Source organism: Equus caballus, chromosome 23 (genome assembly GCF_041296265.1).
Source record: "Equus caballus isolate H_3958 breed thoroughbred chromosome 23, TB-T2T, whole genome shotgun sequence".
NCBI classification, from domain to species: Eukaryota; Metazoa; Chordata; class Mammalia; order Perissodactyla; family Equidae; genus Equus; species Equus caballus.
In genome coordinates, this window is record NC_091706.1 from 46,214,400 (window position 1) to 46,286,488 (window position 72,089).

Below are 72,089 nucleotides of genomic sequence, written 5' to 3' on the forward strand. Positions count from 1 at the left end.
GATTGGTTACTAACGTAGCAGAGTGATCATATTTGTTGGCCGGAAACTGCGTGGTTTTTACCGGTCAGAACCTGCTCTCGCTCTCTCTGTCCACCGCTCGCCCCCACCCCCCAGCCCGTTTCTTTCCTGCCTCGTCCCCCTCTTTGTTTTTGTTTTTTCTTTTTTTTCTGCTTTATCTCCCCAAATCGCCCCTGGTACATAGTTGTATATCTTAGTTGCAGGTCCTTCTAGTTGTGGCATATGGGTCGCTGCCTCAACGTGGCCTGACGAGCGGTGCCATGTGTGCGCCCAGGACCCAAACCCTGGGCCGCCACAGCGGAGCACGCGAACTCAACCACTGGCCACGGGGCGGCCCCCCTCTCTTTGTTTTTAATTTAAGACAATTTCTTGCACTGATATCTCAGATATTTATGATCACATCTTTTCAACTGACCCCCTAAGAATCAGCATTGATTCATAAACGCAATCCAAATATGAAGTGTTTCTGATAAAGCACAATGAAATTTAAACAGAATTTAGCAACGTTCTTAAAACATTGGAGTGTTTGAACTACCAAACTCTAGCCTAAGGTTATAAGCCAAAGTTTGTTATGGAATTGAGGGTCAGCCACCGAAAAATCAGCTACAACACATGGAGTGGGTATAGGAAGATCACAAAAAGAGGATAGGGCGAGCAATTGCACTCAGCTGTCTTTCATCTTCTGGAAGGACAGGATGCCTCGGGCTTTTTATTTTCCCCTAAGAATTTGCCATGCTCTTGGCAATGGCCAAATCAGACTGGCAAAGAGAAGTTTCCCTGATCAAAAGGTCATAAACCCTTCTGCCCAGCCCTGATTGTTGCACAAGCTTTCCGATAGCACCGTTTCATGATCGCTGTGCGCCCCCAGCTCCGTCATTTCTTTCAGGGTCATCACCTTGTGAACCAAAGAATTAATTCCCACATCTGTTCAGATCTTGGCTCCACCAAGTGCAGGATTCAGTCTCAAATACTGGCTTGTGCTGGAGGAGAGAGTGATAAATGAATGGAATTGGCCTTCTAGAAGATCCTAAGTTCCCTTAAATGATTTATTGTAAATGAATCTTCCATGAATGCACTTACCTTCTGGGTTTTTTTAAATCTATTTTATTTTTTATCTCTACCTCACTTAAAATATGAATTCCCCAAAAACATCAGAAGCAGTAACTCGGTATTGGCTTCTTAAAAATATATGATCAGCAGTGCAACCCCCAATAGCTCTGAGAGAGCGCTAACGCCCATTTGTAGCTAAGGGAAACAACATGAGTTTGGGAGTAAAATATAGCTTGGGGCAAATCCCAGCTTCCCCACTTGATGCCAGTGGAACGCAGGGCAAGTGGTTTCACCTCTTGGAGATTCAAATTAATCTTATGAGAGCAGGGTTCATAACATTCGGTTCTCTGGGTTGTTAGAAGAGTAAATGATACAAAACATGTAAAGAGTCTGTCATAAAACAATGTTTAATACATAACAGCTCGCCTTATAGCCAGCATTTGTTCAGTTTCCCCCACTCTATTTTGTCCCTGTGATTTGTGCTGCTCTGATTTAAAAGTGCTCTCTCCTTCAAAAAAGGTTCTTGCTGATTCATCAAATGGATATAATAACCAGTAACTATCTGCTTTAATATTTTGAGGACATAATTACAGTATTTATCTGTTATAGAAGGTGCATATACTCAATATGTCTCATTATGGTCACAAAAGTATTCTCATTGAATCATACTTCTCAAAGAAAATCACATTCTCTCTCTCCCTCCCTCTCTCTCTCTCTCTCTCCATGCAGCAAGGTTAGTTAGTAGCTTAAGAAGGCTAACTTTCAACTCTAGAGTAACACTTCTAACATGGGGAATTCTTGAGTTTTAATCCCAAATAATGCTAATCCATGTGTGTCTTTATGTAGAATCATTGTGATCTTTTTAAAATTAAAAAACGCATTTTATTCCTCATTCTCTTCCTCCCAAGACTTCTGAAAGGCAGTTTTATCTTTCCTTCTATAACATTGACCATAAGGAGAAGTTAGAAGCCTAAAATATGGACAGGAATGGCGATAGTCCTAAGACATTGCCCAGAAATGGGCACTGATCACGAAGCCATGACACTCAGGGGGGAATTCTTCGGCATGTGCCACATCTGTAGGTCAAAACCCTTGTGGGCAAAGTTGTCACCAAACTTCTTAGACACCATCCTCTCTGTTCGTGTTCATCATTGCTTTTCCCTACCCTCACTGTGCTTCTAGTTCAATATGCTTAGCATGTGTGTTGTATTAAATCAATACTTCAAATAAAATCTGTCAAGTCTTTTTCAAATCAAACTCATAAGATCGCCTCTAATCTAGGACATAGAAATAGGATATTTCTTTAGGCCTTTTATGTTTATTTTAATGTTTATACTATATATTGTTAGAACTCACCTCAAATTCAATTTTAGAAATCATCACGTATTTGTTGAAAGATATCAAAGGTGGACTATATGAATTATTTCCATGATTCTGCCACTGGATTGCAGGATAAGGATGTTTCTGTCATCAAAGTTTCCTAGCCTATAAAAGCTTGTTAAAAAGAAAAAAGCTAACAGCTATTATTAATTAACTCATAGGTGATTATAAGTAAAGGCTAAACTAATATTATTTTTAATAAATTTTTCCTGATTAGGAAAATCTGTTATCTATTTCTTCTCTGTAGCTTTAAGCCTACAAGCTGCCTCCCTACCTCACTGCCAAATATTAAAAAGTACCAAACAAAAAGATTCCAGTCCTCTTGTATTATTCACGGTCTCGTGTCTGCAGTGCCCCGCTAAGACCAAACATCATTCCACAGTGTTATGAGTTGAATTATGTCAGCCAAAAAGATATGTTGAGATCCTAACCCTATGGTACCTCAGAATGTGACCTTATTTGGGAATGGGGTAGTTGCAATTTTAATTTGCTAAGTTAAGATATACTGGAGTAGGGTGGGCTCTTAATCCATTATGACTGGTGTCCTTACAAGATGAGAGAAATTTGGACACAAACACAGAAGGAAGATATCCACATGACAATGGAGGCAGAGTTTGGAGGATTGCTGCCACAAGCCAAGGAACCCCTGGGGCTACTAGAAGCTAGAAGAGGCAAAGAAGGCTCTTTGCCTCAAGGCTTAGGAGGGAGCCTGGCCCTGTCAACATTTTGCTCCTGAACTTCTAGTCTCCAGAACTGTAAGACAATAAACTTCTGTTGGAAGGCACTCGGTCTGTGGTACTTTGTTATGGCAACCCCAGGAAACTAACACACGCAGTTTTATGAGCTCGCTAGACTTCCTGCTGCTGACTTCAGGACTCATTTCCCCGAATATCACTTTGCCTAACCCTTAGACTTAAAACTGTACCGCTTTTCCTGGCTTTAAGTTTTTATTTCCTTTCTTAACCATAATTAATGATCATCCTCCAATTCTTTATGAAACAGAGGTGTGCTGGAGCCAGCCCATACCAGTTTGCAGGAGTCAATTGTTAAATTTTTAGGAATTTTGCAAGACAATTGCTAAACACAGCCATTATTTTTAAAACTACATTGTATAAGATTTAAACTAGTTAAATTACACTAAAACAAAGGTAATAAATCAAAACTCATCACTTCCTAATTATTTGACTACACTTTACATTTTATCTATGCTCTTGAGGTTATTTATGTCTCATATGTCTATATGGTGGAAATGATATATGGTGCTGTGCTATATGATCTTGCCCATCTTTTCCCAACTCATGCTGGTGGCTTGAAGTCAGCCATCATGGGAGTATTTACACCATGAAAACTGTCAAAAGCTACAAATCAGTTATTTTTATATTTTCAGACAGCTAGTTGTAAACATTTACCAGCATACCACTGACGTAACCTATAAATCCATTCCATAAGCCAAATTAGGATGGCTATGGAGGAACAGACCAAGATTGTCATCACTGAAGAGATCTCTTTTCTAGGCCCTGCACTGAACCTTTCAGCAGGAATTCAGAGCTTAGGAAAGCAAGAAAAAGCAAATAAGGGACTATTCCAAATAGTGAAGGCAGAGAGATTTGACAGGGATTGTGAAGAGGGGATAAGGCAGCCTTAGATGCTGGTGACCTACTTTTAGTATTGTCTGCTAAATCTCTCAGGGAAGCCTTTAGCTCTGATTATAAATATTAATTAGATTCCAATCAGAGCATTACTTAAAGGATCTTGTGCTCCTAGGAAGAGACATTTTCAGATAGATAGACAGACATAGAGATATAGTGATATAAATGGCTATGCATATATACATAAATAACATGCATAAATTGTTCAAGTTGGAAATAAACTAGATAAGTTTACTTGGTAAAACAGATCCAAGCCAGCTACAAAATTATAGATGAATTACATGAGTCTATAAACAGGCAGGATTAAATCTTCACAGCTTTAGGGGCCGGCCCCATGGCCTAGTGGTTAAGTTTGGTGCTCTCCATTTCAGTGGCCCGGGTTCGGTTCCTGAGTGTGGACCTACACCACTCATCAGTGGCCATGCTGTGGCAGTGACCTACATACAAAATAGAGGAAGACTGCCACAGATGTTAGCTCAGGGTGACTCTTCCTCAGCAAAAAAATTAAAAATCCTTCACAGCTTGAGCAGATATGTAATTCCACTGTGTATGGAGAGGATCAACATTCTTTAGTTTTGTTGTGACATCTTCCTTAAGCCAATCATCAGCTGAACAAAAATATTTATAGGAACAGCACCTCTGTGCATTTAAAACAAAGATTCAAAGAACGTGATACCAATTAAGTACTTACTTCCTAAAATTCTTAAGGGCAATTTGAGGCTGTTAGCTGCTTGATATTCTCCCACACTGTGGGGAGTGGAGTCCCAGGTTAGACTCTGCCTGAGTCCTTGAACTCTGTGCCAGCAGGAGTTGTGAATGCTGCAAACTTTCAATCAGCGCCAGAGAGAAGGTGGAAGGCCTTTTTTCTTGTAACCACAATGCTGGGAGCAGCTTAAGGAGTGGCATTACTCACACTGTCCGAAGTCCTGCTGAGTCTACTTTTGCTTTAAGTATGTGTCTCTTAACAGGAAGTGTTCTAAGCTTGGAATGTGTGGAGCCTGCATCACCTCTCTGTTTTTGTGACTGAGGCATTCTTTTAAAACCTGTCATCTGAGCCCAAAAAGGTTCCTATTTAATTAGCTACTAGGGCTTTTTAAAATGATGAATAAGAAGCTCCCTTTCTTTCTTTGTGAACACAATCCAACTGGGGAAGAAACTCAGTCTCTTAAAGTTCTCCATAGTTTGACACCCATTCTTAGATTCCTTAGGCCTTCTAAACAGAAAAAAGGGCCCGCCCAGCTCATACATAAGGCAGACAGAAAAGAAAGCATATCATAAAGCAATATGGATCTAAAAAATTATATCACCAACACAAATAATATACTATTTCTTTAATTTTACTTTTCAATATATTAGGCTTGGGGAAACACTCTGAGTTTAGGTTGTTGCTGGCAGATGTTAGTAATTAAGGAAAGAAGAAGTGGTTGGAAGGGGACGAGAAAGGTAGGAACAGGAAGGGAGAGCTGCTAAGAGTGAGGGCGCAGTAAAATATACAAAGATTGCTCTGAAGAGGTTTTCTCTATTTCTTTCTCAATTCTCCCTATTGCCCTTTTCTACTTGTTGAGGACCTCACAAGTTTACATTTGTTTTATACTGCACTGGCACAAAGTATTACTTTACATATAGATTATATTTTTACCTTCAGTGAAATTTTCTCTGCAGACATTTAAAATGCAAAAAAAAGTTTTCTAGTTTTGAGTTATTGTCTTCAGGTATCAAATACTAATTTTTCTGCCTCACAGCAAAGGAGGTGTTCCTTTTCTGTACAGTACGTTGATGATAATTTGACAACACACTTTTTCATTGACCAAGTTCAAGTTAGATACGTAAGCTGCTCTTCTCAGCCAGCCCTGTGCTGAACTTTGTAATGGTTTTATTTATTTATTTATTTATTTATTTGAGGATGATTAGCCCTGAGCTAACTACTGCCAGTTCTCCTCTTTTTTGCTGAGGAAGCCTGGCCCTGAGCTAACGTCTGTGCCCATCTTCCTCTACTTTATATGTGGGACGCCTACCACAGCATGGCATGCCAAGTGGTGCCATGTCCACACTGGGGACCGGAACCAGCGAATCCCAGGCCGCCCAGGCAGAAAGTGCGCACTTAACCTACTGCACCACCGGGCTGGCCCCTGTAATGGTTTTATAATAAAAAACTGTTCTTGACTGAAATGCAAGGCTTCCATAATTACGCGTCACAGGGCAAATCTTATCCAATGAGCTTGTGGTTTTCCAAATTTAGGACAAAGCACGTCATTTGATTATCGAGTTGAGATTTAGTCTTGTTCTCCTTTGATTCCATAAATGCTTGTTCCGCCTTTAAAATGAGCCACTTAACTTACAACTATTTTCTCCATTTCTTTTAAGAGAGAAATAATATACAAATATCTGGTATGTTGACAAGAGAACTTCAGCAGTCTTCTCCCTGATGTGAAATATTTCAACCCGAAGGCCTATGCTTCCTGTCTATAGATGGCCTAGGTGAGGCCATGCTAAATAGACTCAGATGCACCTGCCTGTGTGCCCACAAGTGTAAAACCTGAGTGATGTCTTGGGAATGGAGCCCAGGAAGGACCAAGAACACAAGTACTTATCTGTCCCCAAAATAGAAGGGCCCATATATTGAAGAATTCTAATGGAAGCCCCAAATTAGACTTTACTGGGTAGAAAATAGTATCCTCTACTTGAGGATTATTAACACAAAGTCACTGTTGAATCAAACCTATAATCCACATAGCTCATAGTAACTTACTTGGCAGAAGTATCTCATCAACAGATTGCACGCTTTGAGTTTCTTCTAAATAGTTGAAAAATACAGAGAAATTATCACAGAGGATGACTTTTTCACTAGCTATGCTCAATATTTTTTCCTCCATAATTAAAGTATCTCAGCAACTTCCCCCCTTTCAAATCCATCTCAGTAGTCATATAAATTATTCTGGCTATTTAATTCTTCACTTCTTGCGGTGACACACTGTAACATTTGGTAAGACAATTAATTTTGGTTGTACATTCTCACTGAATTATTGGTGAAATAGTATCGCTCATTTTATTAGTATAAAATTATCAGGAAAGGCTTCTAAAGCTAGATTTCTGCAGACTAGGAAAATGCAGGGATGGGAAATGACACTGCATTTAAAGTCATTCTTCTGCCTCTAATTTTTGTTAAGTGTTTTACAGGTTGTAGCTGCCAAGCAATTTCGCCTGGAAACCTGAAAATCTAATACCCTGTATTAGGTACTCCCCGCTAAAGCAGTACGCTGAACCTGCTACTAGCAGCGGGGTTGCGAAAATTTCTGCTGCTCTTCTTGCCTGTGATATACGGTACAAGGGTTGGCCCTGATTTGGTCCACCTGCCAGCGGAGTTTAAAGTTTCCGAGGCTCGGAAGAACACAATGACTTGGATCAAACAGCCTAAATGGGAAGAAGGGTATTTCTGCTGCATCAAGGAAGCCGTTAAACTGCTGCTAAGCTAACTGTCTCTTTTTTATGCGTCCATGCACACGACTGACCTCTATCACTGACCAGAGATTATTTCTGACAATCCAGGATATTCCGAAAGCTTGGAGACATATGGCTGGAAAATGAAACGACCCTGGAGTGTGGCCACATCATTATTTTGTGTCGCGCGGTACCAGATGGGCAGCCAGTGAACGGTGCAGGGATGTGAATGGACAGTTTTGTAATGTGAAGTTTTCCCCCGTAAGACTAAAACTGACTTGATTTCCCCCTCTTTTCTTTTGGTCTGTAGTACTTGCATTTTCCCCCTCTCTGCAATATCAGTTAACTCAACTTTGCGGTGGGGTGGCTAAAAATGAAGAGGATGAAGCCATCTCTATAATCTTAGGAAGTGTCGGAGGAGCCGCAGCGCCCGGGAAACTGCGGCTGCGACCCGCCGCGTCCTGCGCGGATTTCAGGGTTGATACAACGCAGATGTTTATGGAGCGGACGGTGCGCTGGGTCCGCCGTGGATAGAGACCCGGGCGCCGGGAGGGGTCCGCTCATCTCGCGGCAGCCTTGGAGGCCGCTGCTGCCTCTCATCCTCTGCCTTTTATTAACATTGTCCTCTTTCTTGAAAAGTCATGGAAGACGGCCCGCTGCCAGACCTCAGAGACATCGAGCTAAAGCTGGGGCGCAAAGTACCCGAGAGCCTAGTGCGCTCGCTCCGTGGGGAGGAGCCGGTTCCCCTGGAAAGGGACAGGGACCCCTGCGGGGGGAGCGGCGGCGGCGGTGGCGGCGGCTGCAGTAGCAGCAGCAGCAGCTGCAGCTTCCCTCCCTCCTTGTCGTCCTCCTCTTCGTCCTCCCCAACCTCTGGCTCCCCGCGACGTAGCCACTCCAGCGCCCTGGAGAGGCTGGAAACCAAGCTTCACCTCCTCAGGCAAGAGATGGTGAGTGTGGTGCGCCAGTTGTGGGAGAGGGGGTCCGGGTCGAAAGAGGGGGCGGTGGGAAGTTGGGACTGGGGAAAGAGGGGGGCCGGGGCTGCAGAGCTGAGGGCTGGGCGCGTGGGAAATGCGGGGTGGAGGAGCGCGCAGCGGGCGCGCGTCTGGAGGCAGCCGCAGCGAGGTTTGTTTACCCCGGACTTTGCTCGTCCCGGGTCTGCTGACAGCAGAGCCTGCTTAGCTCTGTGTACTTTCTGATAGCACCCACTGGGTGCTTCGGCCTCCGACCATTTAGCTGCCAGTCCGCAGCCTCCCGGGCACTAGCCTGCGGAGGGTTTGCAGTTCCTGCACCCATCTGGGGCCTGCTGTGCGCCGTTCACACTTTCGGTTCAAGGGTGGCTCCGTCCGTTGCTCTTACTGCAAAAATACTTCCTGGTTTGCCGAGAGGTGGCGCGGCGGGGTCCCTGCAGCGCTCCTTCACTCAGGAGCCCCCTCCTCTTCCACCACTGCCGCCCCCGCCCCTTGGTGCAGCCGCTGGTCCAAGGCCACGGTTGAGCTGGTTTTCCACAGCTGGTTCAGAAAACAATGGCCCACTCGTCCTTGATGGCCTTTTGAATAGCTTGTTTCACTGTTTTGATCCGAGAGAGCAGGTGATCCCCAGGCCCAGGGATTTGCTAATGACCACTTCCTACCCCTCGCCCTCAGTCCTTAATCTGCAATTGTTTTCGGTGCTGTTTGTAAACGTTAGCCTAAGAATAGGACAATGGGGCTAGTACCAGGTCTGAGAATACTTGCTATTCCGGATGTACTCAGACGGAGACACATTTACCTACCATGAGCTCTTGGCAAGTCACTTCGCCTCTGTGGATCTCAGTTTATTTGTACAATGAACTGGTTGGAGGAAATGATTCCTTCCTAAATCCTTTGAAGAAAATGACCACAAAACAACAACATTTTCTACCAGTCTGGAGAGGAGCAAAGTTGCAACAGAGCGTCTCAGTCACCCAGAGGATGGTGAGAAGAATTTTCTGTGTAAACAACCCTGTCTACTGGGGCTTTGCATTAAAAAGAAGTAACCAGAGGTGTTGCCCTAGGTTCTCTCTTTCTGCAGTTGGAACACTCCCGGGGGGAATAAATTCCACAGCAGAAAGTAATCTTGGCAAATATATTTGTGCAAAAAGCCAGTCTCCAGAGATCATGGCCTATGTTTAGGATTTTCACCACACTGTCTACACAAAGGCTGTAGGATTTCTCTCTGAAAACCTCTCTCAAGATCTTTAAAGCTGCTCCACCTAAGGACTTTAGGTTTTATGTCTCAAGTATCCATTTTCTTCCCTCTTGGAATGTTCCAGATGTTGAAAGCGAATATATATATACAGGCACCTATATATGTATAGGTGTTTTTGTGTGCATATATATTCATATACAACATATAATGCAAATGATTTTATTATGATATTCATATTTCACTGTCTAAATACACACACACAGGTTATGCATCCTAGTTATTGGACAAGTATTTATTAAGCATTTACTATACCTGGTAATTAACTGGATGCTGGGAATACAAAATAAAAGTCAAGTAGCCTAGTCAGGGCTATCAGATCTCTTGCACTCATTTGCCACTTATTATTTGTAGGATATCAAGCCAAGTGTGTTGATGAACTCTGTAGCATAAAAATAATCTGGTTATTTTCAACTAAACACAAGTTCTAGACTTGCCTATTTTTCTTAATGAAAATGTCATAGAGTTAATAAAAATCTGTTTCCCCAAACCAGATTTTGCTATGTATAGTAGTTATGGTATATTAATAAATACATTTTTTAAAAGCAAACAGAAAGAGCAACAACAGCAGCGGCAACTGCTAAATTGATCATTCCTTGTATTTTCACTGTGAAGCGTCAGCATCTGTGGACCTAGGAGAACTTATGCCAGAACAGGTGTTTTGGGTTCAACTTTGTAGTCAACGAAAGGTCTCCACTGAGCAAATGATGACATTGGCTCTGGGAGTTTGGAGGGGAGGGACTGAAAACAGGTATATTCCCTTGCCAGTGAGACAGTTTTCCCCCATTTTACATAAGTCTTGTGGGTGCTAAAAACCCCAGCTTCAGCATAATTGCAAAGCAACAGATTTGTTTTTATGTAGACTTGGCAGTTTTGTTATAAACACCAAACAGATGCAGTTCTGCAGTTCTCCCTGTCTCCTCCTCGCATCCCCATACAGAGAAGTTGGGCTATGATGTCTTAGTGGGGATTTTTATGTTCTTTTCCATCCTCTATTAGGAGCAGAGTTAACCTCCTTGCTATTATTCATGATCCCCATGTCATGCTTATTATTTTGAGTTATTCACACATTTTTCTTCTGGATGGTCTGGAATTATCAGGCTTGGGTCCTGCCTTCAGAATTCCCTCCTAAGAAACACCTTAGCCATGCACAAGCCTTTCTAGAGACTTCCAGGAATTGAGCCTCCCTTCTTTTCCTATTAGAATGGATGTGTGTATACATTGACACAATACAGCACAGCCTTGCAGGGAAGTAATCATCTCAATGCTTAAAGTTCTTTACACATACGAGATGTTATCATTGTCTCTCTCATCTCCTTTTATGCTTTTATGAATAATTTCCTTAACTCTTATCTGTAAATGTTACAACCTATGCTCTTAGAGGTCTGAGATGCAGTTGTAAAGGAAGCAAGTTGAAAGAGGTTGAAGAGGGGAGAGAAAGTGTTTCTGTGACCAAACTTCTTAATGTTGAAACCCTTATTGACATAAATAGCATCATACATATAATAACAGGTGTTGGAAGGAAAATATTGGAAAAGAAAATCCGCAGGCATATATTTGGTACAATAGGTCAATTCAAGCTAACCATCAGGATGTTTTGGGGGGAGGGAGCAAATTTTCCCAATGTGTATTTTTATTTTGAATTTAGAGATGAGGAAATTTGACAATACAATAAGCAAATGCAGAGATAGGCATAGGAAATTCATAATGCAATTGGAAAAAGAGGCCAAACCTCTTGGATGAAGTTTGCCCAATACCACTTGCTCACTACTTTTCAGTTCACAGAGTGTTTTAATATCTGTCACATCGTTTGAGCCTAAGGGCATGCTGGGAAAGAGGAAGTCATCCACATTTTACCAATAAGATCATTATGGTTTAGAGGTGGTTGAGAAAGCAGGCCAAGGTCACACAGCTAATTCATGAACAGAATCACAACTTGACCTCATATCATCTGACTCCATGTACTGTGCTTTCCCCCCAATTCCGGTCTGCATCCCAATAATTTCTCTTCAAAATACAGTATAGTTTTTATAAATCTGTGATATTTCGGCACTCCCTAGGGTACTAAGGGACCAACAAAAAGAAGCCCTCAGGATGCACATCAGGGGTTCATTCAGATATGGGTTCATTTAATAATCAGCAAATATTTATTGAGTGCCTACTGTGTACCAGGGCTGCCTTGACAGCTTGGGAACGTAGAACAAAATGCCTACTTTAAAAAGTCAGTCTTCAGAGGTCCTGCCCTGTTTGAGGTTTTCATCCTACTGTCTATGCAAAGACTCCTTCTGCAGAATTTTCTTAAGAATGGGACTTTAAGTATTACTTATCAAATATTATTCAGAGTTTTACTTAATCTCTGTCAATACCTGTGTTCTACCACTTATCGCACTTTTCTTTTACAAGATGTTCAAAGGGTTTCAGTGCTTTCTCAATACGTCCATATCATACCTCTAGTTTGCGAGTGAAACTTATTTTCATCAGTGTACTCTGTAAGAAATTTGAAATGCATAAGATTATAAGGGCAATGACTAAAGAATCGAAACCTGGAATTAGAAGGAGTCTAAAGCACTGCTCCCCCCACCACCCAGGTTTACCTTCCTAGATAATCCCTGTTCAGAAAATCAAAGTATAGTTTGGAATGAAGCTTATACTACCTGTCCATGCCACATTCTGGATTTTAGTCAATTCTGTATTAAGTTGGGATGGTTAATTCAGTGCCATTATGAGAACTAGTTTGAAAATATTGTGACCTGATTTCCATATTTTTGGAAATTATTTGCATAGCAGCTGTGTAATAGTAAGGTATAAACAATCTTGTTAGTTACTTATCTTTTCTTACCATTACAGCATTCAAATACCCCACCCAGTTCCTTAACTCTTGCTTTAATAATGTTGTCTAGGCAATACCCAGGACTAGACGCACACACACAGACATACAGACACATCCATGATGCTAGAAGAACAGAAATCAAAATGTCAAAATTTCTGAGAATGGTAGATTTATACTTGGTTTTTACTAATCCTTAGTCTTACTGATCTTTTTCCTTGTTTTTCTCCCTATGTTAAATGGCTTGCTAATTTTGTAATAAAAAGAAAAATTATCTTATATTCCTTCAAAAAGATAATTTCATTAAATTAACTTCACCATTGCTTGGAACATGCTATAAAGCAGGCTAGGAGATTTCTATCATTTCTCCTATCATTTAGTTATTCTTAACAAAATAGTTTCAATAGTATTTTTACTATTTTACCATTTAGTTATTTTTTGAAGTTGGACCAAAATTTAAGGAAAACCCTTAGGTATATAATTGAGAAGCTATAAAGTAGAAGGCATGTTCTTTGGTGAGTTCACAAGATAACTGAAAAGATAAAATGGGGATATAATTTGGCCAGAGGAAGATTACAAACCAACACGTCAGCAAGGCGCATGATGCCACAGCAGAGCTCAGACAGTGCTGAGACCAACAGATAAGGCTGAGGAGATTTCTCACAGCAAATGTGCCTCATACCAGGAATTAAAAGTGCTGATAGCTATGCTAATTAAGGGCTTAATATTAGGGATAAAGACATCAAGGAGATGAGAAAATCTGATTCCTAACAGTGGCTTCTTCTGTCATTTTGCACATGGAATGTTATTATACTTATTTAATCTAATAAATGAATCTTGTCGAAACATGTTTCCTTACACAGTGGCTCAAAATTGACAACAGTGCAGACAAAGGTAGTAATGTTAACTCGCTAGAAATACATAGAATTTAGAGGATTTATACATAACTTGAAAACAGTGACATTTCTAAAAACTGATGAGCCCCGCCCTGTCCCTAGGAATGTATGTTGAATGATTGGTGCACACATGAGGAATATAATCTGACAAAAAAGAATTATCTTCCATTCCATTCAAGTTTCACAACCATACTGCCGTGATCTTGAGGGACCAGAAATTTTATGAAAATTTTTGAACTGATTATGTTCACTTCTGTGACAGCATAAAAACATATATTTTACTTTCCATTTTATAGTGATGAGTCACAATTAAAAGACTTTTTCGCACATTAAGACTTCAGTTTTTTAAGATACTACTTCTGAAACTGGAATTCATAGCTGGAGTCTCTAGGGTCGCTGAGAATTTGTTCCTTTTTTTGGTTTTTCTTTGAAGGGCGTTCCTTGTTGGTTTTCTTTAAAGCTTGTCCATTCACTGCCCAAGGGGTAGACCTCTGGTTTGGTGGGCCCTTCGTGGGTTTGGAATCAGATAAGCTGGGATTCCAGTCAAATCTAAAGCAAGTCAGTGCACAAACCAACAGGCCTCACAGGCTGCCAAGGCCCTACACCCTAATCCTGCAGGGACTTTCAGCTCATCGTCCCTCGAGCGAGGGCCTGTTTAGCTCTCAGTGGCCCTCATTCTAGTCTTGGCTCTTGCACTCACTGGTATGTGGCATTGAGAAAGTCATATAACCACTCTAGGACTCAGCTTTCTTGTTAACAAAGGGATAAATCATCTCTATTAAGACATTGTAAGAATTCAGTGAAATAATATAAAAAAATCAATGATTACATAGACATTCAAAAACAGTAAGGATGATGACAGTAATAGGTATTATGTCAATTACATGCCTGTTCTGTCAATGTTACACAAGTAGACTTGGGTGGGCAGTGTGGCTTTGGGACTGATGAAAGTATAAGCTCCTCCTCCACGAGACTATCATAGCACCTCCCATGTCATCAGCTCTTCCATAGAGACCATGCTTCTACACAAAAGCAAAAAAGAAATATGCATAGCCTTTCCCCAGCTTCAGTGCGAGCAGAGTACAGTAGCATAGATTAAGGAATTGTACATGGGGCCGGTCTGGTGGCGCAGTGGTTAAGTGTGCACGTCCGCTTCAGCGGCCTGGGCTTCGCCAGTTCGGATCCCGGGTGCGGACATGGCACCACTTGGCATGCCATGCTGTGGTAGGCGTCCCGCATATAAAGTAGAGGAAGATGGGCATGGATGTTAGCTCAGGGCCAGTCTTGCTCAGTAAAATGAGGAGGATTGGCAGCAGTTAGCTCAGGGCTAATCTTCCTCAAAAAAAAAAAGAAAAAAAGAATTGTACAACCTAATTTCCGGTAGCCTAGGAAGTCTAAGGAACAGAGACTGGTATATATTTACTTATAGTGAGAGCTTTCTATGTGCAAGGCACTGTATTAAACATTTTATATGTATTATCCCACTGAAACCTTACAATAATCTTAACTAAACATAATTTTCACAACTCTCTTATAGATAAAGCATTGAGGTTTATTGTTAATGCTCAAGACTACCGAGATAGTAAGGGGATGAGCTAGGCTGAGGTCACAATCTGAACTTTAAACCATGACTATGCTATTGCATGTCATGTTTTAGAGTACCTCAATGCTCATGTTGACACCCAGGATTAAATGGATATATCTGCTCTTCTTCCAAATTTCAAAACATTAAACATCTTAAACCGTATGCTTATTTACCATAAGCCCTCCTAGGAGGAACAAGAATTAAAGACAGTCTCTGTCTTAGGAAGACTCAAGATTTGGATGAACATATTCAAAAATCGCCTGGTGTCCAGCAATTATACCCTTTCTTTTTTTTTCCACTATCACCAAGATCTTCACAAATACTTCTTCCTGCACCACAAAAGCTGCTAGTGAAGAATTCCCTGCCCTGACCGGTTCCGGGCTCAGAGCTCAGTGGTGGAGCTCAATTATGTTCACGACTTAGAGTTTTAGTAGCTTACCCTTGGTAGCATTTTAGTTCCTTGAGAGATTCTGTTCAGGATAAAGCTTGGACCTTAGATAACTCACTTGAAGGAACTAGAAACTGAGAATCCTGACACCTGCCATGACTTCTTAAATGTATGTTTGCAACACATTGATCCAAATTGTGCTCTATGTAAACTATATTTATAGAATTCACAAGGAAAAAAGAAGGTTATGTTTTCAAACATACATTTCAAAAGTCTCAGTCTTAGACTTCAAAATGAAACCTAAGTAATTCATCTATTTAAAAAGGGGCTACATATTATACTGGGTCTTTATATATGGCTATTATTATGTTCATTTTACAGATAAGGCAACTAGGGCTTACAAGGGTTAAGGAATTTGACTAAGTCACTGTCAGTGGTTTCCCAGCCATTCATTCAAACAAGAACCGCTGTGAGCTGGCTATGTGCTGGATCCAAATCACTCCCCAACCATGCTTTTTCTAAGCACCATGAAGTGTGCCCATTTGTTATTAATGAACATTTTTATAGTAATATCATCACACGTCTACCGATGGCTCTTTTGGTATTCCTTTAAAAATATTGTTCCATTTTAAAAATTAAATGTATGCTTTCTCATCATAAAACTTCCAGAAACACAGACATATTGCAAAAAGAAAAACGAAAGTTCCCTCATCACCTACCCCTGATACTACACCTCCCCCATATTACTCTAGACCCCAAAGGAAACCGCTGCTGACAGTTTGGTGTGAATCCCCTCAGGTCTTTTTCTGTGTCTTTGCCTGCATATATATGCACATATATCCTACATAATTTTGGTGTGTTTGGATTTCATTTTCCTTATTTTATGTAGCAATATTTTACCGTGTTACCTGAGATTTACTGGATGATGACAACAAGCCAGTTAGTCCTGCAAACCATTCCCATGGATTATGTCATTTCATTCTCATGCTTCACCCACTTATGAGGTAGGCACTGTGGGGTGTTAGGTACTGTAGACAGATTCCTGATAGAGCTCTAGAAATGTTTATCTAGTCCATTTTATCTTATTCTGTCACTTCTCTTACATGAAACTCAACTAGTCACTAATTAAAAAGCAGAGGTAATTACTTTGCTTTTTTGATGTGATTATCCAAATATTTAATAGTTCTTTTTTTTTTCCTGCTGTTTCTCCCCAAATCCTCCAAGTACACAATTGTATATCTTAGTTATGGGTCCTTCCAGCTGTGGCATGTGGGACTCCGCCTCAGCATGGCCTGATGAGCAGTGCCCTGTCCTCGCCTAGGATCCGAACAAGCGAAGCCCTGGGCTGCCAAAGCAGAGAGTGCGAACTTAACCACTTGGCCACAGGGCTGGCCCCTAATAGTTCTTTTAGAAAGTAAATTCCATCCATAGAAATATGAACTAATCAGAACACCTCATTCTTCAATTGAAGAAATAACTAAGTCTTCAAATTGGAATGTAATTCTCAATGACTGACCATTTTAACCTAACCTTCTTGTTGAGTTTTCTTCTGGTAATAATAATATTAATAAAACCTCTCAAACTTGGACCAAAAGGCTAACACGACACAAGGTGATCCATGCCACATGGAGAAGGCAGAATGGCCACCCAAGACTTGTGCGCCTTCAGTCCTCATGGCGCAAAAACATCTTAGGTTTGTTCAGACTTTGGAACACATTTGACTCTTCAATTGCAGAAATAATTAGTATCCTTCAAATTGGGTCTTACAAGAAAGGGATGTGTAAAAGTAGATCTATAATATATTACTGAGGGATAAGCGCTGTCTCTGAAGGTCCACGTCACGTGGAGAGCTGGAAAACTGGTGAAGCAAGGGATTAGGGGGAGAGCGAGGCAGGAATTTGATGGTGTCCTGGCATTGTTGGACCCAGGGCTTCATTTGGCCGCTTCACGGCAGCCATTTCCCTTAACTGTCTTGGTTGGGTCAGCCGGCCTCCACTGCAGTTCAGCCTATATTCTGACACATTTTATTCTTGACAGTGTTAATCCCATAAATCAGAAGTTGGTCATATTGAATGATCTCTGATGTCTTATAATTGATTTCAGATTTTTAGAGGCTAACCATTTCCCTGATTTCTAAGTTCTAGGGGTACATCACATTCACCTGCATGCCCCCCTCTACTATCAGCATCAGGTTGCTTTTGTAAAATAATTTTTAAAAAACATTTGCTGGATAATCTGTCTTATTTTTATGTAAACTAAAAATGATCAGGATTATCTATTTGTAATTAAAATTGTGAAATGTTCTTTTTCTCTCTGTATTTTAAATTAGGATATCTGAAGTGAGCCAGATTTAAATCTTTAACTTTTCATATATTTATTGAGCAGAATAAAATTGGTGATATATTAATAGCCACCTCAATGAACTCATAAAAAAGGTTTTAACACCACCGTCCAAAACAGTGAGATAGGTCTGTTATAACTCAGTGATTGCTAGCCCAGGCTATTATCTAACAGTTTCCCTGATTTTTTTTTTTTAATTTTTCAAAAGAAGTTTAACTAAACTTGTCTACACTGATATGTTGTTTTAGTGCCAACCAAAGGTTGAGACCAAAATTGAGATGGAAAGCCCCTCCTCATGGCCATAAGTCCAACTTTCAAAGCTACTCAATTCACAGGACTGCTTGTAGTTCCTTTACTGAGAATTTAAACATACATAGTTACTGTTGGCTTTTTATTAGTGTGAAGCGTACTTTGTTTCCAAGTTTTCTCTTAATTTCATAACATTTTACAAGCATTATTATTAAAATGATACATGCTGTTACTAAAACATGCAAACAGTATAAAAGGATCTAAAGTGGAAAATGAAAGTTCCCCACTTCCCTTTTCCCAATTTCCACTCCCTAGAGATAACTGCTATGAATATTTTATGTATCCTCCTAGAAATTTTCTGAATATTTGCAAGCACGCCTTTAGTTTCTTATATAATTTTAGCTATAATTATAGACATGTATTTGTGAAAGTATTTGTGGATGTATATAGGTGTGTATAATTTTAAAGTTGAAACTCTTAGGAACTCATGTTGCAGCTATTTTTCTAGCTTCAGCAAATTATATATTGCTTTCAAAGCACAACTTACAGTGCTGCCACTTTGGATGGATTATTGGCAAAGGACAGCGGTCAGAGAGAGCCTTTCTATTTGTATAAAAAATATTGCAGGGGCTGGCCCGGTGGCCGAATGGTTAAGTTCGCGCACTCTGCTGCAGGCGGCCCAGTGTTTCCTTGGTTCGAATCCTGGGTGCGGACATGGCACTGCTCATCAAACCACGCTGAGGCAGTGTCCCACATACCACAACTAGAAGGACCCACAACGAAGAACATACAACTATGTCCCCGGGGGGCTTTGGGGAGAAAAAGGAAAAAAAAAATCTTTAAAAAAAAAATACATTGCAGTTGATGAGGCAAAAACAGACTCAATAATCTCTAGAAGTGGAAAAGAGAACCAGAGAACCCTAGGGTGGGGAGAAACTTCAGAGGTCATCTAGACCAATTTCCCACTGGCATCCTCATCAATTGGCCAGCTATCTTTTGCTTGAACTTCTTGAGTGATGGGGACTTCACTGGCTCCCAAGCCAGACCTTTCCTTTTCAGACACCTCTATTCATAATATTGGTTAACTGGCAATTCCAGTGGTTCATCAAAAGACAAACTATAATCATTCACCCTGGGGGAAAGAAAATGCTCCAGCATGTGTGCCTACAAGCTATGGATTTATAACTGAAGATGGAAGTTATATCAGGTATAAAATACAATGAAAGCTCAATGAGTTTCTCCTAGTTTATATGTATATGACTAAAATAAAAGACTTTCTTGCTTTTTGTGCAAAATGGGAAAAGCATGGCAATGCCGTGTATTGGCAAGGATGGAGAAGTGGGCCCTTTCCTGTACTGTTGCTCGAAGTGCATGTTCAAGGCATCTTCAGAGGTAAACTTGACACTGTATTAAAAAAGATACTCCTTGATATAGCAATTCTGGTGCCAGTAATACTTAGGATAAACATAGAAATTTATCCTAAGGAAATAATAATGAATTTGTACAAAAATATAGTTTAAGTGTGTACCTTTGGTATTATATATGATTGCAAAAAATTAGAATAATCTAAATGACTAATAATGTAGGTTATGTGCATATGATAGAAATTTGTGCAGCTATTAAAATTATGTTGTAAAATTACTTATGGAAGAGAGAACATGGTGATGGATATTTACATGCTTAGAACAAAAGGCTGGAATAAAATACTATATAATGTTAACAGTGGTATCATTGGATGGTGGGGTTATGGGGACTCTTTTTGTTTTTCTGTTGAGATCTTTTGTTTTATCCAGTTTCTCTGCACTGAGTACATATTGTATTTTGATAAGAAAAAAATACATAGATATTTAAAAAAATAAAAGTAAAAGAATATGGGCTGTAGAATAAGGTAGAGCTGAATTCAAGGAATCATGGTCCTGCCTTTTACCAGCTGTGTGTCTGTAAGCACATAATAGTTTAACATGTGTAAAGTAGCCGGGATTCTGCCTGTTAAATAATAAGCACTCATTAAGCATCTTTTTTATTTTTTTGTCCTTCCCATTTGATGAATGGCCTAACTCTTTCATCCTTATAGGAAAAGATGAGACTGGATTTTTTTCCTCCTGTTTATCTTTCTCTTTCTTTCTTCTATTCTATTTCGGAGTTGCTAAATTTGGCATTGCGCATCCCTGCACAGAAGCAACTCCTGGCATGATTAGTGCCCAAGTAAGAACTGGCCACTTCAACTCTGGAATGTCCTCTCTGTAGAAAAAAGTGAATTAAAGGCCAACTGGCCCCTCAGGATTTTAGTCGTAGTGGCTGATGCTAATTATGAACAAGTTCACCACAAAAAGGGAATGGAGCTGACAACTCCTCTCAGAAATATTTACGAAGCATTCCACAGTCTCTTTACATGAGCCTTATGCTTCTTGACAGAAACTGAGTGAGTAGAAAATATTAGGATTCGGATAGATGTTCATATAGGTTTTTAGAGAGAAAGTCACTGCTCAGAATGCAGAAAAGGATAAAAAATAACTGACTCAGACAAAGCCCTTTTTAGGATTTCATGGGCAAGGATCAGAAACCATCCTCTAGTCTTCTACCATTTTAAAAGGTGATGATAAAATTGTATTGCAAAGAAATAATACGCAAGGAGCCACCAAGTATAACTTCATTTAAACACTTAGATCAGTGATTTTAGTTACACTATAACTTAACAATTTAATGGTGGATTAAATATTATTCATTGATAAAAATCTTTCTGTAATCGAAGCACATTATTATTTAAAATATATATATATATTTTTTTTTTTGGAGGAAGACTAGCCCTGAGCTAACATCTGCCAATCTTCCTCTTTTTGCTGAGGAAGGCTGGCCCTGAGCTAACATCCGTGCCCATCTTCCTCCACTTTATATGTGGGATGCCTGCCACAGCATAGCTTGCCAAGCGGTGCCATGTCCGCACCTGGGATCCAAACTGGCGAACCCCAGGCCACTGAAGCGGAACGTGCAAACTTAACCGCTGGGCCACCAGGCCGGCCCCTATATTTAAAATATACTTATAAGTCTCTGAGGCTAAAGATTTCCGCAGGGTGAAAGTCTGAGAAAATTCTATGTACATAACTTTATTTGTCACTTTCCTATTGTGCCAAATTTTAGGCTATTTCAACTCAGTTAATAATGTTGCTCACTGTTGTTTTCTCCCTCAAAGTAAACACCTTGAGGATAGGGGCTAGCACTAAGTAATGCTTGTATTCCCCTAATGCCCCACCAGTTATTTAGGGACTCAGCCACTGTTTACTGTGTAAATTAACGTACATCTTAGTCCTGCTTCTAACTTTTATGTTTGGAGTATATTAGCAACATTCTCTTTTTGGACTGGAATATAGAGCCCCAGTCCCCCCTTTGCCTCCCACAAGCTGATCACCTGGAATTCAGGTTCTTAGTTAAAGAAAGAGTAGAACACCTTTGTAATATCTGTTACTGTGACACTTGACTTAAAAAAAAAAAAGAAAGAAAAAAGGGAACTTTTCTGCCTGCTTTGAAGTCATAAAGCAGGATTTCTTCTTGGTGGCAGGACCCACTCTGTCCTCAGATATTGTCAGCCTTGGGAACCACTGTTCTCAGGGGTACTGGCAGAACATAGAAACGAAAGAGTTGCTTTTCTTCTCTGATAGTGTACAAAGAAAATGCACATTTTAGTTTTTGCCATCCCTCTTTCTACTCTGGAATGAGGTTTTGAAATTTTAGAGTGAAAAGAAAGAATTTAGAAGGAAAAAAAGACATTTTTTATAGGGTTTTTTTTTTTTTTTTTGAGGAAGATTAGCCCTGAGCTAATATCTGCCGTCAATCCTCCTCTTTTTGCTGAGGAAAATTGGCCATGAGCTAACATTGTGCCCATCTTCCTCTATTTTATATGTGGGACACCTGCCACAGCATGGCTTGACAAGTGGGGTGTAGGTCCACGCCCAGGATCCAAACTGGTGGACCCCGGGCAGCCGAAGCAGAATGTGAGAATGTAACTGCTGTGCCACTGGGACAGCCCCTATTTATAGTATTTTTATAGCATACATATGATAAATCGTCCAGTGAATGTGGTTTTGGTTGAAAATAAATAATCATTTCTTTTGGCAGCCTAATTTAGTACTTAGGTAGTGTTAATGGTAGGGCATTAATTCTCTGACTATCCTTGGCACGGCCCCTAGTATAGACTTGGGGACTTATGAGTACAATGTGAGTTGGGCACAAGCCCAGATGAGTAAGTTGGATGGACAGAATGAGAAAAGCTAGATTTCTTGAGTATTCATTATAAGATATTAGAATTGGAAGGAGTTTCAAGGAATCAACCCATTTTTCTGTTTTTAATTTGGAACTAGATTCAAAAGATGAAAAATGCTACCAAATATTCTACTATTGCTACTAAACAAGCAACTGCACGTGTTTCCTTTTGGATTTTTTTGTCCCTACATGAACTTTTAAAAATACTTTCCTGGACTGGCCCAGTGGTGTAATAGTTAAGTTCGCATGTTCTGCTTCGGCGGCCTGGGGTTCACAGGTTTGGATCTTGGGCGTGGACCTACACACCGCTTGTCAAGCCATGCTGTGGTGGCATCCCACATACAAAATGGAGGAGGAGTGGCACAAATGTTAGCTCAGGAAAATCTTCCTCAAGCAAAAACAAGAAGATTGGCAATGGCTATTAGCTCAGGGCCAATCTTCCTCATCAAAAACAAACAAACAATAAAACCCCTTTCCCAAAGGTGTTAGTTTTACTACCTTCCAAGAAGCTACACTACATGGGCTTTTGCTGTTTTTAATCTCCATCTTTATTTGTATCATCCATAAGAGGAGTTCCACATATGTTGCAAAATTTTAAAAAACCTTTATTTTGGGGGCCAGCCCAGTGGTGTGATGCTTGGGTTTGCACACTGCACTTTGGCAGCCTGGGGTTTGCAAGTTTGGATCCCAGGCACGGACCTGCACACTGCTCATCAAGCCATGCAGTGGTGGCATCCCACATGCAAAATGAACGCAGATTGGCACAGATGTTAGGTCAGGGACAATCTCCCTCAGGCAAAAAGAGGGAGATTGGCAACAGATGTTAGCTCAGGTCCAATCCTCCTCACACGCACCAAAAAACAAAACAAAAAACCCTTCATTTTAAAATAATTTTAGACTTTACATAAAACTACAAAAATAGTGCGAAAAATCACTATATATCTCTCATCCAGATTCTCCTACACGTTAACATTTTACATTTACCTTCTCATTCTCTCTGCCTCCCCCACCCCTCTTTTGCTCTGTCTCTCTTTCTCTACACACACACATTTACTTATCCTTAAACCTTCTTCAAGTTAAAAGTTGCAGACATGGTATTACTTTATCTCTAAATAATGAGCATTTCTCAAAATCAAGAACAGTTATTGGGCATAAATGTTGTCCTTCCTTCCTCCCATCTACACTGCAGTCATAATTAATGACTTACATCACTTTTTCCTGCCGAGTTCAGACCTGCCCTAGGAATATCTTTCAACAGAGCACTACAAGTGGCCACCTTACCTCCATCAGAAACCTACCCGAGGCCGGCATTCCCACAGATAATACCAGTGGGTCCATGTGAAGCAGAGTAAAGGCAATAAGAACACGCCCTCAATTTCTCCCCTTCTGTGGACTTAGTGCCAGAAATTCTATACTCCCCAAATCATCTTTTCAGCCAGAGCTTGTGATCCGTATATGAAATAGTAACTGGAAGATTTTGGACCATAGGTAGTATTCAGTAAAGATATTTTGAATGTGGGATACACTAACGACACCATCGCCTTCTACTATTTAAACTGTATGGGAGCAAGGATTCTGAGAGCCAGTTTTGTTGAGTGAGGAAAAAGAGAGAAAGGACACAGGAAAAGGAAAGAATCTTGTAGAATCTTTGTCTAAGAAAAGATTTCTCCTGTAAGTGCTTATTTCACACTGTATAACATAGTTTACAAAGCATTTGCACATATGCTGTTTTCTTTCCTCAGTCCTGGGGTTATGAGGTTACGATGATTAGACAATGAATATAACATTTGCAGCATATGTTTCAATACACTGCAGCATGCACTTTCTAGAATATAGTATTTGTTTAATAAAAGTGACTATTAATACTAGCCTTCTGCCTGATATTATACTTGCTTGGCCAAGGAAGTAACAAATCAAGCTATACCGTGACTATCACCATGTGCGATATTAAATTTAGTTTTTGGGGTTTATATTATTTAAAGTAATTAAATAATTGAAGTTCACTCTTGAAAAATAGCCACTTGTCTTTCTTCTAATCTGGCTATGTTCAGTTTGCCAGGAACTATGGCTCTGACAACCCTGATGAAATGAAATAGAATTTTAACTTTTATAATCTGCTTAACTTTGACTTTATTTCTTTATTTTTAAAATTTGTTTTTGTGTTTGTTTTGTGATGAATACTTATTCCAACTATTCCTTATTTGGAAGTTTTTAAAAATTAGTTTGGAAATGCCAGAATAAATACATGAAAAGAAAATCAGGATAATGAAGAGATTTATGGTCTCCATATGTGTGTTTTTGTCAGTGGGGAAAATGAACTAGAATATGACAAAGATTATTTTCATAGACATTGGACTCTGAGGGTGAACCCAGATTACATGTTTTTTTAATAGGGACCAAACTTATTTAAGGACTTAGAAATGGATCTTGAAATGTTCCCCACTCTGTCCACCACTCTGTCTCTCCCTCTGACCACCATCCTTAGTAGCCTGGAAAACTATCAAAATACCACCGTGTCTGCCAACATTTGTGCTGCCTCAAGGTAATCTGGTACCATAGGGAAATGAAATCTAGGTTCTCCACACCAGTATGCTTAATGTAAAATGGAACTGTTTCTTAGGTAACCATATTGGTATGATTTCTATGGGTTATCATTTAATCAAGTTGATTTTTATCAACAAAGATATTTGTTGTCCATGACCTTGATCTGTACTGGAGTAGAGTTAGACTGATGAGCATTCTGTATGTCCTGCTAAACATTATTTGGACTTGCTTGGTTACTCAATGGCAGTAATTTTTAATTGCCCACCTTTCCAACCACATTACAATTTGCATTTATAAGTGGGATTAAGAGACTGATTTCATAGAAGATGGGAAACTTATTCAGCGAAGCAATTGACTACCTCCATTCTGTTGAAGTTGAAATCTTAAATGGATTCATATATGATAAGATCAGAAATTTTGAGATCTTAATGGTTGTCACGTATTATGTTGATGTATACTATCACTTTAAGGTTAAAAAGACACAGTGAAAAAGCTTCTTCAAACAATATTCCTTCCAGTCATGATACAAAGAATCTTTTTAGTGAACCATAACTTTACTTAGCAACAGACATGGAAAATCAACATGCTGTGAAGAACAGTGCCGGCACAAATGGAACTGCCCATTTTGATTTAATTAATAAACAAAATGAGTTCAGAATATGGCCATTAGCAATCGATGAATAAATAAGGCTGAACTCTCAACTGGATGCTACTTTGTGTTTTGGATACTTTTAAATAATCATAGCACAACCATCTTGCCCTGTCGGCATTAACAAGCAAGTGGGTTGAAATGATTATTGTTAGAGCCTGTAATACTGTCAAAGCCACTAATCATTCATTAAGTATCCTAGGAGCACTATCAAATGCTCACATTGCTGAGCTGGAAATGGAGATGTGGAGACTGAGTGATTTACAGTAGATTAAGACAAGGCCAGACTTCCCACTTTCCAAACTGGTTGTTCAAAGTGCCATGGAGCGGCCAATATAAACAGAGGAAATGCGTTTCCATTTACACTTTAATTCCAAAAGTCCAGACATCATTACTGGGAATGCTCAGTAATTTCAAAACGTTAGCTGTTGTTTTATTTTTGTTTGCTTTCAGTCTTAAGATAAATTGATTCTCTTTGGATTTCACTCAAAATTCTTTAAAAAGAAATGCACTTTTACTTTTTTATTTTTTCACATCGAGTTGATTTCGTGTCAATAGGATCAGATAACTTGAGGAAACTTATCCTCTACATGAAAATAGCCCAGTGCCCTTTGTAAGCAGAATTTCGTGCTCCTCAAGTGCCCTAACTCCTCTGAGAACAAATAAATTAAGTACATACTAAGAACTTCAGGTTGATTCACACACTTAGAAATGAGTCTAACAAGAATCTATTTGCCATCTCTTGATCTTACACATGAAATCAATTTTGTCCCAGCCACAAATTTTGGTTGTTCCAGTTAAACACTGATGATGCATATCTGTAGTAAGTATACATATTTCCAATTCCTTACTATTTCTTAGGCCTTAGAGACAGATGGAAACTCTCAGTGGCACACTATTTAACTACGAAAATATTCACCCTGGACATTGTTCCCCATCTCTGTTTCTAAAAATGTTTCCATAATAGGAATCAAGTAAATACAACACATATTTTTAAGCATCTACTATATCGCACTCCTGTATAAGCCCCAGAAGAAATACAAATGAAGTTGAAGACCTGGATTTCATGTCACTTGCAAATCAATCAAATAGGTGAGGCATGTGGCAACTGCTAAAACAATGGCAATATTTAATCTCCACGGTATTGAAAATTCCAGTCTAATCCCAAAGGTCCATGATCTGTAATAAAATGTAATTGTTTTTCAATCTCTTGTGTTGTTGTCTTTGCTGAGGAAGATTCACCCTGAGCTAACATCTGTGCCAATCTTTCTCTGTTTTGTGTGTGGGTCCCCAGCACAGCATGGCTGCTGCTGAGTGGTGTAGGTCCACACTGGGAACTGAACCTGGGCCACCAAAGCTGCCCCCAAAAATGTAATTTTTATAAGAAACAAATTATATCATAGCCATTTAATACTTTGCCTAGGAACTGATCATTTACATCTTAATGTACAACTCCAGCCCTACCTCCGTTCCTCAGATATGCTGTCTGTACTCTTGTCTCTTGACATTTGTACATGCTGTTCTTTTTGCCTGGATCTTTCTTCCTCTCACCCTAATTCCTCACACCTCATCCAGTTAATTCTGGCTTCTTATGCTTCAAGTCTTACCACTGATAACATTGCATTTTGCTTTTATTTTCTGTTTTTTACTTTTTTATGTCCCTCATTAGACTGTAAGTTCTCTCACTGCTAGAACCATAACCAATTATTTCATCTCTACAACTTAAACAGAGAGTAAGAGCTCAGTATTGGAGGAATAAATTAATAAAGCTATCTATAAAGGGAACTTGAAAGAGCGGAGGGTAACGTAGGTAGAGGTAATAGTTGAGCAAATTTGGGGGAAGTGTAAGCAGTGATTGCCTAGGAAATTATAATGAGAATGATTGAGATAGATGGGAAGGTTATGTTGAAATTAGTGAAAATAAGATTGAAAAGGTAAAATAATCCCAATTGATAGACAATACTAAGCTAAGAAGTTTCAATATGATTTGATAGGCATTAAGGACCAATTGTAGTTATTTTAGAGATGTTACATAATGAAACCTGTGTCATATATATATCTTTTTTTTCCTGCTTTATCTCCCCAAGTCCCCTTGGCACATAGTTGGATATCTTAGTTGTGGGTCCTTCTAGTTGTGGCATGTGGGATGCCTTCTCAACATGGCCTGACGAGGGGTGCTGTGTCCGCACCCAGGATCCAAACCGGTGAAACCCTGGGCTGCTGCAGCAGAGCACATGAATTTAACCACTCGGCCACAGGGCCGGCCCCTGTGTTATATTTTTTAATACTTTATTTTTTTCTTACAATTCTCTTCTTGAGGACTAAACATGTGTTTTATATTATGGGATCCTTAAAGTATGTTGTACTTTTGAAACACTCATAAACAAGAAACTACACTGTTGATTACTGAGGAATGAAAGTATGCAATAAAATAAAAACTGACAACAATATTTTTGGAACAAGGAAAGAGACGATTATACTTGTACAAGATATAAATATTTCAAAAATGTTTGTTTTCTTCCTATCAGATAAAATTCCATAATTACAAATTTTATGACTACACAATATGCCCTCAATAAATTTCACTTGCCTTTATTAGTATGTTAACGTTTTCTAAACAAAAAAGTTAAGTATGTTTTGATCATCCAAATGACATTTATCCATGAATAGCTATTTATATAATTCTCTGTATTTATGATTGTTTGATTTATTTTGTAATTAATTTTTCTGATTAAAATGTAATATGCATTCCTGATACATAATTTTTAAAGTACATAAAATATCAGGAAGGGAGAGAGGGCCCAAAAAACCATGATTACATTACTCTGAGTCTGTTGTTATAACATTTTTGTCTTATTTTATTCAAATATTTTTCTTCTGTAATTTTCCCTTTGCATTGTTGAAGTTATACCTTATATCTTCTTGTAGAGCTTATTTTTTTGCTTGACCTTGAACTGTAAACCTTTTCCTCTATAATTTTCCTAAATCTAATTTGTATTGCCTGAAAAATATTCCACTGGATGTGCATTTCCCTAATATTAGATAGTTAACTTGTTTCTTATTTTTGTTATGATGATGTCACATTTCAGGTTATTTCCTGAATAGTTCCAGGGCAGGGAGAATAAATGCCCTTCTTTTTGCAACATGCTTTTCCAACTCTTGATTTCTTTTTCTTTTGTCAGACTAAATATCAAGCAGTTTGTTTTTGTAAAGGGGTGCATAAATGCTGTGTTTTCTGAGCTCTTGCATAGGGCAAAGGAAGCAGGTCAGCACATGGGCTTCAGAGCCAGATAGATCTAGGTCTGAATGCTGGCTCCATCACTTTCTAGTTGTGTGATATTGGCAAGTTACAGATCCTCTCTGAGTTGTAATTTGAAGATAATAATAATTCCTACCAGTTAGAGATTTTATGAAGACTAGGCAAAATATATATATAATACTTAGCATAGCGCCTGAAACTAGTAGCTAGACTTAAAGTCTAGCTATTATTGTTTATGCTATTATTATTGTTGTTGAAATTCTTTGCTGTCACTATGGAAGTTAACTTGGGTTAGTTAAAAATTTCTGTGTGAGATTACAAAAACAGTAAGAAAAGAATCATAACAGCAAATACATTATCAAGAACGAAAACTTCCACTCCCTTTAAAAAGGATTGCTTTAGGACGCCTCCTGTTTCTGCCGTCAACCATCAGAGGGCTTTACTTATGGGAACTATGCTTATTTCCCAGAATTCAGTACACCACCCCCAGTTGCTCCTTGCCCTACTTCTGAGCAGTGAATTCTGATCCTTGCAAAACCAGCCTAGAAAGATGCTATTGCTGTTACTGAAAGTCGTGATGGGAATCCACCTTTGATTAACTGATAAAAGCAAAAATTACAGAGTTTTAGGAGGGACCAATGCTGAGTTTTCATTGATTGCATGAATTACATCTCTGAATAGGAGATAGATAGTGGGGAAGAAAAATAGGCTTTATTTTTAGAGAAGCCTAGGTACAACACAGATTATATTTTTTAAGCTGCATCCCGCAGGATTTTAATCAGTAGAAAAGAATCTCAAATTCTAGTGATAATTTAATTGAAAGTTCGAGCTTTTATTGTGGTAACTTTGTCTTTTTTCTGTATTATAATTTAGGATAAGCTTTTAAGTTTTGTTTTAACTTCAGAAAATTCTTTAAGGATTTTGAGTAGGAATTATATTTTCTTTAATAGAGAGATATCAAATCAACCCAAATAGAGCCTTTATTTAGAAAATTCACACACAAAGGAAAACGTTTGATTTGGCATCATCTTTGCTAATTATATGGCAAAATCTTATCTAAAATCCAGCTATTATTTAGTGTCACATGTGTGAATATAAACACTTTGGTTTCTTTTTTATCACCTGAGTTTATGAATTGTATTTATGGAACCAACTCCAAATGGATAATGGAATATTCCTTAAAAATGAACAGTAAATTCAGGTGCCAGTTCATTGGGCAAGCATCCCATGTTAGGGTATCTCTGTAGTGTTTTATGGGTATTGAGTCAAAGCTTTATCATAAGCATCATTCTTGTCTCTAATTTATTTTCAAAAAGCATGTGTAATTATAATATAAGATGGTAAATGCTTCATAGATGAAATTTTCAGTGTAATGTTAGGATAAGGCATCATCTGAGCAAAAATAGTAAAACTTGGTATTATGATGAAGCTGGGTGTCTGGACATGTCCTGATGAATTCATCATGTGCCATCTGCTCCAAGAATTCTTGCCACCAGCAGCCATGCTTTGCCAGTGGGCATTGTAGGTTCCTACCTATATTTGCTTGACTCTATTATGGATTTTTCTACATGGTTATGGACAGAACCATGACACGAAACATACTAGCAAACTACAAGTCCTATATTTTAATAGGACACTTAAAAACTATCAAAAAACTAGGACCCAATCAAGTCTGCATTGTCTTGATTGTTTCCTTTTCCATCCTTTTCACCTTATGTGAGAAGAATTGAGAAAAGTGAGCCATCCTATTCCCAGTAGCTCTTTTTAAATGTGGTGACCCATCTGTTGCCATATGCCAGGCATCTGCTTTTATCACCCTCATTTGTGGTCCTTCAAAGCTAGAATTGATGAATTAACATTGAATTTATGCTAATTTTCACTGCAAGAGAACAGCTATTTGCAAACCATTTAATCTGCCAGCAGGGATTTTCAGATGTAAGGCAATACAAGAGGATAAGAATAGAAATCAGCAATGTATTTTTATTCCCAGCTACCCTTTCTGAAGAGATGTATAACTTTTAGGTAATTGTAATACCTCTGTGGCTCCATTTCTTTAACAGCATAACGTGAAGAGAGATTCTTGGTTATAAAATATTTACTGAATTTATATCAAAGTAAATATGACATCAAACATTGTAGGGTAGAATTGCTCATAAATGCTCATGCAGGTAAGCACCTCTTTAATCCAAGTTGTGGAAATGTTTCTTTCTTTAAAACAGATGATTCATTTTTATCCAATCCTAAACTGTCATCCGAAAGTGTTAATGGAATAGTAAAGGCTAATACCACACCGATCAGACCATAATATAATAATTCTCAATTCTTTAGTATTGTGGATACATCAGTGAGTTTGCATGAGAAGATCACAATGTCAGTCCTGTTTCTACCACAAAGTGTTGATACAATTTTGGGAAGGCATCTGTCTCTTGAGTCTGCATATGTCTTATAAAATGAGGAAGCCTGACTCGATTATTAACTATGGTTTCTATGAGCACCAGCAATATGAGGTGCTTAGGCATGTCTTTAGGGTATATTTTTTGTTGTTGTATGGAATTAATCACACATGCATTCATCAATCTAGTTTCTCAACGAATGCATGTAATTCTGAAGTGCAATAGATACGATATCAATATTAGATATTTAGATTGAAATAACATTGTCTTTAAAACTGAAAATAAAAGTGACTTAACTAATGTGTATTGTGCAGATTTTCTATGCCGAAGCCAACATATAAATAATCTTTTTGACCAAGGGAACAACCAGATTTTTATTGGAAATAAATTCAGTCTGTTTCATTGATCTGCTTAATTACACTGAATTTCAGTATCCTCAAATTAGAAGGCATTCTTGGTTTAATTTAGGTCATTTTAAAAGTAAAACAGATAACTAATTTTTTTTTATTCTGTATGGTAAAAAAACATAGGATTTACCATCTTAATCATTTTTAAGTGTAAAGCACAGTGTTGGTAACTATATGTACCTTGTTGTGCTCTAGAACTTTTTCATCTTGCAAAACTGAAACTCTATACTCATTGAACAACTCCCCTTTTCCCCCCTCCCCTCAGCCCCTGGCAACCACCATTCTACTTTCTGCTTCTAAGAGTTTGACTACTTTAAGTACCCCACGTAAGTGGAACTATGCAGTATTTGTATTTTTGTGCCTTGCATGTTTTACTTAGCATAACGTCCTCAAGATTTATCCATGTTGTAGCAAACGACAGAATTTCCTTCTTTTTTTTAAGGCTAAATAATATTCCATTGTATGTATATACCACATTCTTTATCCATTCATCCCTTGATGGACGTGTAGGTTGCTTCCACCTCTTGGCTATTGTGAATAATGATGCAATGAACATGATTGTTCTTCGAGATTCTGTTTTCAATTCTTATGGATATATACCCAGAAGTGGCATTGCTGGGTCATATGGTAACTCTATTTTTAATTTTTTAAGGAACCTCCATACTGTTTTCCATAGTGGCTGCACCATTTTACATTCCTACCAATAGCACACAAGGGTTACAATTTCTCCACATCCTCATCAACAGTTGCTATTTTGTGTTTCTTTCAAATAGTGGCCATCCTAACAAGTGTGAGGTGATATTTCATTGTGGTTTTCATTAACATTTCCCTGAGGATTAATAACGTTGGGCATCTTTTCCTATGCTTGTTTGCCATTTGTATATTTTCTTTGGAAAAACGTCTGTTCAAATCCTTTATCCATTTTAAATCCGATTATTTGCTTTTTTGTTGTTAAGTTGGAGGAGTTCTTTATGGATATTACCCATTTTCAGATATCTAGTTTGCAAATATTTACTCCCACCCCATAGGTTTCCTTTTCATTCTGTTGATTGTTTCCTTTGCTGTGCGGAAGTTTCAAAGTTTGACGTGGCCCCATTTGTCTATTTTCTGCTTTTGTTGCCTGAGCTTTTGGTGTCATATCCCAAAATACACTGCCAAATCCAAAGCCATGAAGCTTTTCCCCTAGGTTTTCTTCTAGGAGTTTTATACTTTCAGGTCTTACATTTAAGTCTTTAATCTGTTTTGAGTTAATTTTTGTGTATAGTATAAGGTAAGAGTCCAGCTTCATTATTTTCATGCACATATCCTGTTTTACCAACACCTTTTGTTGAAGAGTTTATCCTTCCTGCAATGTGTAGCCTTGGCACCCTTGTCAAAGATAATTTGACCTATATGTAAGGGTTTATTTCTGGGCTCTCTATTCAATTCTGTTTGACTATATACCTGTCTTTATGCCAGTACCATACTATTTTGACTAGTGTAGCTTTGTAATATGTTTTGAAATCAGGAAAAGTGAGGACTTCAGCTTTGTTTTCCTTCCCAAGATTGTTTTGGCTATTTGGGGCCCTTTGAGATTCCATAGGAATTTAAACCTTTTTTTTCTATTTTTGCAAAAAATGCCTTTAGAATTTTGATAGGGATTACATTGGATCTGTAGATTGCTTTGGGTCTGTATGGACATTTTAACCTTATTAAGTCTTTCAATCCATAAACACAGAATGTCTTTCCATTTATGTTTCCTCTTTCATTTCTTTTAGCAACACTTTTTAGTTTTCAGTGTACAAGTCTTTCACCTCCTTGGTTAAGTTTATTCCTAAGTATTTTATTCTTTTTGATGCTATTATTAATGGAGTTGTTTTCTTAATTTCCTTTTCAGATTGTTCATTGTTATTGTATAGAAATGAAACATTTTTGCCTGTTTATTTTATATATTGTAACTTTGCTGAATTTTCTTATTAGTTCTAACAGGGCTTTTTTTGTGGAATATTTAGAGCTTTCTTCATGTGTGTCATCTGTGATCAGACCTAGTTCTTCCTTTACAGTTTAGATGCCTTTTCTTTCTTTTTCTTATCTAATTGCTCTGGCCGGTACTTCCTGTACTGTGTTGAATAGAAGTGGCGAGACAAGGCATCCTTGCCTTCTTCTTGATCTTAAAGACAAAGTTTTCAGATTTTCACCACTAAGTATGATGTTAGCTGTGGGTTTTTCATGTATAGTCTTTCTTATATCAAGGTAATTTCTTTCTATTCCTAGTTTGTGTTTTTATCATGAAGGGGTGTTGAATTTTGTCAAATGCTTTTTCTGCATCAGTCCAGTGGATTTTGTTCTTCAGTCTGTTAATGTGGTGTATTTAATTGATTTTCCTATATTGAATCATGCTTGCATTCCAGGAATAAATCCTACTTGGTTATTGTGTATAATCCTTTTAATTTACTTTTTTTTTTAATTTTTTTTTAAATTTTTTTTTAAAGATTTTATTTTTTCCTTTTTCTCCCCAAAGCCCCCCGTACATAGTTGTGTATTCTTCGTTGTGGGTTCCTCTAGTTGTGGCATGTGGGACGCTGCCTCACCGTGGTCTGACGAGCAGTGCCATGTCCGCGCCCAGGATTCGAACCGACGAAACACTGGGCCGCCTGCAGCGGAGCGCACGAACTTAACCCCTCGGCCACGGGGCCAGCCCCTTAATTTACTTTTGAATTCTATCTGCCAGTATATTACTGAGGATTTTTCCATCAGTATTAATCAGCACTATTAGTCTATAGTTTTCTTATAGTAACTTTGATTTTGGTGTTAGAGTAATGCCACCTCATAAAATGACTTTGGAAGTGTTCCCTCCTCATCATTTTTTTTTTTTTTAATAGAGTTTAAGAAAGATTACTGTTAATTCCTCTTTGAATGTTTGGTAGAATTCTCCAGTGAAGCCATCTAGTCCTGGGATTTTCTTTGTAGAAAGGTTTCTGATTACAGAATCAGTCACCCTATTAGTTATAGGTGTAAGGGAGGAAAAATGTTTTCCTTGACCCTCTTAGGATCCCTGGCTTGGTCTGAAAATTAAGCTGAGAAAGACATATTAACAAGAGAAAAATCATACAAATTTATTTAATATAAGTTTTGCATGACACAGGAGCCTGCATAAGGACATGAAGACCTTAAGAATGGTTAAAATTGATTATTTTCATGTTAGGTTTGATGAAGAGTAGACAGTCAGGGAGAAATATGATAGGTCAGTGGGGGAAACTTAGCAAGGCCTGTTTGTTCAGATTCTTTTCAGCAGCATCTTGTCTTTGGAGATAAGGATGTTTCTTTCCTCTGGGGCTGGGGAGGGCACCTGTCATGTAAGAGTTTTATGACCTGTTTCAGGAGAAGAGTAGGGGAAGGAAGGTGGTCAGAGTGACCTTCTTGCTTCTGCTGTTTTCTCATACTCTTTCAGCTTAAAATATTCAATATACCGACATACTATTTTTGGGGGGTAGCCTGTCCTGAGTGTCATCATAGGTGTGTTTAGACTTCTTATCTCTTTATGATTCAGTCTTGGTAGGTTTTATGTTTCTAGAAATTTACTCATTTCATCTAGGCTATCCAATTTGTTGGCATATAATTATCCATAGTAGTCTCATAATCCTTTTTATTTCTGTGGCATCCGTTTTCACATCTCCTCCTTCATTTCTGATTTTTGTTATTTAAGCCTTCTCTCCTTTTTTTCTTAGTTAGTCTAATTAAGGGTATGTCAGTTTTGTTGATCTTTTCAAAAAACCAACTTGTAATTTCATTGCTTTTTTTTCTATTCTCTATTTTGTTTATTTCTGTTCTCTTTTTTTATTTCCTTCTTTCTGCTAATTTTAGTTTGCTCTTCCTTTTCTGGTTCCTTAAGATGTAAAGTTAGGTTGTTGATTTGAGATTTTTTTGCCCTAATGTAGGTGTTTACTGCTATAAATTTTAGGAGTTAACTAAATTTTGTTGAGCACCATTGGGCCAGGCTCTATGCTATATGTATACCTTATTTCATGTGGTTCTTCCAACCATACTAACATAGTAATCGAGTTAGGTAATGTATACAATTTTATGGATTAGAACATTGGTGTAGAGAAAATATTAAGTAACATGTCCAACTGACCAAAATCCAAGACGTAATTAGTGGAGGAATTGCATTTTATCCCTGGTCTTTCAAGATCAAAACCCATGTTCTTTCTAGGGTACCAATGTGTCTGGGATATCATTTTCCTACACTGTTTGCATTTGGAACTTCCTAAGGATATAGCAAAGAAATGCCCAAACATACTGAATCCAAAAGGAAAAAATAAAACACTAAATAAAAAACTATTGTTCCTTAATTGATTTAGAGAAAATGCTTAGGTGAACTCTTCCTGTAAAGTGATATGATCAGTGTGTGAGAAAAAAAATCTGTTCAGATCATCTGACTGTCTGATATCTTTGTAATTTTCACGATGGAAAATAATTAGTATCTGGAGGGTAGTCTGTCTTGACAAGCTCATGTAGAAACTGATACTTCTTGTCTTAACTTTGACTAGGCATAGTTAATTGTGATACTTAACATGTAAAAGCAACTGAAAAATATTTAGGGCTTTTACATAACGATAAGGATCAAGCTCTTCTCCTTGGTACAAAAATATTTTCCCAGTGAGCTGCATAAGCTGAAAATATGATTGCCTAATTATAATAATCATATTGCAGTTGCACACAGCACCTTTCATCCAGGAACGTCTAACCACTTCACAAGCTATAACTGATTGAGTCTAGCAGCACCTCTTTGAAGTTACATCAGAATATAATTTTGAAGGTGGTTAAGTATATTAAAGATGGCTAAAGGTGTTAAAAAACTTGCTCATGGTGAAGAGAATTAGGAGTAACTGGAAGTGCAGTCATCTCTCAGTGTCTGCCAGGGATTGGTTCCAAGACCCCCGGAAGCCAAAATCCATGGATGCTTAAGTTCCGTATATAAAATGTTGTAATATTTGCATATAACCTATGCGTATGCTTTTATATACTTTAAATCATCTCCAGATTATTTCTAATACAATGTCGATGGTATGTAAAAAGTTGTTATACTGTATTGTTTAGGGAATGATGAGAAGAAAAGAAGTCTGTACACATTTATCGCAGACCCAACCATTGCAGGCCTTTCGATCTGAGGTTGGTTGAATCCACAGACATGGAACCCGCAGATACGGAAGGCCACCTGTATATCTTAGGACTTTGTATCCTTGTTCCTTATAATAGAGCACCAGGACATTTTATTTTTTTCTAAAGGAAAACAAGGGAATCTTAAATCATCATTCATTTTGGGAAATTTTTACTACATTAACTTCATTAAACTGCTATAAGGATACAATTTAATAAGCAAATCTTGCTTTAAGAACATTTTTAAATTCACTCATAAAAAACATAAAGTGTGTTTAGCAATTAAGTTAGGAACAATTAATGTTACTGCATTTGAAAGGCATGTGACAAACTTCCTTTATGTCCTTTACAAAAAAGGCAGTATAAACACAGACTTCAGAGAAGTATGTCCCCAAAATGGGAGAAGTCAAAACCCAAGAGGAAGAAAATATTTGTCGTGAGAACTTTAAGAACAATAAGACTGGGTTTATGGGGAGGAAATGGGTGATCAGAATAAGAATTTGGAGTCAAGACCTCTGGGCCTTTCTATGTCATATACTTGAAAAGCACTTCCCCTCACCAATTGAAAAATGGAAAACAGCTTTGCTTCACATATGCAAATGGACTCTTTTTGAATTCTCAGCCTGATTCCTCCTAAGAGTGAATCTATCACTTTGGATTCAGGTTACTTACAGTTTAGCAAAATTAGTCCTGGAATGGGGGCCAGCCCTGTGGCTGAGTGGTTAAGTTTGTGCCATCCACTTCGGCAGCCTGAGGTTCACCAGTTTGGATCCTGGGAGCAGACCTGTGCACCACTCATCAAGTCATGCTGTGGCAGCATCCCACAGGGAAGAACTAGAATGACCTACAACTAGGATATACAACTATGTACTGGGGCTTTGGGGAGAAAAAAAGAGGAAGATTGACAACAGATGTTAGTTCAGGGCCAATCTTCCTCACCAAAAAAAGAAAAGAAAAGAAAAATTAGTCCTGAAAAAGAAAAATTAGCACCCATTCCAGAAAGAGATGTACATGACAAAGTCGGTGTCAATCTAAGCTGTAGTCCTTATCTAACTTCCTTTCACAGCAAAATTACTTTTTCTTTAATATCCTTTGTTGTCGCAATTAGCCCATATTTGCCCCTGCTAAAGAACAGGCTTGAGATGCTAATGAAACCCCCTTATGCTCCTTTGAAGGCAGCTCAAAGTCAGTAACCTACAGCACAGCAGTGAGGTAATAATCTGATGGAGAGCTTCTGTTTAAGACAATGTGGTTAGCTTTTATTTGGAATGGACTGTCACAGCATTTCTCAGAGAAAGCCTTGCTCAGCACTCCAGGGTTTCCATGCTGTGTCTCTAAATTTCCTCTCCACCTTCACCTTCCTCCACATTCTAGATCCTCGGCCCCTCTGGTGGCTTGCCTCTTCCTGAGCGTGAAATGAACTTTTGCATCTATAGGCCTTTACCTATTTTCCTTATTCCACGATAAAATTATAATGTCCTTCTTAGGATAGGCCACACATACCCATTTCTCTCTGTCCAAAACTATCTTATTCTTCACTATTCAAGTGACATATATCTTCTTTTCCCAAAGAAAATTAATCCATATTCATTCTCTGCTACATTGCCACATATATATGGACCTGTATTTTCCTCTCCCATCCGTTTCTTCTTTCATCATGTTTCTTGATTTGCCGTGCTCTAATAATCTTAGTTAGGATAGGATTAATGGATAGGATAGACCCACAGCACTAGAGGAATTCATGCTTACCACTTCTTTGTCATTTGTCTCTGTATTTGATTGTCACCAGTATGCTTATTTCTCCCGTATCTTGAAAAAAACTATCTCGAAAAACCCCCTTGTTCACATGTAAACTCCTTCTACCAATGCAGTCATCTCCCAGAATCAAACTCCGAAGTAATTCCAACATGCTCTATCGGACTCATGGAGGAACCTTCACCTTTCTTTGCAAACTGTACACTGATCATACTCTGTTCATGTGCAGTCTCGGAGATTCAAGACACTGTAGGGCTGGAAGGAATTTTGAAAATGATCTCTAATATTCTTATCTAACAGACGGGAAAATAGAGGCATGGGAAGATTGGGTGACTTGTTACAAGTCACAGGTTAAGTTACTAATGGAACTAAGACTGGAATCAAAATTTCAGGTTTCCTTGCCATTCTCACTATACTACACCATCGATAGGTAGTTAGGTCACAGGGCATCACTGGTGTAAATAAATAAAAAATCAGCCATCACCTCTGTTTTAAATTTTTTTGTATACTATTTCTTCTGGAAATCAATTAAATCATATTCAACGGAGGGCAAACTCTCACACATCTAGGTGAAATCACCATCTACATTAATTAGAGTGAAATTTCAGGAGAATACTAAATGGGGAAAATGAACCTAATATTTTAGGCAATATTATTTCAATAACTGTAACTAATTTCATTTAAAATAAACACAATAATTTTTCAGAACAGTATCATGCCAAGGGACAGTTTAAACACTTTAATTTCTAAAAGACTTTAGTGTTTTAGAAGCACGTGAGTTGAGTCATGGATAATCTGTGGTGCCAGAGATATCATGCAGCTATTTGTGGGAAATAAAATGTAAGCAGCTCAGTGACATTATGAGCACTGAGTCATCACAATGCTTGGTATATGCTGAATCACAGATAATCAGAGAGACAAATCCATTAGAAATAAAGAGCAAAGCCATTCCTTCCTCATGGACCTCACCTTGGTTCACATTGAAAAGACAAAATTTATTTAGTCTTATTTGAAGTATTAATTCATGGTATGAATGTTCTCTTATGCAATAAGGGTAACTTTTTTCTAATAAATAGGAAATAAGAAGTGATTAAATAAAGGTAAAAAGGAGTTAAAGATCTAGGGACAAAGAATTAACAGAAACTTTCATCACAGCAGAGTCCCACTTTTAAGTTCCTTGGTCTCATTTGCATTATCTGGGCTGTTCCGGGCCCATCTGCATTTGCACCAGTTCTAACAAGATTTCTGTCTGTGGCTCTGTTATTTGATTCTATCAAAGTACATTTTCCAAAAAACATGACTCATACAAATTTAAAACAAGCGTATGCTAAAGATTTATTTAACTCTTTAATGGGGTGAACTGTCAGGATGGAAAAGGTGGATAAGGAAGAAACAGAGGAGCAGAGGTCACATAGTCCCTTAGGAAAGGTATACTGAGTGAAATTCACCAGGGAGTGTCTTGTTTTTTTTCGCTTTTTTAAATACCTGTAAGATTGAGACCCTGGCAACCCAATGCCTAAATCCAGCTAGCCTGTTTTCGTAAATACTCTTATTGGAACCCAGGCAGGCCCAGTCATTTACTGTGGCTGCTGTGGCTGCTGTCTAGCAGGCTTCATCTAAGGTAATTGCCCAGGGCCCCTTGCGGTGACCTCGAAGAATAGTTGGGTGTAAAAGACATTTTAAAATTTTTCCCCCTGAATTTAGGGTCTTAGCTTGGGAAGGCAGAATTAAAAGGGTTACAGTATTATTAGAGTAGATCTACTTATTTGATTAAAACACTATCATATGTGCCTGGAAACAATAGTTATAGTTTGGAGTGAGAATGCAACACAATTTTAAGTAACCTTTTTTTTGGTAATCAAGGATGGCGAAGTCAGCACAAAGTGCAGAAAGTTATCAGGTTAGATAAGGAATCTCTGCTATCTGGGCAGTTTACACAGAAGAATAACCTTTTACTATCTCTTGTTAACAACAATCTAAATTTTTCTATACCAATTTTTCATTCCAACAAAGGAAAAAAAAAAAACTAGTTCTAGTTTTGCATTAATATATTTAGCAGTAATTTATTCACAAGCTCCTTCAAAAATTTATCTCCTAGTTAATCCCTCAAAACAGCAAATTTTACCAACATTTTTACACATTTTATTGCTTTTTTTTCAGAATCAATCTTTGGAGATATTATAATTCAAAGCAAATAAAGTTTCTTTTTTTGTATCTTTACTCAGTTTTCAATATCAAGTCAGTTCTATCCATAACTGTCTTCTTTCACATTATGGAACAATTTTAATTGAGAACAAAAATACTCTCCTCTTTGATAAACAAAACACATTTTAGTTATAGTCCTTTGCCATGTTTATTCCTAGTGTAGTCTCAACCATGCATATAAGCCGTAATTTTTAATCAAATTTACTAATCTTTCAGAGAGACACTGAAAAGAGAGTAATTATTGTCTGTCACATCCAAGCATTTTAGCAAACCAGCAAAGCTTACACAACTATAAGATCTCCACGGCCAAATACACACCTTTGTAAATGGCAAACTTACTGTGTTCATTAAAATGACCCAAAGATGCAGCCACTTTATTACTATTAAAGAGATCCATAACACTGGTGATCAGTGTTTCAATATTCTATCTTCCTTAGAAGTTGAAGATTTTTATTTATTAACTTGACTTAATATGTCTAAGTTCTAAAATTAATAAATATCTTACAAATTATGTTTAAGCTGCCACAGTACAGAACATAATTAGTTGAGTTAAAAAAATTAAGAATTATAATTCAGTGTAGTTGAATACATAATTGTATATTTTCTTAAATATTAAATATATGGAAGAAACATTAGCTTATATCATCAGTAAATCAGTATAAAAAATTTATGAAGTTAATATTAACTAGTCTTTTCATTAGAAAATAAATCCAAATCTTAAAAAATAAAATTAAATTTTATGTTTATTCTCTATCCTGGAAAAAAGCAATGAAAAGATACATAGCTAGTCATAACCTAAAACTACCAAACCAATATATGTCTAAAGATTCCCTTTTATTCTTCTATAGAAATGCTTCTGAGCTAGCATTGACTGTGAAGAATGGCTTTTTTTTTCCTTAAAAAAGTCAGTACATTCAGTGTATGAGAGTTCAGTTTATTTTCTTGAAATTCTTGGATTGTTAAATTTTTACAAGTATTTTTACAAGTAGCCTCTATTATTAGAAAAGTTTCCTTTTCCTTAAAAGACTTTATAATTTAATTTATTAAGACATTCGAAGTAGGAAAATATTTCATTTTCTTATCAATGAGCAGTAAAAGTTTTTTCTCAATTAAATGCACAACCACCAACAGGACTTGCAACTTCAATTCTACCATCTCAGGCACAGAGCATTAGAAAACACAGAACACACATTCTCGAAGGGTTATTCTCTTACTCAGTGGAAATAGAATATTTTCCACCTGGATTTGAGCACACTAAAAGAGAAACAATACAGACCAACTAACCATATTCTGTGTCATCTCTCACCCAATAGAGAATAGATTTCCATCATTCTAATAGAGATCACCAAGTGATCACATCATGAAACCAGATTGCCAACTACTGCTACCCCAAATGGGGAGTAACTCATAGGGTATGTGAATTTGACTGGCTTAGTGATTCAGTACCCACAAGCCCCCAGAGTTGGCTGTTTTACACACGTTTCATACATGAAGGTTCAGTATTCAGCTGTGGAAATGGACATGACCTAAACAATGAGTTAAACAAAACATGTAACTATTGGCCAAGAATCTGAAACAATGATGTAGGGGAGGAAGACATTTCCTCTGCCCACTGTGGGTTCTTCTGGCCGGAGAACGAATTAAATTCACATGAGACAGAATAACAGGAGAAAATCAAACAAAGCTTTATCACATGTATACATGGGAGAGGCTCAGGCAGCCTGAGCAACTTGCCAAAATGGCTGAATCCCCCACCTTAAATATCCTCCTCACCTAAAGACAAAGGAGGATGTTGGCAGTGGGGGGAGTCAGTTACAGGAGGTTACCAGACAAGCACAGTAAACAGAAATAAGATTATAATGCAGATTTAAGTCCTTGCCTTCTGCATTGATAAGAATTTCTAGAGATAAGGTCATCCCCCATTCTTCCTGGTACAGAGAGGGAGACACCTTTACAGATGGAGATTTCCCTTACAGATGTAAATGTCTCTTAACAAAGGGTAAGTAAATCTACTTTTCAGTTGCTTTCCTGTCTGCAGTTTATTAAAAGTAACCAGCCCCAAACAATCCCCATGCCAAAGAGACATATCTTGAGGTGGCCAATTCCAGGCCCCCACAACGACAAAGCAGACAAACCAGAACAAAAAGCACTGGATCAGAAGAAGAAAATTGAGAGTCAGAAAAGGTAAAGTTCGCTTGCTATTTGTGATCCACTCTGGAAGCCATTCCTTGGGCAACTCGGTTTAACTAGTTCTAGCAGGTGAGCACACTGGGCATCTTGAGGGCAACCTCCAAATTGATCAAAGCATAATTTTCAAGAAGCTGAAAACATGACTCTCATACAAACAAAGGGAGCACGTGTTCAAGATTTGTTAACTCATTTAATGAGGGAACCAGCAAGATGGCATAGCTGGTTCAAAAGAGAATTAGAGGGATGCTTTGTATATTTTCTCAGGAAAGACATACGAAATCATTTTAAGTTAGAGGCAAAATTGTTTAATGTCCAGCAGGACAATACAACCATAACCTTTGAGATTATTGTTTTTTAACTGGACAGAAGTCATTTTCATGTCTTCCAGATACAAATCTGCAAGTCAACTTATAACTTCATAAGTCTGGGCCAAATTACTAGTAAAGAGCAGGTCACACGAAAGTATATCCCCATAGATAATTAATTAGTGCTTTGATGGGCCTCTCAGGCTATGCTTCAGCATATCATTGAAGAGACATTCAAACTATTTACACATCTTTAAGCTCACTGATCCTTTCCTTGGCTGTGTCCAGTCTACTGATGTATTTATCAAACGCATTCTTCATTTATATGACAGTGTTTTGATGTACAGCATTTTCTTTTGATTCTTTCTTCAAATCTGCATATCTCTGCTCGTGACCCACCTTTCTTGCATGTTGTCCATTTTTCATTAGATTCTTTAGCACATTCATCATAGTTATTTTAAATTCCCAGTCTAATAATTCCAAAATCTGTGCCCTACTGAGCCTGGTTCTGATGCTTGCTTTGTTTCTTCAGACTTTGGTTTTCCTCTTTAGCGTGACTTGTCATTCTTTGTTGAAAGCTGGACATGATGTAAACGGAACTAGGATAGATAAGCCTCTAGCATGAGGTTTTGTATTTATCTGACTAGGACTTAGATTACGTTTACTGTTTGCTGTAGCTGTAGGTGTCAGAGACTAAAATTTCCTGTAGTATCCTTGTTTTTGTCAATTCTATTATCTTTGGGCTTTCCTAGAGACTCCTTAAACAGAGTCTGAGGCCTGTAGTACTTTTAGGTGTAATCCCCTGTTATTACACAGGAGCCCCATTGGCGTGGTGCTAAGGTACAGAGAAAGAGAAGCATTCAATAGTCCATGAACAGGTCTCAGTCTTTTATTGAGCCTGAGTTGTGTATTTCCCTTCCTCCCCAGTTTGGTTAGGCGCTGGTGAAATAGTTTCCCTTGATGGCAAGCCTTGTTAGTAGAACAGAGAGCTCTGGGAGATTTGACAATGGTTAATTTTCTATCCTCCTAGAAGCACAGGGGATGGTGAGAACCCAGTAGGGCTCCTGGAGGTAAAACTCATGAAAGTGTGGGAGTTCCCTTGAAACTGGGCCCTCTTAGAGTTTCTAACTCTCAAGCTAGTTCAGCAATTCATCAGTTACAGTTTAAAGTGTTCCTGCTTATACTGGCTCCAGCTGGAGCCTTCTGCTTCTGGGCTTCCGTTCTTGGTAAGCTATGATTCTCTGTATCTACCTGTTTGTCTCTCAGGGGCAGCCGTTTGCCCTGTCACCTCAATTTTCTGAGGTCTCTAAGAAGAGATGCTGATTTTCCGTCTGTTCAGCTCTTTTCTTGTTGTGAACGTAGGAGTAATAACTTCCAAGCCTTTTACATGTCAACCTGGAACCATAATTAGAATAATAATTAGCTTCATCACAGATTTGTTGTGATGATGACGTTAAATTTATTAGATAAATTAATATTTAAGACATGGCACATAGGAAGTATTTGGATAAATGGCAGATACGTTTATTAATATTCCTAAAGCTGTTTTTTTAAAAAATGAGAAAATCACTAGACAAGAAAGTTAATGTATTAGCAGTGAGTGTTGGAATAGAGCAGGTGTTCCTCATTGGCCACTCTCCAGGGTGTGAGATCACTGCTCCTACTCGTGTCATCTAGAGAGCCCCACCCGAAGTTTCCCAAGTGAAAAGATTTAGTCACTGTTTAGGCATCATACGAAAAACAAAACAAAACTGATCTTTGGCATCATGAAGTGAAACATTTCAAATTTTGCTAAATTACCAAGATTTGGTAAAAATGAATGATTGCAACAAAATGCCAGTGCTTCAGTTACATTTCCTATGCAAAAGGACGGTTCTACAGAAATCCCTTTCTAAAGAAAATGGGTTAACATTTTTGTTAACAAACAAAATCTGGCTCATAGGAGGCACTCAATAAATGCAACTTTTATCCCTATCCTAATCTGCTCCCCACTTTCCCCTACGGAGGCCAAATTAAAGCGAATTCTTCAAATTACATGAAGAATTCTGAGAAGCAATAGTCCAATTTAGTAAATTTGCCAATATTGAAAATCCAATGATGTCAGTATAATCTTAGTGTATTTTTTTTTAATTTTTTTTATTTTTTTCCTTTTTCTCCCCAAAGCCCCCCGGTACATAGTTGTGTATTCTTCGTTGTGGGTCCTTCTAGTTGTGGCATGTGGGACGCTGCCTCAGCGTGGTTTGATGAGCAGTGCCATGTCCGCGCCCAGGATTCGAACCAACGAAACACTGGGCCGCCTGCAGCGGAGCGCGCGAACTTAACCACTCGGCCACGGGGCCAGCCCCAATCTTAGTGTATTCTAAACTTAAAATTACATCTGAATGTTAACTGTTTAGTTTATTATCTTATCATTATATACCCTACATTTTATGACCCTCAAATCATAGGGAGTATTATTTATAAGTGACCTCCATTGAAAGCATCTTGTGTGTTACTAGATACCAGAAATAGCATCTGCCATTTCTCCTTCAGGGTAATAAACTACCTTTTTTAGGGAGAAGAGAGGTGGTCCTGTGGGAGATGCTGATGGGCCCCTCAATGAAGACTTTGACTTCCCTTGAACATTTTTGTCCCCATCAAGAAATCTTTAACTACTTACTCTATTTTTCACTTTTTTTAAACTATGAAACAATGTATCAGAGCAGCATTTCATAGACACAGTGGTCCAGCATCCATCACCCAATATTATCCATAAGTAGAAAGATCTCTAGGCCTTTGCTACTCAAAGTGTAGTCCATATACTAACAGCATTGATGTATTAGTTATTCATGCTGCATAACAAATACTCTAAAACTTAGCAAGGTGAACAACAAACGTGTTATCTCCCAGCTTCCATGAGTCAGAAGTCTGGGCACAGATTAACTGAGTGACTCTGGCTTAGGGTCTCTTTACAAGTATGCAATCAAAATGTCAGTTGGGGCTGCAGTCACCTGAAGACTGGATTTAGCAAGGATCAGCTTCCAAGCTCACTCATGTGGCCAGTAGCAGTTGGCAGGCCTAGCTCCTTGCTAGCTGTTATCCAGAGGTATCAGTTCCTTTTCATGTAGATCTCATAATAGGCAGATGGCTCTCCTCAGAGCAAGTAAGAGACTGTACCTAAGACAGAAACCAGTCTTTTCGTACCCTTCTCTCAGAATGACATCCCGTCATTTTTGCCATATTCCATTCCTTAGAAATAGGTCAATAGGCCCAGTCCACACTTAAGGACAGGAAACTACACAAGGGTGTAGACGACCAGTAGAAAGGGGTGATTGGGAGATGTTTCAGAGGCTGCCTACCTTTACTGACAGCAGCTGGGAATTTGTTAGAAATGCTGGATCACAGAATTAGTGAAGAGAATCTGAATTCTAACAAGATCCCAAGGTGATCCGGATGGATAGTAATGCTGAGAAGCGCTGCTCAAGGGAGCAAGGCCCCTGCACTTGATTCTGGTGCAGAGGCTACTCCCTCACTTCATTCACTCACTAGTTAAGGCTGCTTTCTAAGAAGTGCAAAGATCAGTTTTCCTTGCAACTCAGTTCTCCACTACTCAATGACAGAAACAACTTAGAATTACTGAAGTACCATTGGGATGCAAATTGAAGATTAGAAATAGAATGGGGGACTGGGAGAAAAGGGGGCAGAAGGACTGTGACAAAGAGGCCTAATACCAACATTAAGAAGTTACTGAGAGAGGCAATTAAGCATTTGGGTGGGGGAGGGATGTCTGGAACCATATGAAGAAAGGGCTACAGTGCTATTTCCTCAAGAGCCCTAAGTGCACTGCTGAATAACTCTGCATTAGGAAGGCTCCAACGGTGGCCCCTTCCTACTTGATTTTGCTTGGTTCTACTTGCTTCTGTTTACCAAGACAGAGAAGACTGCAGCATATTTTAGAAATCTGTCCATCAAAAATTATAATATAAAAATGCAAATGCTTAAGTGAGTTTCAGCTATCTCAATTATTCCCTTTCTAAGTATGTTTCATGTCTCAATGAGGCTTAAAGAATAATCTATATTCAATATTTGAAGTCTTGCCATAAAAAAACACTAATAACCTTGGTATAAATATTTTACATTTTGCTCAAATTCTACTTAGCGGAACAGATAAAATTATATTGAGCTTTTAACCCTGTATAGAAAAATAAATGCCCTAAGGGAGAAAATGAAAGTCTCTAATCTACTTGTTACCAAATGCAGTAGATTAGGTAAAGCCTTTATTCTGTCTCTTCAATGGGATACTGGAGCCAACTCTTACTGGGGTGTGTGAGCTGTTTCTTAAATGTTTAGGAGTTTTATGAACTAGTTTTTAATTATAGTCATTATTAACACTTAAAGTATGTATATAAACCTACAAATCTTAAAGTATGTATATAAACCTACAAATTATGTTATATGAAAAACAAAGGTAATAAATACTCATCAATTGGTAATTATTTTACTATTAATTATTTTCTTGAGGTCATTTAAAATATTTATTGTACCCACAGGGTGAAAATACTATGTAATGCTATGCTACTGAGCATCTCTTATCAACCCTATGTTTAGTGACATCACACTGGTAGCCTGAAATTGGCCATGATAAGAATATTTACAGCACACAAATTGGAAAACACTATAAATCAGAATTTGACTTTTATTTTATTGATTGTCTTAAGATCGTGATGGGGAAAATGTTAATACTGCAGCTTAAACTTAGAAGTTTGTCATATCCTTAGCTATTACATTATCAATAGCACAAGAAAAATTGGGAAATATTCTTCACGTATTTAAAAACTATTATCCAATTCAGCAAAGTTGCTCACATCACTGACAAACCTGTAAAGTTCAGACATAACTAGTGCTGAGGCTGAAACAGGTTTCAGATTAATGAATATAATTTGTGCTAGGGTGAAAAATAGTTTAACGGTAGATCATGTATCAGATGTAATGAAAGAAAATTACTGAGAAAAGAGTGGATTGGGATCAATTCTATTTGTTAATTGTGGTTGAACTGCAACCACTGGTGGCTGTACATAAAAGACTTCAGCAGAAATGAACAAAAGCATTCCGAGATTCAATTAGTTATGTGGAATTTACAATAAAAGGTACTGTATGTTTTAGTATTATTTGTAAAGTGTGCTACACGTCTTTTATATCGGCACAATTTCTGTTACATGTATGTGTGTGTGTATAGTTTTCCCAGGGAGCCAGCTGTTAAAACATTTACCAGCACACCTCGCTGCCTCCTCCTCCACTCCCAGTGTAAACAGGCCCACTACATATCACAGGGGAGACCATTACCATGTCCTGTGTCCTAGTCTTCCATGCAAAAGTACTATTTTAAGTTCCAAGTTAGAAAAATGCACATGCAGAAAGAACGTTCATTATAAATTAGTGGAAACACTTCTTGTCGGGTCTGTGTTCTGTGTGTGAGCTTCTCGGCTACAAATGTGGGGAGTCCATGTGTTTGTTACACCATTACAAGTGAATTTCAGCTCAGGTGATTTGCAAACTCCTGCATTAGCCAAAATTGCATTTTGCACATACGTATTGAAAGTACTCAGGAAAACACTTTTCACTGTATTAGGATATGGGAAAGGAACTGACATCACAGGCACCCAAGTATCCACTGGACCTAGAACCTGACGGAATAAGACTGAAAAGCTCCCTGTATTACTTTGGTAAGAGGAGGACTGACTAGCAGAAACTCTACAGATCTCTTGAGCAGGCCTGGTGGCAGGAATTTATGTTTAAGATTCAGGGAGTCACATGTGCCCCCTCCAAATAAACCAGATGCGGCTTTCCAGTTTATCAAAACAACATCAGTCCGTCAGCTGTGCTGATGACAGTGTTTTTATGTATGTAATTTAGTCCTTGGGGAAATTATTCTTCTATAAGGTTTTGGGAAAAGAGTGAACTCTTTTAGCTATTGCTCAGTTCCACATATAAACACCACAAATGGAGGAAGACAGAGCTGACTGCTATAAAATGGAATCCTCTGTTGCCCAATTAGAAGCAAATTTTATTATAAATTTTGAACTGGCCGAGAAAGTGGAGAAAAGCGTTGGCAGAACAGCGCCCACTTGTAGAAGGCCACAGGCTTTTCTCCCGAAGCATTCCACACCGAAAGCAGCGCTGGACCTATTGTACAGTGTCTTCTCAGACTGGAAAGAGACCTTGCTATCCTTATGGATCCTCTGAGAAAACAGAGGAGTGCTTGAGAAATACAGCTATTAATAAAACTGCTGGAAATTTTAAGGATGGGTAGGCAGCATATCTTCTGCGATCATCGAATTAAGGCTGTTGTGAATTTGGAGAGGGAGCAAATTTGGACGTGAGAAGCTTCTGTAAAGGGAACACGCAGATAAACTGCCGGAAAACAGTATTCCAAGCACCTTTACAACAGCTCTTTAATTTAGTACATACTGATGCTTTTGCAAATTTTTTTTTTTGTATATTTGGAAATAAATATGGCTAGAAAAGAAGCCTTCCACCAATTACTAATCTGAAGAAAATGCTGCTTGGCTTCCTCCAATTAGAAACTAGGATTAGAGCATCGCATTAAAAGGCAAATCTACTCTGTCTTCCTTTCTTCGTGTACGTGATTAAGGACTTGCTTTTAAAGTAGTCTTTCTCCCTTCTAATTGTTATTACAGTTTCCTGGACATCTGGGATTTAGGTCATGGATACTACTGTGGATGTTACAGTAGGAATGCATAACTAGGGGGTGGCTTGCTTTTATCTGATTAGTCAATTCTTATATACAAAAGGACCAAAATAGTGAAAGACAGCTTTATGAGAGATATGAGTACAAGCCTGCAGTATGACAAGGTAGAGTGGACAATCTCCCTGCTGCTCATGTGCACCCTTCCGTTAACATGTAGTCATATTAAAGATGATATGTATGTTTAGGTTGGAGCAGATCACAGATATGATTTTTATTTAAACCTAAATAGCAAGGGTTAAAATTACTATTACCTTACAGTTTCTGATAAGGTGATTAAAATTCACATAGAGCTCAGACTTCTGGCTTTAGCTATGAGTTTTGCTAGCTAAATCTTTTACTGGAGATATTGAGCAGCAAAATTGATCTGTCTCTCTAAAGCTTGCCTAATTGTCTCACAGCAGCAACAATTTAGTAATCAAAAGCCCGCAGGAATGACAAAGACTCAGAAACCATTGTCAGAATGGAGGGAAATCCTGAGATGACCTGATCTACAGAATCTTCTTATCAAATAGCATCTTAAATGAAACCTCGACACAAATTGCAGACACAAGTGATAGGTGGGTTCCTCAGTTGAATTAAATCTTCCTTTTGTAAAGACTGCTTTACTGCCTCCACTGAGGCCTGTGGCTGCCTGGAGCTCAGAAGAAAACCCTCTGATTTTTTTTCAGGTATACGGAAGCTGAGGCCCTGAGCTGAGCCTCTTTGCCCAAAGTCACATAGGTAGACAGACCAGTGGGGGGCCAGAACCCTGTGCTGTGTTCCTCACACAGCAGCACAAAAGAAGTCAGCTTGTTTAGCAACTCCCTGATTCATTGAAAATTTGACTCCATTCCTGCTTTCTTGGATTCCACTGAGCCAATTCATAACCTTTGTATTCTTCCATTATTAAAATGAGAGATCTGGAAAAGTTTATTATTAAGAATATTTTCTCTTTCAAGATCCCTCATTTCAAGTTCCACCATATACCAGTTCATCGCTCGTTGAACATGACGTGAAATTTCAGCGTTCATTCAGTCTAGAGTACAAGGACCTTTATACTACAGTCCTGAAGCACAAGAGACTCAAGAATGAAGATGAAACACATTGCAATAACTGTAAGGGCCAGAGTCGGGGAGAGGGAAGAGGAAAGGACATCCACATCTCTTTGGATCGATCAGGGCAAACCTGGTTTATTTTTTGGTGAACGTCCTATTTGTTTATTTGCTCCCTTTGTTCAACTCATTGCACCAAGTGTTTACAGAACACCTGAGCTGTGCTGGTACCAGTTATCACCTCAGGACAAACAGAGTAATGTTTGGAGTGTGAATCACACCTTGAAGTCCACTTCCTTCCCGAGATACTATCTCGTGATCTGTACACTGAAGCTAGGAATAACCTTGTACCAGTTACTCAGTGTTTGCATCCTGTGAATGAATAGGAATGGGATTGCCTGCTGAGAATGCTTCAGAACTGAAGCTGCCTCTTTCCTTCCTCTTAAGTCACATGTCGCTGACCCAAGGGGAGGGGTGTTCCTGACAGATGGTCCAGTCTGAAGCAGTCGTTCAGTACTTGACTAAATACTTTTTGAGCACCTACTGTGTACCAAGCACTCATGCGGGTCTTGGGCACAGAGTGGTGAACAGGACAGACCCAGTTCCCTGTACTCTGGTGATTACACGCTCATGAGGCGACTGAAAACAAGTAAACAAATAATAAGCAGAATGATTTCAACTAGTCATAAATATTACGAAGGGAACAAAAACAACATAGAAATGTAGCGTAAAACTAGGCATGGGTATTGGAAACGTGACTGATCAGAAATGGGCTCTCCAAGGAGAAGGACACAAAATCAGACCCTGCCAGGGCCTCCCAATTCTCAATATCCTCAGATTAAAGTCATGGGACCGTCTAACACCTCAAGTGAAAGAAGTGCACAGTTTCCTGCAGTGGGCAAGTGTACTCTCTTGTTCGTCATTACCAGACTTCTAAGGACTGACAGGAATAACAGTGAAGAAAGGTGGGGCAGCTACTGGAGACAGAAGCAACATTGTGATTTCCTTCGGTGGTGGATTGCTCATACTTTCCAGGTTCATGAGTAGCTCTGTAACCGCACCTTGGTTCTACGAGAAAACAGTGTGGAGCAGCCTGGAGCTCCAGGTAATGGACAGGCAGCCGTGTGAACCGGCTGGCCCAGCGCTCCCACAGTGGGAAGCTGTTTACTCTCTCACGGGAGAACACAGAGTTAGACACAGTTAAATCCGTAATCATTATCTGCCGGATCAACACGTTCTAACTGACTTGCTTTCCTCATTTTTTTTTCCCCAACAGAGTGGTTCAATGGCCTGTGAATGTTTGCCTTCAGAAGACAAGGATTTTCTTATTTAAATAAATCATTTCATGGTGAAAGGAATCCTTTGTTACTTCATAGTCTGCTTCCTACTTATTCATATTGCTCAATAAAATTGAAAAATCTGTATTTGATGCAGCCACTGAGTAGCTCAGACAAAAACTGCTGAAAAAAATTTATCCTAAGTGTTTTAACCCCCAAGTGACACAGTTGCTGGGAATGTAAATTATTATTGTCTCAAGAGCTGAACTTTCACAGATCCTAAAATTATGACTATTTCTAAAAAAATAAATCAGTGCTTAGGACACATCTTAAGAGATGGAAGAAATGTAAGACATGCCTTCTTTCTTTAAGGAACTTAAAGCTTAGTTGAAGAAACAGCTAAAAGACACAGTAATAGGTAGCAATGTAAGATGGTACGAAATGAATCTATCCTGTTGAGATGCAAACTAAAAGGACTGTGGAGGTTAAGCGGGTCAGCAGAGGAGACTGGAATCAGTAAGTACTGCTTGATGAAAGAAGGAGGACTTCAAGAATGGGAGGATTTGAGAGGAAGAGAGTAAAGTATTTCAAGGGAGGGGAATAACAGGCAACACACCCAGAGCTGGGCATGGGCTGGAACACTTTCACGGGACAGGGTGGGGATGTGAACAAAGGCAGCTGTGGGTCATTTCAGGAGCTCTTGGGAACGGTCACGTTTGTATTGCACCATGCCTTCAATGGGCACAGCAAGTTTTATCAGCTACAGATGCCTAACCGAAGAATTTCAGACTTTGGCTCATATTGATTTTCTACACTCCTCAGTGGACCTACGCAAATTGTTGGTAATTTGTAAATATTTGCTGTGTTACTTGTAACTTAAATAGTATCTTGATGCCTCATGGGGTGTGTGAGTGAATTTGAGCATAAAGACTGCCAGAAAGCCTCCTTCTCCAACATAACGTCATTGCAAGGTCACTGAGACCGCACCACAATAGAAAAGCATCTCAAGACTTACTAAGTTCGCATCTCTCTGTCTGAACACCATCAGAGAGAAATGATTTTCATTGTTAGCCTCTATGCAATTTATTTTCAGTGCTTTTCTCATGGAAGATAAGGAAGTCACCCAAGTCACTTTATTTAATATTCTAGCAAACTGAATTTTTAAATTGTACTTTATGCTATATATATATATATATATATATATATGCATGTGTATTTTTTAAAACCTGTAATCTCACATCTTTGAAGTCATTGGTAGAAATTCCATCTCTCCTAATGCTTGCTGATCACATTCAGTCAATCCAAAGTTTGCCTTCAGTTATGGATTAACTCCTAACCAGGAAATATTTTTGCAATATGAATACATACGTTTGAAGATAATAGGCTCCTTTCTCCCTTATGGCTTGAGTCACTCACAACTGAGTGCCTTTGATAATTCTAGAAACCCACAAATCTGAATTCGCCCTGGATCTTAAAAAAAGAATTAGCAAGGCCACCCTCTTGGGTTAAAGACCCCAAATGAATGAACAGGAATCCCATCCAAACCATAATGAATGTGACTAGGACCTCTAGTGGCCAAACATGTCCCTGCCTCCCAGTCCGGGCACTGGACTCTTTAGAGGAGCCACATCCCTTCAGTTCCAACAAGAACAGGGCCAGGCCAATCGTGAGTTCTTACAACCTCCCTCTCCCTACCTTCTCCAGAACCACCACACCCTTGACGTAGCAAATGTTTCCATTGAACTGTAGGGACTCCAAAGAAATTCTGCTTTGTGGCTGTGAAGACAGATTTCTCTGAAGTAACTTAGAACTATCAGAAGGCACTTGGGGGAGTTCTAGAACCTTCTCAGAGTCTCATATCCCAATTTTGATTGGAGCCACCCTGACATATCTGAAGCAAATAATTAGATTTACAGAAAATATCTGTATACTTCATCTTGTAAAATGGATGAGCCCCTTTTGGATTCAGGGAATATTAAAGCAATTTAGGTTTCTTAAAAATAAAAGCATGGGCTGGCTCCATGGCATAGTGGTTGGTTTCGCATGCTCTGTTTTGGCAGCCCTCAGTTTGTGGGTTCGGATCCCAGGCATGGACCTGCACACCATTCATCAAGCCATGCTGTGGTAGAATCCCACATACAAAATGGAGGAAGATTGCCACACATGTTAGCTGAGGGACCATCTTCCTCAAGCAAAATGAAGAAGATTGGCAACAGATGTTAGCTCAGGGCCAATCGCCCTCACCACAAATAAATAAATAAATAACAAAAATAAAAGCATTGTTCGGTATTGTTTATGTCAATATAGTCATAAAGAGTGCAGACCTTTTTGGTCTCTTTTCTGAAGATTTCGGTTTCTTTATCTGTAAAATTGGGATAAAGATAATATGTGTGTTACAGGGTTGCTACTATAATGAATGTTGAACTTCTATAATGATTCCTGGCACATTATCGCTCAAAAATAGGGAGCTGCTACAATGATGACGATGCTGATGCCTTAATTTCTACACATTCCTCTTCTCCCCACCTCTCAGTATCCACACACATATTCCAAAGTAAACATGGATAAACTATTAATCTGGCCAGAGAGAGAATAAGTTTCTTAGCAGGGAACCTGACATTCAATATGATAGTCCCAGCCAGCTTGGTTAGAGTCAGGAATGCAGTGGGAGTTTTATTACCAGTTTTGGAGCCTGATACATCTGGCAGGAAGTGAGTTCTTTGATTATGACTCCTCCTACCATTGGTCAGCAGTTATCAAAAAATATCCTGAGATCAAGTGAATTATATTTTATTCTGTGAATTTAAAATTATGGATTACAGAAGATAGAGTCCAAATGAATTTGGGGTCTTTCAAGAATGCAGAATAACTGGCCTGTCTTTCCTTTCTCCCCCTTCTCCATAGGTTACCCTCAGAGCCACAGACGTGAGGCTCATGCGCCAGTTGCTCGTTATCAACGAGAGCATTGAGTCCATCAAGTGGATGATTGAAGAGAAAGCTACCATCACCAGCCGAGGCAGCAGTCTCAGTGGCAGCCTGTGCAGTTTATTGGAGAGTCAGAGCACCTCCTTACGTGGCAGCTACAATAGCCTACACGATGGCAGTGATGGGCTGGACGGCATCTCCGTGGGGAGCTATCTGGACACACTGGCAGATGATGTCCCGGGCCATCAGACCCCCTCAGACTTGGACCGACTCAGTGACAGCTCCATAATAGAGGACTCACAGGCACTGCACAAGCGTCCCAAATTGGATTCTGAATACTACTGCTTTGGCTAATGACCCAGTTTTTTGAATGGGACTGGTGTGCAATTAACTTGTATTTATCCTTCTTCTCTGCTGCTATATTTTTGGTGTGATTTTTTTTTTTTTTTATGACAACCTTTTTAAAAGAAGCTTATTTTGAAACTGCTCAATGGTATTTCTGTTGCTTCTAATATTTCTCATCTGGACTGATTTATCTTTCTTTCTTACATCTCTGTTTTTATTTATTACAATGATTTTTCTCCCTTATTTTACAGTGGCACAAATAAAGTAGGGGGAAAAGACTAAGCAATAATAATGTTTTTGCTTTTGTTTTCAGAGCAAGGGGTCAGGGATTACAAGAAAAACTTTGCTAAATTTTACAATAAACCAAAGTCTGATAACAATTTTGTTGCTTATATTCTTAAATGATTCAAAGTTTCTTCTTCCAGAACATGTTGAGGTTTATTACTGGTTGTATATTACGTTGAACAAAATGCTTGGGACAAAGTTAGGGATTATTTCTAGCCCACAGATTCCTAGTGTAAAATCAACAATACTGTTAGTCACATAATTCATATGACAATCATTTGGAAGCCCCAACTATCTGCAATCTATTCACTTCAACTTTGTGTTCATATTGTAGATCAGCATTTTGTCATCAGTGATTCTAACTCAAACTGTAGACTAAGTTATGTGATAAGATCTATGAGTCTCCCAAATTTCAAAGAGTCATTGAGATTAGGTATCAAGGTGATTAGAGGTTAAGGCGTCCTAAATGAAATTGTATTTTGAGATTTTGTTGACATTTACTTGTGTGCATTTTGCAATTCTGATAGGATGCATAAAAACATAGATGCATACATATGAATAGACAGATAATGGGAAGCAGAATTACTACATATTTATGAAATTTAATATAATATCCTTTCATCCTGAGATAAATAATCTCTTAGTTTTCTGAAATGACATCTGAAAATATAACTCATGTAGTGAACATTTAGTTTTGATGTGATGTCATTAATCCTCCACATTTCTTTTACCTTGATGATTCCCAGTGAGTGAAGTCAGTGAGATTTCAAACTATTCTTTGTAATGAAATGTTTCAGCACTAAACATTTTATAATATGAGTCAAAAAGTTTTCCTATTCATAACAAAAATATCCATACTCAAGAAATAGTTTCCCCAAAATTTCCATTGTCATTATATACCTATTACACGCTTGTCAAATGTATTGTTTGTTTCTAAGACATATATCATTCAATTTCCAATTAAAATCTACAAGGTCTATATTTTACACTAGTCCTTTTTCATAAATTGCTTGACATAGTCATTACCACCACATGAATTTCATGATGTGGGGATTGTCTCCCTTCTGTGTTTCAGGAAACTGAGGCACGTAGAAGGTAGGTAACTGGGTCAAATCTCCCAGTAAGTGGCAAAGCTGGGATCTGAACTTGGGTCTGTCTTATTCTTAACAACAACACTCAGTACCTTTGCTACCTAATGAAATTAAATAATAAAGTGTAGATGAGAAAGCAAATATAAGCCCATGACAAAAAAAATGTGACTATTTTCCTTCCAATAAGTGGGACCTGCATTTTCCAATACTGAGCTTTCCCAGCCCTTTCCTAAAATCATATGTCCGGAGTCAGGATTGTGCTTTTATAGGGGAATCCGGGAGTTGGCCACATGCTAACCATTCCTCATATATTTCTGCCTTTCTGCTTACTTTTACCTTCAACTTAGTAAAGGCTGTTTGGTTGGCTATTTTGTTTGGTTTTAATCTAGAATTAAACCAAGCAATTTTTAGCATAGATTGTTTATCAGATTGAAATCCAAGAGCATGCATTATGACCTAGCAGGGAAAACATCCTTAGAACCAAGATTGATGAATTTCAGAGGGTAATGAAATATGTAACCATATGTCTGTAACATTGCAAGGAGAAGGACCCCAAGAAGAGGGAAGTGGGCAGACAGCAGGAGTATAAGAGACATCAAGGGCAAATTCTAACTCCTTCAAAACCCAACATATGTCTAGAACAAGCCAGCACGTGATAGATGATTTCTGTCCTCAGGTCACAGTTTCAGACTGTGATTCAACCTGGCAAATTTCTTTTTTACATCCTTTTTCCAATCAGCTTCCCTTGCAATTTGTCTATCCCATGCCCTCTATCAATTTCCCCTCTGTAGAAAGAAAATGAAAAAGCCTAAGAGCATCATGAGAGAAGTGTGTGGAATAGTATTCATTTATACATTTCATTTTAAGAGACCTGTAACGAACATTGGCAGAATACTTGAGGAGACATTTTTTGGCTCTACAAGTTTCAATATTTTACGTGCTTTACAGTTATGCTTTTGTATTTTTTTTTTTTTTGTGAAAGATACCAAATATAGAGTCTGTGATTTAGATATATGGAGTCACATATAAGCCAACAATGTTTTGATAGTCGATTTTACTAAGAGGATGGGAATATGTAAACAACACTAATTACTAACATGTTCATTGGTCTCAAGAGAATGAATGCATTTTCAACTAAAGAATCCCCATAACTAATCTCTGACCTGGAGCTTTTCATATTTGATCTCTGTGAGCATCATGAGGAAACGGGGTAAAAAGTTAAAGCAAAAGTGCCTTTCAAACTATTCTAACTGCCCTGAGTTGTATTCTCCCAGAGAAACGGAATTTTCCTCAATTACATTAATCTCTCCATTTTTATGGGTTTGTCTATCGTATACGTGGAAGGAGAGAATTGGAGGTAAGGAATTTAGACAATTTAAAGCTAGTACATTTTGGGGGTTTTGCAAATAAAGCAATTCTAGATGACCAAACTAGAAGTCGTAACTAAACTTCAAAGAAACCCCAATATTTATACTACCAGTCCCCCCAAATTGCATAGCATCAAGTTTTAAGTATTCATCATTGTTTAGAAATGCAGTAAGGATTCTTTGCTGTTGAGTGGATTATAAAGGCACTTGGAGCTCCACGAATAACTTCAATCAGGCATTTGTATCCTCAACTCTCTCAAAACACAATCACCTCGATAATGCCAAAATAAATGGTTATTTTGAGGTCCTCATCTAACTGACATTTCAGCAGCAGTTGACAAATTCGATCATTCCTTTCTTCAAAGACTGTCTTCATTTGACTTCCAGGACATCACTCTCTCTTGGATACCCACGTTACCCACTGCCTGCTGTTAGCCTACTCTTGCTGGTTTCTCTTCGTATTCCTGACACCTAAATAAAAGAGCACCTCTCAATTCTGGCACCACTTCTCTTCTAAAATGGCTCCCCTGAGGATTTCATGCCATTTCACAGCTTTAAATATTACCTATGTGCTGAGATTCCTGAAAGTATATCTCTAGCCCCAATCTCTCGCCTAAACTCCAGTCTCTCATGTCCATCTGACCCCACCGCATCTCTACTTGATGCCTGATAAGCATCTCCATCTAAACATATCCAAAACTGAAATTTTGCTCTTGTTCTGTAATCTTCCCCAGTTCTGTAAACAGTGCCTCCACTCATCAAATGCTAAGCCTAAATCCTTGAAGTCATTCTTAATTGCTCTCTTTCTCTCACACCACATCCAATTTGTCACGCAAATCATGAGCTCTACCTAAAAATATATCCAGAATGAGCTATAAATTCTCACACTACCACTGCTACCACTCTAATCCAAGTCAGCATCACTTTTCCCAGGACTACTGCAATAGCCCTGTCTTGTCTCCTTGCTTCCACCTTCCCTTTCCTGCATTTAGTATTCAACAGAGCAACCAGAGTAATTTTTTAAGATGCAGATCAGAATTTTTCCAGGCTCTGTTCCAGTCCCATAATGTACTTCCATCTCCCTCTGAGTATAATCCAAATCTTTACCATGGACTCCAAAATCCTATGCAATCTGTCACCTTTCTACCTATCTGACCTCATCTTATACCATTCTCCCCTGCTTTCTCATTGTGAGCCTCATTTGCATCCTTACTCTTCCTTAAAAATCTCAAAATCCATGCATGTTTCTACCTCAGAATCTTATTTCTTTTTTCTGAAATGTTCTTCTCCTAAATAAGTCTTGATTCCCCAGTTCGTTTTGGTCTCCAATCCAATGGCACCTTACCTGAGAGGACTTCTTACATAGCACCTGCCACAAGTCTGTCCTTACCCTGGTTTATTTTTCTTCATATCATCACCTACTACATAATTTTTGTTTGTATTCTCTGCTTCCTCACACTGGAATGTAAGGTCCATGAGAACAAGAACTGTGTTTTTTCACTCCCCTATCTCCCAGCACCTAGAAGAGTATATGTCACATAGCAGATATCATGCACATTTTTTTTTTTTTTCTTTACCAAAGGAATTATTAAACATTTGCTGAGTGCTTTCTAGGTGCCAGGCAATGACCATGCTAGGATCTGGTGAGGGAAAAAGTAAGAAGATATGAACCCTGCTCCTAAGGGACTCATTTGTATGGCATGTTTCTCTGGTAGGAAAAATAATGCCCCACCCTCCTAAAGATGTCCATGTCCTAATCCCTGGAACCTGGAATGCCTTACTTGGCAAAAGGGACTTTGTAGATGTGATTAAGGATTTTGAGATTGGAAGATGACCCTGGATTATCTGGGTAGGTCCAATGTAATTATAAGGGTCCTCATAAGAGAGAGGCAGTAGCATCAGAGAGAGAGAGGTGAGAATAGGTGATACTGCTGGATCTGAGAGCAGAAGAAAGAGCCATCAGTAAAGAAATGCAAGAAGCTTTTAGAAGCTGAAAAAGGCAAAAGGATAGATATCTTCTAGAGCCCTATTAACACTTTTGATTTTAGCCAAGACAGACCCATTTTGGATTTCTGATGTCCAGAATTGTTAGATAATAAATTAGTGTTGTTTTAAGCTACTAAGTTTATAGCAATTTGTTAAAGCAGCAATAGAAAACTAATACAGATTTTGGTAAATGGAAGTGGATGCTACTGTAACAAATACCTAAAAATGTGGAAGTAACTTTGGAATTGAGTAAAGGGTAGGTACTGAGGAGGATGATAGAAAAAGCCTAGATTGCTTTGAACAGACTGTTAGTAAAAATGTGGATTTTAATGACTCTGTTAGTAAAGACTCAGAAGGAAGTGAGAAGCACGGTAAAAAAACCTATCTTGTCTTAGAGAATACTTAAATCATCATACGCTGACTATTGGTAGAAAGGATAGTAAAAGCACTCTTGGTAAGGGGCTCAGGAGAAAATGAGAAACATGTTATAGGAAACCGGAAGAAAGAGAATTCTTGTTATATAGTGGCAAAAAGTTTAGCAGAACTGTGTCCTACAGTTATATGAAAAGCAGAACTTGTAAGTGATGAACTTGAATATTTGTCTGAGGAGATTCTCAGGCAAAGTGTTGAAGAGGTGACTTGATTTCTTCTTGCTGCTTATAGTAAAATGCAAGAGGAAAGAGATAAGGAAGAGGGAAGAACTTAATCAAAAAGAAACCAGGACTTGTTGAAATAGGTGATTCTTAGCTATCCAGATTGCAAAAGACACTAAAATTAGGAGATTCACTGTCAAGAAAGAGGGTTCTGGAGAGAAAGCCAAGAGTGTGGCTGGACAACATTTTTATAATTCTTCAGAAAGGTCAAAAGATCAGAGTATTCAGTCAGAGAGAGGTCTCTTTGAAGAGATCAGGCATACACTCATGGCTGCCCCTCAATCACATCAGTGGAAGCCAAAAATAGAGATGAGATTATCTAAGAAAAGGCCTGTGAAGGGGCTTCTTGTCTAATGGAGTGAATCCTGTGACATACACAGGAGACTCATAAGATTCTTGATAATTTTATACCAGTAGAAACTTTGCCAGCTTGGACTGAAAGGGATAGAGAGGTCAAAATGAAAAAATGCTACAGGACCCTCAAAATTCCATAGGCAGGAAACAAGCTGATAAAACTCCTTAGCTGCAAACACATGCTACCCCTGAAGAAAAAGGGAGGATGACTCTAGAGCTGGAGACTCGACCCCAGAGGGAAGAGCGCTAAGCCCAGAGGACAGAGCTGAAAACCACAGAGGTTTATTCCAGGCCTTGAAATGTTGATGTCTTGGCTGCATTTTAAAATTTCGGGGGATTGGTAACCCTTTTGTTTATTTCCCTTTTCTCCCTTTGAATTGAAATGTCTATAACTGTTAGCCTCTACCTGTCCCACCATTGTATTTTGGGAGTGAATAACTTGTCTCTTGAGATTCACAGGTTTGCACATGGAGAGGAATTGTGCTTCAGGATGGATTGTACCCAGAGCCTCACCCACACCTGATTTAGACAGAGAAATATGGGACTTCTGAAGTGATGAGATTTAAATGTGATTTTTGGACTTAAAGTTGATGCTGTATTGAGTTGAGACATTTGGGAATGTTGGAATGAGGTGAATGTAATTTTCCTATGAGATGGACATGCATTTTGGGGGATCAGAGACTGAACTTTGGTATCCAGTGTAATGACCCTCTTCATCTTCAAAACCTGTGAATATGTTCCCTTATTAATACAATGCCTCTCTCTACCTAAGTCTTTCTCTGCTTTAGTTCTGTTTTTTTCACTACCAGAGAAGAAAGTAGATACCTGGACAAGAAGGAGTTCTAGGCTAAATCATAAGAGAGAAGGTACATTAGGATTTGGCCAGCTGCCCACAATTTTCACAAATCATGTTTTAAGGCAATTCATGTAGAACCAAACTCCGATTCCTTCTGACTTTATGAGTAAACATGATGAATACAATGAATATGCCTGGGCTCCTAATACCTAAAGTGACACCACTAGCAGCCTCCATGCCTCCACTCTGCGAGGAAGCCCTGAAAGTCGTATCTTCCTGAAAAGCACACAGTACACTTAGGAAGCTAAGCCGAACCTATCACACGGACCGATCAGTTGTGTGCTCTGCAATCTCCTCCCCAGCACACTGGTTTACAGGGAGGTCAGCCATCTTTTAAAAGTGGGTATTTAAATCTCCACAAGATAATAAATTTTCATGTGCTTATTTCTTCAGTGATTCTTATGACTCAGTCAGAGTTATCCTTCATCCTGACAGTTTACCATTTGATGGCCATTTGTTTGAAGAGCCATTGAGCTGCAAGTACATTTTCTGTACTGGCAAAATAGATATCATGAAAGTCCTTATAATTATTAGTTTCAGTAAAATGCATTTGTACCCAGTAATACTGCCTCCTTTTCTCCATCTTTTAAATACTGCCTGAACAACAGCCAAAAAATCAAAAATTTTCTAAAATATTTTCAGTTATTTATGTTGAAAAGACATATTTCTTGTCCATATGGAGCTTATAATCTAAGGAGGAATGAAGACAGCCAATAACAATACAGTATGATAGTTGCTGAATAAGAACTTTGGTCTAATGTGGAAAGAAGTATTGTTGAATTAATGTAAAATCAGTAACATATCCTTGGGAAATATCAAAAGCCTATCTTATGGAGATTTATTTTATTCATTATTTCACTAGTAAGAGACATAGTATAACTAAATTATCTCTGCATAAATCTTACTCTCTGCTATTAAATTGTGTTTTAATTCTGGACCATTTTCCAAAAGAACTATTTAAGACAATGCTAATCACTTGGTGGTTTAGAATTTGTCAATAGATTCCTTGCTAACATAACACTTGTTACCTGTTCCAAGGGATGGATTTATTGAACAGAATCAGGATAAATACAAATGGGAAAGAAAATACCTATTTTCTTGATTAATATCAGATACTGAATAAGAGAAACTGCATCACATGGAATTGAGAAGACTATTCTCCTGGGGGAGTTTGATGACCTTGGGTACAGCAGCAAATCCATGCTATTTCCATCCTAGGTATATCTCTAAAGAAATTACTCAAGTTCATTCAAATAGTAATGATCAGATCTAAGGTTTTAACTTAAGCTTTGCAGACTCCAAAACTTCTTACAGCATGCAAATTATAGCATGAAAATATTATACTGAATTCAAAGTGTCTTTTCTTAGTCTGAGATGTACCAGAATAAGATTTGTCTGCATACAGCTATATTCATAGCCAACATGTTTTTGTCATGGTCCGCTATCACACTATCTACTTAGTCCAGAATACTTAAATCCAGCTTTGCAAAGCAGAGAAGAATTTCTCAGGGTAAGTGTGGAAATAAGATAGAGGTATGATGGAAGGAGAGAGAAACATACAGAATTGGATCTGCACAGAATTTTGATTCCTTGCACAGCAGGATATAGTTTCTATTTGGATTTTATTGACTGGTGCATCAATCTTACACTATTTCCATGTGACTGCAGTTTTCATTATTTAGGAGAGCATTCCCATTAAATGTACTCTTTCACGTCTTCTCACCTATCATACTAGATTATTGTGCAGCACTCTTCACTTAAGGCCTGGTGGAGACAAACCAGAGCCTGTGCTGGCATCATATCACATCTACCTGTGTTTATGAGTGCTAAATTCCAAACATTGCCCAAAGTTGGCATTCTTTCACGTCGTTAACATGGTGCACGGGGCCTGTTTGTCCAATGTGGGAGGAAGAATTGTCAGAGCCTGAGTTATTTCATTCTTTACTAATGAGGGATCATGTACCAATAGGAAAATGCTGCATTCTTGATGTTTTTAGGTTATTCTCAGAGTTATTTACTACAATTATCTTTACATCAGCCAAATCCATCTATAAATCAAACATTGTTTTAGCTACTAACTCTACATTTTTTTCCTCTCATGCAAAGGAATCTATGTGAGGAGTCAGAAGATCTCTTGCTCCTTTATCCTGATGCATTCCAGTTTCTTGTCACTTTGCCTTCCCCTCAAAGCATCATCTTTGTGGGTTTTTTTATTGAAGGTTCTTTGCAAACTTATTAGCCATGACTCTCTCAAACAATCTGAAAATTTTGTCCATCATAAAAAATGGACTTAGGTGACTATATTCTGCTGGACTCTCAAAGATCTGATTTTCTTAAATTCAGAGATTATGCGGTGTTAGGTCTTGAAGGGCTGCTGGAGGACGTGTAGAATAATCCATCATTCTGCAAATAAGAAAAATGAGGCATTCGTGGGCAACTTGTACCATATGACAGACAGTGTGGCCAAGTTGTCTTTTTAAATTATGTTCCAGCAAATGATATGATCCACACTTGCTGCAAAGAATGAATGACTCAAGGCTTTTTGAGGCAAAAAAAAAAATTCAAAAAAATAATGAATTCCATTTAAAATATAAGTAATGTAATATAAAAAGAAAAAAGAAAGTCCTTGAAGGAGTACATTGGCATAGTCATTAACAGACAGTTAAGGAGTGGTATAAAGTGTAAAAGCACTGGTTTCCAAGTGTTTCTGTTCTGCTCATTACTAGATGCATGAACTTGAAATACCTAATTTTACTTTTTAGTGTCTCGGTTTTCTCGCTTGTAAAATGGGCATAAAGAAATCTGTCTCATAGAATTGCTGGATTATTAATATTTGGAAAATACTTGGAAGACTATTGAGCACATGGGAAAGCATAATAAATTATGTTACTATCGTTGGAATAAATAATTAAGCAAAGGAATCTGTTTATATCTAAGAAGACCCATCATAGGGCATATAATTTAGGCATATACACTGTTGTATGACCAATCCAATAATCATTTTTAACCAACTTCTGTATTGATGACCTCCTCGATAGAGGCTGCAGAAGTTAAACGGTTACATTTGTAGCAACGCTTGAAACTAGCCATGGCTATGGGACGAAATTTTGGCCAATAAGCTGTAAGCAGAAATCTGACAAGGGTTTCTGGAAAAACTTTTGCTTACTCTGAGCTGTTTATATAAACCATTCCTGAACTCATAATATTTTGAACTTCTCGCATCTTTATTTCCTATGCCAGTTGTAAAACTTTTGTAAGAAAAGGCATTAAAAGTGCAACTTGTATTTTAGGACTGTTAACACACAGTGCCAGCAGTGTATTAAACAAACTAAACACAGTTGTTTTTCTTCTGTCCTTGGGGTCACCATAATACAGCTAATAAATCTGGGGATTTTTTTAAAAGCACAACAAGTTTTTGCCTTTTATAGTGCATGCTTTAGAGTAATAACCAAGTCTTCAGAATGATGAGAAAATGCTAAATTCAGGTTTTGTTTTCTCAAACTTAATTTCTGGAAACCAACTAAGGTGCATAGAGAATTCTTTAGGACATCAAGACTCTCTAAAATATTGTTAATTTGCTGTCTCAAATTTCACTTGGAGCTGTGTTTAAAAAAATGGAAAAGAAATATTTATACAATGTGTCACTTTCTTCTTTTAGGTCCCTTATAGATACAATACCAGATAAATGATGACGTAATTTGGTAGATTTATTACAGAATGAAAAACAAAGCCAATATAAATAAGAGTAGAGTTAAAAATGTAGCCGTACTTGACCTACTTTTCCTACTAGGTTTGTCAAATCAACCAGTGAGAAAATAATAGGTGTCAAATGATGGCTGGTGATACCATTTATAGTCACATATACCATTTATCATAGAGATCATTTTAATTCAACAGAAGTTTATCAAATGATTGATCCAAATCTATCATGACTGCATCTTCTTCAAATTTTTACTATCCATAGAACTTTGGAACATTAAAATTCTTGTGGATTTTCACTGGTATAGTTCCAGGCTTAAATATTTGCCACCAGTCAGGGTGAAAGTCCTCATCAAATTGATGACTAGAGGCTCTCATTTCAGTTAATCAGAGGCACAATGTAAATATCCCCACATGAAACACTGGCAGATCTATGCAAGATTCCAGTCGAAATCTCATGCAGTGCATTTTAAGATGGCTGACTAATTAAGAAATGTTAAAACTCTGAGGCTCTTGAAGAACTTGCAAAGTTCTTGGGTCAAGAGACCCAAGACATTGGGTCTATTGAATGCTGTTTTAGAAAAATGAAAATATCACTGTAAAAAAACGTCTTTCTTCTTTCTATTTGAGGTTCCTATGTTTGATGAGGAATATATATGAACCCACAGGCTTTGAAGGCCTTAAGAATTCAATTTCAAGGCTTTGCTCAGGAATTGGGAACAAAAAAACAGCATGTAGTTTTCACCGCGAGATTGTCTCTTAAGAGTTCTACAGGGAAATCTGAATTACTAATTGCTGGGGTCATCACAATTTGGTAACTGGGAAACGCTTGGTTTTGTTTTAAGCTAAACAGTTCACTTTTAAATAAATACTGTGATCCACTCTTTCTTTTAGTGATGCAAATACTTCCACATTCTTGCAGAGGCTTGTGTTCCTAATTATGAAAGTCTACCTTATTTCATATTTCACATAGATTCATTTTGAAGAAATAACTATAAAACATATTTTTTACATAAAATTACCCTTCAGTCATAGTTTTTCTATAGTTATATACTCTAACATACTCCCCTTAAGAGCTTTCTATTGCAGAATAATTTCCCTACCTTAGCATTCAAACCTGCCGCTTTATCTGCCCAATATTAGCTTCGCAATGTAAGAGTGCTATCCCTTCACCACAGGAGGAGCAAAAAGACTAGAAATGTCATAAAGATCTAATGGATGAACCAGATAATAAAATCTTTACTAAAGGTTCTCTTTTCTTTCTTTTTTTTTTTTGAGGAAGTTTAGGCCTAAGCTAACTGCTGCCAATCCTCCTCTTTTTGCTGAGGAAGACTGGCCCTGAGCTAACATCCATGCCCATCTTCCTCTACTTTATATATGGGACACCTACCACAGCATGGTGTGCCAAGCGGTGCCATGTCCGCACCCGGGACCTGAACCCGTGAACCCCGGGCTGCCAAAGCAGAATGTGCACACTTAATCGCTGCGCCACTAGGCCAGCCCCTACTAAAGGTTTTCTTAATAATAAAAGTCAATAGTAAAGCCAATGACAAAAAATTGCAAAGCCACAAATCATGTTGAACAGCCAAGGTCCAGAGGCCAGGGAGATAATTAGAGAGAGGCCACAGTAGAGAGTAAATCAGGATTCAAAGCTAAAAGCGTGCAACCTTAACAAAGGAAACCAGCGAAATAGATTTGGGTGCAAATGAAGAAAAGGGGTAAACTCTCATCTATTATCCAAAACATCAGGCAGTTCTAAAGACCAGCAAAAGCATGGCTCAAGAACGAGTCAAGCTAGATAAATGTCCCCTGTTCTCACCTTGAACACTGATCTGTCTATTCTCTGAATATGCCTTGAGAATACTATATCCATGTCTTTGCTTTTCCTTCTCCATGCTCAAGAATGCCTTTCCCTAGCTCTCTCTCTGTCCAAATCTGTTCATCTTTGAAGGTCTGTATTCTCCAGGTAGCAGCCAGCTTTTCTATAAACCTGTAATCCTCATTGACCATACCACGTGCTTTTGTACTTAAGAATTTGCTATAATGTGAGTAGATGTGTATATGAGTGTATGTATGTATAAGCAATTTGAGGGTGGAACCATAAATTTTTAGCTCCTCATTGCCTAGAATGTTATACATTTCATAATATTCATTCTCAGTATATGTTCAACAGATATTTCTAGAAGTAAATTTAATTGAATTTATTTTCAAGCCCCATCAAATAAAAGTAATTTCACAGCCATTAAAATCAACAGAAAAAAGTACTCATACCATGAACGTATTACCATTACTTAAATTATCTTTAATATATGGTAAAAAAGAAATTTAAGAAGAGAAATAAAAAGTATCAAATATCAAAGAAAGAAAGAATGGGAAGTTATATAATACTGTGGTTAGAAAAGCCAAAACCGCCAAATTAAAAATTTTAAATTAATAAAGTTAATAAAATGAATGAATTGATCACTATTTTAAAAAATATATTGTTTTGTTATATGTCAGAATCTTTTGAGAGATGTGCCAGGAGAGACCATTCACAATAAGAAAAACTATATAAAGTATGTAACAATAATTTTTGGGTTTTTGTAAAGATTGGCCCTGAGCTAACATCTGATGCCAATCTTTTTTTCTTCTTTTCCCCAAAGCCCCCCAGTACATAGTTGTATATTCTAGTTGTAGGTCCTTCTAGTTCTTCTGTGTGGGATGCTGCCTCAGCATGGCTTGATGAGCAGTGCTAGGTCTGTGCCTAGGATCTGAACTGGCGAAACCCTGGGCTGCAGAAGCAGAGTGCGTCAACTTAAGCACTCAGCCACAGGGCTAGCCCCTGTAACAATAATTTTAATGAAAAATGATTTGAGCTATCTGCAAAAAAACAAAACTATGAACTTTTCGCAAATATATAATATAAAACTTGGAAAAATGGAAAGATCTTGTAAATGCATAAATTTTTTCCAATTAATTTATGTTTATGGAACTAAACAAGAAGGTAATATAGATTGCTGTAGGAGAAAAAAACAAACGAAAACAATCAGATCTAAATTTCATCTAGTGGGAAGACTGGGCAAAAATATAAAATATTATATTCAGTAAATAAAGAATAAATGGAAAAATCCCTACCAGATAATAAACCTTTTTAGAGATATAATAATTAAAACAATATGTTGCTGGTATAAAAAAGAGCTCTCCTGGAATGGAATAGATAAAATTATACATAAAGATTTAATATTTATAAGAGAAGGATCTGAAAACAATAGGAAAAATAGTTTTTTTAATCTCTGACACTGAGATAACATGTTAGGAATTTGAAGACAAAAATCTGTTTTAGACCTACAACTCACACTATAAACCAAAATAAATATCATGTGTATCAGGGTATTCGTTTTTAAAATAACCATAAGGGAGCAAGAGAACAAAACGTTTTAAATTTTAAACATATTGGGATAAAAATCTGATATTAAAACAATGAAAATTTTAATATGTAAAAGTTAAAACTCTGAAATTTAGAAAAAGATAAGTAGTTGGGAAAAATAATTGCAGCAAAATGGAATAACAAAAAGAAGATAATTAGAAAGAAAACATCAACATCCCAATAAATAAACGACATGAAAATTGCAAAAAAGAGGAGCTCAATTAAGAAAATAATATAGGAAAGTAACCTTTGTACTAATTAAATAATGACCAAAAATAAAGTTCCAATTTGCTTATTAAATTCCCCAAATTTTCAAAAATATATTGGTACACATAAATTGCTGATGTACAAGTAAATGTGTACTATTTTTTACAATTTGAAAGTATCTGAATTTGGAACTTTTGAAAGCAAAAGCTAGGGGAAATAATCCAAAGGAAAGAGAAAGCCCTAAGTACAAAGATGTTTACTGACATTAGTTAAACTAGTGAGGTAGAAATAACCTGAATATCTAGCAATATGGAAAACGTTAACACTATATATACTGGAATTGCTATTGTTAATACAGCCATTAATAACGATAATTATGAAGTTTACCCAGTAAAATAAAAATATTTTTTATGAAATATAAAATGACAGTCATACTTTTTATGAAGAACAACTATGGCTGTATAAAGAAATATGTGAAATTTATCATACTCACTATTGTGGTGTTTTTTCCATTTGTATTACAAAATAGTACAGTTAGATTTTTTAAACACAACTTTAAAAGACTTACCAAATTATCCTTTCACTAGGTTGTACCAATTAATCAATATTCATTAAAAAGTCCATTCTTCAGCACCTTTACCATCTCTAGATATTGCATTACTTTTTAAACGATACTGGTTTAGTTTAAAAATCATTTCCCGTTGTTATTTTATTTATTTATTTTTTCTGAGGAAGATTGGCCCTGAGCTAACATCTGTTGCCAATCTTCCTCTTTTTTTTTTTTTAATTGAGGAAGATTAATCCTGAGCTAACATCTGTGTCAATCTTCCTCCATTTTATATGTGGGTCACCACCACAGCATGGCTGATGATTGGGGTAGGTTCACTCCTGGGATCTGAACCCACGAACCTGGGCCGCTGTAGCAGAGTACACCAAACTTAACCACTATGCCACAGGGTCTGCCCCCTATTGTTATTTTTTATTCTATTTCTTTAATATTTAGTTAGGTTGAACATCTGTTCATCGTAATTGACTATTCACTTTTCTTCTACGACTAGACTTTTTATTGTTTGTCCATTTTTATTGATTTTTTTTATAGTTAAGTAGATGATTTTCTATATTAAAGGCAAAAATAACATGTATTATATTTTTTAAAAGGCTATTTTAAGTGTGATGACTCTTAGATTCTTAGTGTCATATGTTGATACGTTGATCATTGGTTTATGTATAGAAATGTATATCTCTATTGTTTTATAGTTTATAAAGCATTTTCACATACATTGTTTAATTTTATCTTTACAGACTAGATTTTAAGCATTAAGTTTTAGGTTGTTTATTATTGGAAATGTCAAATTTACCTTATTATAATTATGAGGTTCCTATGCTCTAGTGAGAGGTTCTTAGACTTATAGTCAACAGCACTGGGTTTCAATCTGAAGATTCCACTTATGAGCTATATGCAAAACTGTTTTCTCATGCAAAACTCAAAATTTATCTTTATCTTATTTAAACTCAAAATTTATCTTTGAAGGCTGTATGAGAAGTAAATTAGACAGTATTATTGAACTGTAACATCCTCCACAAATGTTAGGGAACATACCTCCTGCTTTACTTATAATATGGTTCTGTAGTATTCCATAAAAGGCAGCTATATAAGGAAGCTCTTATCAATTATTTATTATTGTTTAGTGATTATGATGTTTATTCACGATTTATTTGAAAGTCCTTTAAATGAAATATTCTATAAAGCAAGACTGCCTTGAAAATACCATAGTTCCAGAAAAACTAGATAAGATGACCGGCTATTACTGAAACCTAACGTTGATGTGTTTTGGTTTCATGCTCTGAGATTGTCACAAAAAGATATGTGATCTCTATCCTTGAAAAAACTTTTAAAAAACTAGTCAAAAGCTATCAGCACTAAGAACTGTTTTTCTATCAGCACTAAGAATGTTCAATCTGTTTAACTTAGTGCCAAATACACTGTAGATGCTCAATAAGTATGTATTATATAATTAATACCAGAAAAATATCACACTAATTAGTCATTTTCCAGAAAGCCTTTTAATGTTGTTTAGTTAGTTTCAAAACAAGTGTATAATTTGATTTTTATAATGTGATTTTGTAATAATGCTTTGTACTTCTCAGACTGGCACGATTACCTTCCTGATTTGCACATTATTCATGTGTAGCTCTGCTTGGTTTCATAATTAAACTCTGAGTAACATGGCTCTCACTGAAATTGCAGTCAGTTAAGAGTGTCTATATCCAACTGTTTATGCATGCTTTCTTTCCTCTCTCAACTTAACTTACCAACTTAACTGCCATTTTAGTTTCTGGTTTAGACTCAGATTTAGTCTGAATCAAATTCTCACAAAAGAACTGAAAACCTCATTTTAACCCCGAAAGCCTAGCAGAATTCCTAGAATTTATGGACAGAAAAATATGTTTACATACAGATAAAAGGAACTATAGGAAGCTAATCTGTGTGGTTTTATGAATTAAAACGTTACACTATTTTAAGATTTCGACAAAACATAGAACATGCAACTAATCTATTCTGGATCTACATTTACATGTTTAGAAGAATAGCAAAATAATGTGGGAAGGTGAGAAACAGTTTTTATGAAGACAAATCTAATTTTTCAAGTGGTCATTCACTCAACAAATACATTTACGATGTGCTCTAACTGAAGTGGATGCTCTGTTAGAG

At 37.8% G+C, this 72,089-nt stretch overlaps 1 protein-coding gene across 1 annotated transcript; it reads left to right on the top strand.

Moving 5' to 3' along the window:
• The first annotated feature begins 7,264 nt into the window (after nt 1-7,264).
• LURAP1L (leucine rich adaptor protein 1 like) lies at nt 7,265-55,852 on the top strand. The gene is made up of 2 exons (XM_001494571.6): nt 7,265-8,482; nt 55,107-55,852. The coding sequence occupies exons 1-2, from the start codon at nt 8,177-8,179 to the stop codon at nt 55,479-55,481; spliced, it is 681 nt and encodes a 226-aa protein (XP_001494621.1). The 5' UTR covers nt 7,265-8,176; the 3' UTR covers nt 55,482-55,852.
• Nucleotides 55,853-72,089: the final 16,237 nt, after the last annotated feature.

Coding starts and splice junctions, on each gene's coding strand:
- LURAP1L (XM_001494571.6), top strand. CDS start 8,177: ATGGAAGACGGCCCGCTGCCAGACCTCAGAGACATCGAGCTAAAGCTG. Junction 8,483..55,106: donor ACCTCCTCAGGCAAGAGATG/GTGAGTGTGGTG, acceptor CCTTCTCCATAG/GTTACCCTCAGAGCCACAGA.